General features: G+C 46.8%; 1 long non-coding RNA gene across 1 annotated transcript; it reads right to left on the reverse strand.

The window, feature by feature from the left end:
* Positions 1 to 1,705: 1,705 nt before the first annotated feature.
* LOC148511426 (uncharacterized) lies at positions 1,706 to 47,757 on the reverse strand. Its single transcript, XR_015868732.1, has 3 exons — positions 47,689 to 47,757; positions 40,460 to 40,503; positions 1,706 to 1,894 (listed from the first exon to the last, which is right to left on the reverse strand). It is a non-coding gene; the product is annotated as an uncharacterized LOC148511426 (long non-coding RNA).
* Between the last annotated feature and the right edge of the window lie 24,332 nt (positions 47,758 to 72,089).

Below are 72,089 nucleotides of genomic sequence, written 5' to 3' on the forward strand. Positions count from 1 at the left end.
TCTGGAGTAACACATTATCCCCACTCACCCCAGTAGTAACACACGTTCCCCTCCCTCACCCCATAGTAACACATTTGACAATTTCCTCCTTCACCTGCATACAGTAGTAACACATTTCCCTCTCTCACCTGTGTAGTAACACATTCCCCTCCCATACCCGTGTAGTAACAGATTCCCTTTCCTCACCTCTATAGTAACACATTCCCCTCACTCATCCATGTAGTAACACATTCCCACCATACCTGTGTAGTGACACATTCCCCTCCCTCACCTCTATAGTAAAGTAACACATTCCCCTCTCACTGCTGTTGTAACACATTTTCCTCTCTCGCCTCTGTAGTAACACATTCCCTTCCCTCACTATTCAAATAGGGGAGCCACACCAACTGCCAGTGATGTTTGGCAGCACTTGGGGTGACCGTTGGTGTTTGAATATGATCTGTGCTACAGCCACGATGAGACAGTCAGGCCGGACATTGCACAGGGGAGGAAATATTTTAGCCCTTTTCACCCCCTTAGGAGTCAAATTTAAAAAAAATCCCTTCTTAGTGGGCACCTACGTCATGGAAGGAATATACTCCCTGATTATCATGTTTCTAGGTCCAGGGGTTTTACGCTGGGTGTTGATAAGTGAGTAAGTCAGTCAATGTCTGGACCTCCACATGCTACTACGCAGGGGGGGGGGGGGTTAACAGTGGTCCCAGCAATAATTTTTTTGCAATGTATGTATTATGAGTTGCACATGATTGTCACTGCAAGTACTTTCAACCCCTCCGTGGAAGTGGGATTTGGAGTGACAACAAGTCCCAGCAAGCCATAGTAGCCATTAACTGCTTAGTGATGCTTGCAGAACTAAGAGCAGCTAAAGATACAAAATAGTCTGTGTCTGCAAATGTAGTGCGGCTTACGCCTCATTGTCTCACGTTGTTCTCTGCGTATGCGCAGTAAAGAGGAGTTTATGTTGCTCAGAGTAGGACTTACTGCCCAATCATAGCACCACCCAACCGGCCCACTTTAGGCAAGACAGCCCGTATTTGAGCATTCTGCCCCATCTGTGTCTGTCCTGCGGCTAGAAGTTGTAAGGTGTGTCCTGTGGACTGCTGCTCCTGCTGTCATAAAAGATAAACGCAGACTTTCCGAGAAATGGGCCTTTTTAATGGTCAGTAACTGCGCGGCGGACATGTGTAAAAACACGGAACTGCCGCGTCTCACGGGAGTGTCAAGGGAGTTTCGTGAGCGTGTAGGCCGACTTCCATGCTCGAATGTAGGCTGTGGACGGAGATGGCACGCTGTTTTATGGCGGATGTTTTGTACCTACAGTAGCATGGCGTGGAAGTCCAGATATTAAATGATGCCAGCTCCAGACGTAATAAGTTAACAGTGGGCGCTATAGGCTCCCACATGCCGTCGCATGGATTTTCTGCATACTCGCATACGTTCACGTATTAGAATAAGCAAAGGAAGTTACCGCGCCCAAATGGAAAATTCAGGCCCTGTGACTGTCCCAACTAAAACAAGACTCTCTGGGGGTATAAGTTTAGGGGGCTTTATGGTAAAACTTGAATTGTGAAATGTGAACAAACCTGATTCATTTCTTACCAAGATTCTCAGCCCAAGAATTTATAAGCAGCAACAGAATAAGTTATGGACCAGATCATTTTGGCCGCATTGACCAGAATCAGTTCCCCGGCCGTGCCTTGTAATGGTGGGGAGAAATGTGTAATCTGATTAAAAGAGAATAAAAATAAACAGTATCATCATAAATGGCCATTTTCCAGGTTCCTTTCTACTGTCCGTCAGGAGCCGGGAAGTACGTTACGTCTTCATCCCTGGAATAAGCAGACGTCAGCCGGACAGCTGAAATTGATGATTGATCCTGGTTCTCGTGTCCCTTCTGGAAGTAAATACATAGAGACTAATGAATGAGTTAGTGTATATCCTGTCCGTTACTGTCCCAGATAAGTATTTAACAGCCAGTATTGGATTTTTGTGGTATCTATCAGTAACCAGTGCATTATGACCATTAATGGATTTTTGAAGCTTGATTGATTTTTCATTAATTTGGTAAAAATCTTTCTCCTCTCCTATATAATTCTGTCTTAAAATGCTCCCTGTGACAGCTCGATAAGTCATGTGTCTCATAATGCTGAATACTCCATCAATCTTCCGCTGCTCCCCCTTTTATTTAGCGCTGTGCCCACCCATCATTTTTCACTCCGCACTCTGTTGAAAGTAAACACTGAATTATTAACACAGTTTGACTTGGGCATTGCAGATGGATTTATGACGGACATTACTCTGTAGTTCTGTGATGATCTTACCTGTCCTAACTTCCAGCTCTTTAGGATAATGCATAATGCCTATATTTCATGTCTTGCTAATATCAGTACTTGCTGTCAGAGCAGACATGGCATAACATCAGTTAGTGCAACTTTCTTTCCTGGGGACTTAACCCTCTCAGTGCCACATAAATAAACAATTTATTAAAGGTCATTTGCAAAGCGCCAACCCCCCCCCCAAAAAAAATAAAAAAAAATCCTGCCTTGTGTATTTGTATTTTTATCCCCAAATCGTTTTTTGTCGAGGAAAATTAGTAAATATATATATTCAGTAAATGTGGCCCTTTTTGCTGTAATCTATAGCTCTCACCCCACAGGATGAAATATACCTCTTTATACCTCCCAACATTTACCTGGGCAAACTCCGGATAAAAGAAGCAGGTGGTGTTCTAAATACATGCAGCAAAACAAGAGAGAAACAATTCTAGGCTTCCCCTGACACTGGGCGGGATATACTATTACCTTTCGTGGTGTTGATCCATTTTTTTTTTACCTATTGGGGAATGTACTAATAAAGTTTTTCGCAAAAAAAATAAAAATTCTGCATTTCTTTGTTAGCGCGAAAGTTTCGTGCCGTAACTTCTGTCCATTGGCGGCAAAGAAGAGACTGTAAATATCATATGTATCAATACATTTCACGGTGGTTTCCGTGACAGGCTGTGCTTATTTTTCTCGCCTCATTGAGCTGGCGAATTTATATAAATATATATCCATATCATCTTGTTTTTATTCATGAAACAGCTGCATTCAGTTTTCAGTCAAATCTGATAATTATCCAGAGGAAAATTTTGTTTGTTGGCCCGTAATAAACATGATTTGTAGTTTGTCATGAGTATTTTGTCCTGTTTTAATTGTCTGAAATGTGGGTGTGTTTACATATATATATATATATATATATATATATATATATATATATATATATATATATATATATATTTGTTAGTGGGTATATAAATATACATAAAAATTTACTTACATGTGTATATAAATCTACAATATATGTCTATATAGAATTGTGTCTATATACTGTGTATATATATATATATATATATATATATATATTTATTTAGTTATATCTCTATATATACATATATTTGGGAGTAGGTTATAGTTATAGTTGGGAGTGTGTGTCGGAGGCTGGGAAAGGGGAGACACCCAGTAATTATAGGAGGTAGGAGGGATCCGAGGGAGGCATTCGGGTATGGAGCGGCTTGTCTGGCGTCTGACAAACTCTTCTGTGCATGTCAGACTTACACACAAAACACAATGTCTGTAAGGAGAGAATGGAAACTCTGCATACCAGCCAGTAGTGACCACATATGCAGCTAAATAACTATAATACATTCAGAGATATTACTGCATCCCCCCCCAAAAAAACCACGAAATTCATACATAACTAACAGGAAATAATTGGGCTGAAATTGCCAACCTTTGTACATCCCGCCCACTGTAAAGTACTATCATTACTCAAGTGACTGGGGAATGCACTATCACTCAAGTGAATGGGGAATGTACTATCACTCAAGTGAATGGGGAATACACTATCACTCAAGTGAATGGGGAATGTACTATCACTCAAGTGAATGGGAAATGTACTATAACTCAAGTGAATATCACCGAAGTGAATGGGGAAAGTACTATCACCGAAGTGAATGGGGAATGTCATATGACCGAAGTGAATGGGGAATGTCATATGACCGAAGTGAATGGGGAATGTCATATGACCGAAGTGAATGGGGAATGTACTATGACCGAAGTGAATGGGGAATGTACTATGACCGAAGTGAATGGGGAATGTACTATCACCAAAGTGAATGGGGAATGTACTATCACTCAAGTGAATGGGGAATGCACTATCACTCAAGTGAATGGGGAATACACTATCACTCAAGTGAATGGGGAATGTACTATCACTCAAGTGAATGGGAAATGTACTATCACTCAAGTGAATATCACCGAAGTGAATGGGGAAAGTACTATCACCGAAGTGAATGGGGAATGTCATATGACCGAAGTGAATGGGGAATGTCATATGACCGAAGTGAATGGGGAATGTCATATGACCGAAGTGAATGGGGAATGTACTATGACCGAAGTGAATGGGGAATGTACTATGACCGAAGTGAATGGGGAATGTACTATCACCAAAGTGAATGGGGAATGTACTATCACCAAAGTGAATGGGGAATGTACTATCACCAAAGTGAATGGGGAATGTACTATCACCAAAGTGAATGGGGAATGTACTATCACCAAAGTGAATGGGGAATGTACTATCACCAAAGTGAATGGGGAATGTACTATCACCGAAGTGCTGTCACTGAAGTGAACGGGGAATGTACTGTCACTGAAGTGAATGGGGAATGTACTGTCACTGAAGTGAACGGGGAATGTACTGTCACTGTAGCCAATGGAGCAATAGGTTGAGCTCACAAAATACTGCAAAATGTAACTCTATGCAGCTCACAGGAGCAGAATGCAAATGCAGACAATGGTACAAAGACCTATGCACACTCCTGCAATACAGCAGGCCACCATGACCCTCACAGGTGCATTCACTGTAACACCAGGAGTATTGCTATCACATGTAATGTCCTTATTTATCCCATGTCCTGAATTGCTTTATATTTATTGTATCTACTTTTAGATTGAAATACACGCAGACAGGGCCGGACTGGGACTAAAAATAGGGCCTGGCATTTAAAGCACACAGGCCCACCTGGCGTCAGGATCTGGTTCCTGGCATAGGCTCCTCCCCTTACTATCCATGACTCCTCCCACTTTTTACTGTACGCTTTTACAAATATAATTAATATTGGAACAAATACAAGTGTAAATAATTCTGTGTATTAAAAATACACACAACACACATCCTGCAGGGGATTCATACATGTGCCATAGTCATACAATTGGTATTTGGTTGGTTCTGTTAGGTAAAGCAGCACTACAGTGGTGTACTGTAGGTCACACACAAAGAACATGGAAGACATTTTTCCAATTGACCAAGCTATAGCTTAGAAGTTGTAGAGTATTAGATTGTGATCACTGTAGGAACTTTTTAAAGCAGGGGTACTGAACACAGAGGTGGACACATCTGTGCACACCAAAGCACAGCCATTATAACTTATTACACATTTTGGTGCTGACATCCCTAAGAGAAGCAGGGAGAGCATGCGCCGAAAAAAACAGGTGTGGTCTCAGTGGAAAGGGGAGTCACCACACAGTAGCACCCCCAATTCAAATGATGCCACACAGTAGTGCCCCTCCATCATATTATACTGCATGGTAGTGTCCCTTAATTATGTTACGCCACACAGCAGTGTTCCCCCTTATTCACATTATGCCACACAGTACAGCCCATTCACGTTACACCACACAGTAGAGCCAATCATATTACACCACACAGTAGAGCCCATTCACGTTACACCACACAGTAGAGCCCAATCATATTACACCACACAGTAGAGCCCATTCACGTTACACCACACAGTAGAGCCCAATCATATTACACCACACAGTAGAGCCCATTCACATTACACCACACAGTAGAGCCCATTCACGTTACACCACACAATAGAGCCCAATCATGTTACACCACACAGTAGTGCCCATTCACATTACACCACACAGAGACCATTCACGTTATGCCACACAGTATTATTCCTTATCACACATTATGCAACACATAGTAATGCCCTTTCTAACACATTATGCCACACAGTAAAACCCCATGCACATTAAGCCACACATAGCAATGCCCCTTATAACATTATCCAACAAAATAACATTATGCCAGTACCCCTCCACCATATCCCACCTGCAGCCACTTACCTCTCTCATTGTGTGCCCAGCAGCCGCAGTTTGTCCTTAAACTGTGTGCCACATTAGCAGGTGCCAGACTGCCAGCTCACCAACATGTAGATGGAGCCATGGGAAACAGCACAGCTGTCATTGAAATCTGGTGCCAGTCGCGAACCAATCGGTGCTCGCAGACTGACAGGAACTGCTGAATGGCTGCCGGTCCGCAAGCTCTGATTGGCTTGTGACCCAAGGCAGATTATAATGAAGGCTGTGCTATGTTTCAAGGGCTGCGGCTGCATGCCCACTAAATGCATGCTGATCCATGCCTCCCATCTCGGGGGCACTGGCTGGAGCGGCCCATCTGGCCTTATATTGTTATATTATCTGTATATTGTTCTATTGGAGAGAGGATGCCACATGCGCACAGTAATGTCGGGGATGTGACGCCAGTTATCACCTCTTTCCACAAAGGCTCAGGAATGCAAAGTCTTCAATATTAACTACATGGACCAGGCTTGTGTAATACCCCACTTTGCAAGGTAATACACCTGACACTGGGCAACGCGCTACACAGCACGTTTGTCATTACACAGACAGACAATTCCCAGCAGTCTCTGCAGCTGATCAAGAGGTCAGGAACAGGTGACATGACCAGTGTTAGGCCAGCGACGGTTGGGAGAAAGCAGGAGCTGGTCAGGGAGAGTCTGAGGTAATGCTCGGAGAGCAGGGCGCTTGCGCTGGTAAAAGGCTCCTGACAGGAACCAACGGTTGTGTGACATGCAGCACTAAAAGTGAGCCGGCCCACGGAGGCGGAAGTGTTAGTGACACAGCAGATGGGTCCCTGAATCAGCCCCAGTCTACTGAGCACTGAGTGTCTAAAAGGGGAGCCGACAGCAATGTGATGGGGAGTCCTGAGGTGTCCTTTTAGGAAATAGACCTGCGCTGCTAAGGTGACGCCTCCCGGCTGGGGTGTCAGTGAGAAGAGTGGCTCGGCTGCCTGAATGTAGTGCTGGAACTGTCAGCCTGAATGTAGTGCTGGATCTGTCACCCTGAATGTAGTGCTGGAGCTGTCAGCCTGAATGTAGTGCTGGAGCTGTCAGCCTGAATGTAGTGCTGGAGCTGTCACCCTGAATGTAGTGCTGGAACTGTCACCCTGAATGTAGTGCTGGAGCTGTCAGCCTGAATGTAGTGCTGGAGCTGTCAGCCTGAATGTAGTGCTGGAGCTGTCACCCTGAATGTAGTGCTGGAACTGTCACCCTGAATGTAGTGCTGGAGCTGTCAGCCTGAATGTAGTGCTGGAGCTGTCAGCCTGAATGTAGTGCTGGACCTGTCACTTTGAATGTAGTGCTGGAGCTGTCAGCCTGAATGTAGTGCTGGAGCTGTGAGCCTGAATGTAGACCTGGAGCTGTCACACTGAATGTAGTGCTGGAGCTGTCACCCTGAATGTAATGCTGGAGCTGTCACCCTGAATGTAGTGCTGGAGCTGTCACCCTGAATGTAGTGCTGGAGCTGTCAGTCTGAATGTAGTGCTGGAGCTGTCACCCTGAATATAGTGCTGGAGCTGTCAGCCTGAATGCAGTGCTGGAGATGTCAGCCTGAATGTAGTGCTGGAGCTGTCAGCCTGAATGTAGTGCTGGAGCTGTCAGCCTGAATGTAGTGCTGGAGCTGTGAGCCTGAATGTAGTGCTGGAGCTGTCAGCCTGAATGTAGTGCTGGAGCTGTGAGTCTGAATGTAGTGCTGGAGCTGTCAGCCTGAAAGTAGTGCTGGAGCTGTCAGCCTGAATGTAGTGCTGGAGCTGTCAGCCTGAATGTAGTGCTGGAACTGTCAGCCTGAATGTAGTGCTGGAGAAGTCACCCTGAATGTAGCGCTGGACCTGTCACTTTGAATGTAGCGCTGGAGCTGTCAGCCTGAATGTAGCGCTGGAGCTGTCAGCCTGAATGTAGTGCTGGAGCTGTCAGTCTGAATGTAGTGCCGGTGCTGTCAGCCTGAATGTAGTGCTGGAGCTGTCACCGTGAATGTAGTGCTGGAGCTGTCACCCTGAATGTAGTGCTGGAGCTGTCACCCTGAATGTAGTGCTGGAGCTGTCACCCTGAATGTAGTGCTGGAGCTGTCACCCTGAATGTAGTGCTGGAGCTGTCACCCTGAATGTAGTGCTGGAGCTGTCACCCTGAATGTAGTGCTGGAGCTGTCACCCTGAATGTAGTGCTGGAGCTGTCTGCCTGAATGTAGTGCTGGAGCTGTCAGCCTGAATGTAGTGCTGGAGCTGTCACCCTGAATGTAGTGCTGGAGCTGTCACCCTGAATGTAGTGCTGGAGCTGTCAGCCTGAATGCAGTGATGGAGCTGTCAACATGAATGAAGCGCTAGAGCTGTCACCCTGAATGTAGCGCTGGAACTGTCACCCTGAATGTAGCGCTTGAACTGTCACCCTGAATGCAGCGCTGGACCTGTCACTTTGACTGAAGCGATGGACCTGTCAGCCTGAATGTAGCGCTGGAGCTGTCACCCTGAATGTAGCGCTGGAGCTGTCATCCTGAATGCAGCGCTGGACCAGTCACTTCGAATGTAGCGCTGGAACTGTCACCCTGAATGTAGCGCTTGAACTGTCACCCTGAATGCAGCGCTGGACCTGTCACTTTGACTGAAGCGATGGACCTGTCAGCCTGAATGTAGCGCTGGAGCTGTCACCCTGAATGTAGCGCTGGAGCTGTCATCCTGAATGCAGCGCTGGACCAGTCACTTCGAATGTAGCGCTGGACCTGTCAGCCTGAATGTAGTGCTGGAACTGTCACCCTGAATGTAGTGCTGGAACTGTCAGCCTGAATGTAGTGCTGGAGCTGTCAGCCTGAATGTAGTGCTGGAGCTGTCAGCCTGAATGTAGTGCTGGAGCTGTCAGCCTGAATGCAGTGCTGGACCTGTCACTTTGAATGCAGTGCTGAAGCTGTCAGCCTGAATGTAGTGCTGGAGCTGTCACCCTGAATGTAGTGCTGGAGCTGTCAGCTTGAATGTAGTGCTGGAGCTGTCACCCTGAATGTAGTACTGGAGCTGTCACCCTGAATGTAGTACTGGAGCTGTCACCCTGAATGTAGTGCTGGAGCTGTCAGTCTGAATGTAGTGCTGGAGCTGTCACCCTGAATGTAGTGCTGGAGCTGTCAACATGAATGAAGTGCTAGAGCTGTCACCCTGAATGTAGTGCTTGAACTGTCACCCTGAATGCAGTGCTGGAGCTGTCAGCCTGAATGCAGTGCTGGAGCTGTCACCTTGAATGTAGTGCTGAAGCTGTCACCCTGAATGTAGTGCTGGAGCTGTCAACATGAATGAATTGCTAGAGCTGTCACCCTGAATGTAGTGCTGGAGCTGTCAGCCTGAATGCAGTGCTGTAACTGTCACCCTGAATGTAGTGCTTGAACAGTCAGCCTGAATGTTGTGCTGGAGCGGTCAGCCTGAATGTAGCGCTGGAGATGTCACCCTGAATGTAGCGCTGGAGCTGTCAACCTGAATGTAGCGCTGGAGCTGTCAGCCTGAATGTAGCGCTGGAGCTGTCACCCTGAATGGAGCGCTGGAGCTGTCAGCCTGAATGTAGCGCTGGAGCTGTCACCCTGAATGTAGCGCTGGAGCTGTCACCATGAATGTAGCGCTGGAGCTGTCAGCCTGAACGTAGCGCTGGAACTGTCACCCTGAATGTAGCGCTGGAGCTGTCAGCCTGAATGTAGCGCTGGAGCTGTCACCCTGAATGTAGCGCTGGAGAGGTCAGCCTGAATGTAGCGCTGGAGCTGTCACCCTGAATGTAGCGCTGGAGCTGTCAGCCTGAATGTAGCGCTGGAGCTGTCACCCTGAATGTAGCGCTGGAGAGGTCAGCCTGAATGTAGCGCTGGAGCTGTCAGCCTGAATGTAGCGCTGGAGCTGTCACCCTGAATGTAGCGCTGGAGCTGTCACCCTGAATGTAGCGCTGGAGCTGTCAGCCTGAATGTATTGCTGGAGCTGTCTGCCTGAATGTAGCGCTGGAGCTGTCACCCTGAATGTAGCGCTGGAGCTGTCACCCTGAATGTAGCGCTGGAGCTGTCACCCTGAATGTAGCGCTGAAGCTGTCACCCTGAATGTAGTGCTGGAGCTGTCACCCTGAATGTAGTGCTGGAGCTGTCACCCTGAATGTAGTGCTGGAGCTGTCACCCTGAATGTAGTGCTGGAGCTGTCAGCCTGAATGTAGTGCTGGAGCTGTCACTTTGAATGTAGTGCTGGACCTGTCAGCCTGAATGTAGTGCTGGAGCTGTGAGCCTGAATGTAGTCCTGGAGCTGTCACCCTGAATGTAGTGCTGGAGCTGTCACCCTGAATGTAGTGCTGGAGCTGCCACCCTGAATGTAGTGCTGGAGCTGTCACCCTGAATGTAGTGCTGGAGCTGTCAGTCTGAATGTAGTGCTGGAGCTGTCACCCTGAATGTAGTGCTGGAGCTGTCACCCTGAATGTAGTGCTGGAGCTGTCACCCTGAATGTAGTGCTGGACCTGTCAGCCTGAATGCAGTGCTGGAGATGTCAGCCTGAATGCAGTGCTGGAGCTGTCAGCCTGAATGTAGCGCTGGAGCTGTCAGCCTGAATGTAGCGCTGGAGCTGTCAGCCTGAATGTAGCGCTGGAGCTGTCAGCCTGAATGTAGCGCTGGAGCTGTCAGCCTGAATGTAGCGCTGGAGCTGTCAGCCTGAATGTAGCGCTGGAGCTGTCAGCCTGAATGTAGCGCTGGAGCTGTCAACCTGAATGTAGCGCTGGAGCTGTCACCCTGAATGTAGCGCTGGAACTGTCACCCTGAATGTAGCGCTGGAACTGTCACCCTGAATGTAGCGCTGGAACTGTCACCCTGAATGTAGCGCTGGACCTGTCACCCTGAATGTAGCGCTGGAGCTGTCACCCTGAATGTAGCGCTGGAGCTGTCACCCTGAATGCAGCGCTGGACCTGTCACTTTGAAAGTAGCGCTGGACCTGTCAGCCTGAATGTAGTGCTGGAACTGTCACCCTGAATGTAGTGCTGGAACTGTCAGCCTGAATGTAGTGCTGGAACTGTCACCCTGAATGTAGTGCTGGAGCTGTCTGCCTGAATGTAGTGCTGGAGCTGTCAGCCTGAATGTAGTGCTGGAGCTGTCAGCCTGAATGTAGTGCTGGAGCTGTCACCCTGAATGTAGTGCTGGAGCTGTCAGCCTGAATGTAGTGCTACATGAATGAAGCGCTAGAGCTGTCACCCTGAATGTAGCGCTGGAACTGTCACCCTGAATGTAGCGCTGGAGCTGTCACCCTGAATGTAGTGCTGGAGCTGTCAGCCTGAATGTAGTGCTGGAGCTGTCTGCCTGAATGTAGTGCTGGAGCTGTCAGCCTGAATGTAGTGCTGGAGCTGTCTGCCTGAATGTAGTGCCGGTGCTGTCAGCCTGAATGTAGTGCTGGAGCTGTCAGCCTGAATGTAGTGCTGGAGCTGTCACCCTGAATGTAGTGCTGGAGCTGTCTGCCTGAATGTAGTGCTGGAGCTGTCAGCCTGAATGTAGTGCTGGAGCTGTCAGCCTGAATGTAGTGCTGGAGCTGTCAGCCTGAATGTAGTGCTGGAGCTGTCACCCTGAATGTAGTGCTGGAGCTGTCAGCCTGAATGTAGTGCTACATGAATGAAGCGCTAGAGCTGTCACCCTGAATGTAGCGCTGGAACTGTCACCCTGAATGTAGCGCTGGAGCTGTCAGCCTGAATGGAGCGCTGGAGCTGTCACCATGAATGTAGCGCTGGAGCTGTCAGCCAGAATGTAGCGCTGGAGCTGTCAACCTGAAAGTAGCGCTGGAGCTGTCACCCTGAATGTAGCGCTGGAGCTGTCACCCTGAATGTAGCGCTGGAGGTGTCACCCTGAATGCAGCGCTGGAGCTGTCAGCCTGAATGCAGCGCTGGACCTGTCTCTTTGAATGTAGCGCTGGACCTGTCAGCCTGAATGTAGCGCTGGAGCTGTCACCCTGAATGTAGCGCTGGAACTGTCACCCTGAATGTAGCGCTGCAGCTGTCACCCTGAATGTAGCGCTGGAACTGTCACCCTGAATGTAGCGCTGGAGCTGTCAGCCTTAATGTAGCGCTGGAGCTGTCACCCTGAATGTAGCGCTGGAGCTGTCACCCTGAAAGTAGCGCTGGACCTGTCACCCTGAATGTAGTGCTGGAGCTGTCTGCCTGAATGTAGTGCTGGAGCTGTCTGCCTGAATGTAGTGCCGGTGCTGTCAGCCTGAATGTAGTGCTGGAGCTGTATGCCTGAATGTAGTGCCGGTGCTGTCAGCCTGAATGTAGTGCTGGAGCTGTCAGCCTGAATGTAGTGCTGGAGCTGTCACCCTGAATGTAGTGCTGGAGCTGTCTGCCTGAATGTAGTGCTGGAGCTGTCAGCCTGAATGTAGTGCTGGAGCTGTCAGCCTGAATGTAGTGCTGGAGCTGTCAGCCTGAATGTAGTGCTGGAGCTGTCACCCTGAATGTAGTGCTGGAGCTGTCAGCCTGAATGTAGTGCTACATGAATGAAGCGCTAGAGCTGTCACCCTGAATGTAGCGCTGGAACTGTCACCCTGAATGTAGCGCTGGAGCTGTCACCCTGAATGTAGCGCTGGAGCTGTCAGCCTGAATGTAGTGCTGGAGCTGTCAGCCTGAATGTAGTGCAGGAGCTGTCAGCCTGAATGTAGTGCTGGAGCTGTCTGCCTGAATGTAGTGCCGGTGCTGTCAGCCTGAATGTAGTGCTGGAGCTGTCAGCCTGAATGTAGTGCTGGAGCTGTCACCCTGAATGTAGTGCTGGAGCTGTCTGCCTGAATGTAGTGCTGGAGCTGTCAGCCTGAATGTAGTGCTGGAGCTGTCAGCCTGAATGTAGTGCTGGAGCTGTCAGCCTGAATGTAGTGCTGGAGCTGTCACCCTGAATGTAGTGCTGGAGCGGTCAGCCTGAATGTAGTGCTATATGAATGAAGCGCTAGAGCTGTCACCCTGAATGTAGTGCTGGAACTGTCACCCTGAATGTAGCGCTGGAGCTGTCACCCTGAATGTAGCGCTGGAGCTGTCAGCCTGAATGGAGCGCTGGAGCTGTCAGCCTGAATGGAGCGCTGGAGCTGTCAGCCTGAATGTAGCGCTGGAACTGTCACCCTGAATGTAACGCTGGAGCTGTCAGTCTGAATGTAGTGCTGGAGCTGTCACCCTGAATGTAGTGCTGGAGCTGTCACCCTGAATGTAGTGCTGGGGCTGTCACCCTGAATGTAGTGCTGGAGCTGTCACCCTGAATGTAGTGCTGGAGCTGTCACCCTGAATGTAGTGCTGGAGCTGTCAACATGAATGAAGTGCTGGAGCTGTAACCCTGAATGTAGTGCTGGAGCTGTCACCCTGAATGTATTGCTGGAGCTGTCACCCTGAATGTAGCGCTGGAACTGTCAGCCTGAAAGTAGCGCTGGAACTGTCAGCCTGAATGTAGCGCTGGAGCTGTCACCCTGAATGTAGCGCTGGAGCTGTCACCCTGAATGTAGCGCTGGAACTGTCACCCTGAATGTAGCGCTGGAGCTGTCAGACTGAATTTAGCGCTGGAACTGTCACCCTGAATGTAGCGTGTAGCGCTGGAGATGTCACCCTGAATGTAGCGCTGGAGCTGTCACCCTGAATGTAGCGCTGGAGCTGTCACCCTGAATGTAGCGCTGGAGCTGTCAGCCTGAATGTAGCGCTGGAGCTGTCACCCTGAATGTAGCGCTGGAGCTGTCACCCTGAATGTAGCGCTGGAGCTGTCAGCCTGAATGTAGCGCTGGAGCTGTCACCCTGAATGTAGCGCTGGAGCTGTCAGCCTGAATGTAGCGCTGGAGCTGTCACCCTGAATGTAGCGCTGGTGATGTCACCATGAATGTAGCGCTGGAGCTGTCAGCCAGAATGTAGCGCTGGAGCTGTCAGCCTGAATGTAGCGCTGGAGCTGTCACCCTGAATTCAGCGCTGGAGGTGTCACCCTGAATGCAGCGCTGGAGCTGTCAGCCTGAATGCAGCGCTGGAGCTGTCAGCCTGAATGCAGCGCTGGAACTGTCAGCCTGAATGCAGCGCTGGATCTGTCACCCTGAATGCAGCGCTGGAGCTGTCAGCCTGAATGTAGCGCTGGACCTGTCAGCCTGAATGTAGCGCTGGACCTGTCAGTCTGAATGTAGCGCTGGAGCTGTCACCCTGAATGTAGCGCTGGAGCTGTCAGCCTGAATTTAGCGCTGCAGCTGTCACCCTGAATGTAGCGCTGGAGCTGTCACCCTGAATGTAGAGCTGGAGCTGTCAGCCTGAATGTATTGCTGGAGCTGTCAGCCTGAATGTATTGTTGGAGCTGTCTGCCTGAATGTAGCGCTGGAGCTGTCACCCTGAATGTAGCGCTGGAGCTGTCACCCTGAATGTAGTGCTGGAGCTGTCACCCTGAATGTAGTGCTGGAGCTGTCAGCCTGAATGTAGTGCTGGAGCTGTCACCCTGAATGTAGTGCTGGAGCTGTCAGCCTGAATGTAGAGCTGGAGCTGTCAGCCTGAATGTAGTGCTGGAGCTGTCAGCCTGAATGTAGTGCTGGAGCTGTCAGCCTGAATGTAGTGCTGGAGCTGTCACCCTGAATGTAGTGCTGGAGCTGTCAGCCTGAATGTAGTGCTACATGAATGAAGCGCTAGAGCTGTCACCCTGAATGTAGCGCTGGAACTGTCACCCTGAATGTAGCGCTGGAGCTGTCAGCCTGAATGGAGCGCTGGAGCTGTCAGCCTGAATGGAGCGCTGGAGCTGTCAGCCTGAATGGAGCGCTGGAGCTGTCAGCCTGAATGTAGCGCTGGAACTGTCACCCTGAATGTAACGCTGGAGCTGTCAGCCTGAATGTTGTGCTGGAGCTGTCACCCTGAATGTAGTGCTGGAGCTGTCACCCTGAATGTAGTGCTGGAGCTGTCACCCTGAATGTAGTGCTGGAGCTGTCACCCTGAATGTAGTGCTGGAGCTGTCACCCTGAATGTAGTGTTGGAGCTGTCAACATGAATGAAGTGCTGGAGCTGTCACCCTGAATGTAGTGCTGGAGCTGTCACCCTGAATGTATTGCTGGAGCTGTCACCCTGAATGTAGCGCTGGAACTGTCAGCCTGAATGTAGCGCTGGAACTGTCAGCCTGAATGTAGCGCTGGAGCTGTCACCCTGAATGTAGCGCTGGAGCTGTCACCCTGAATGTAGCGCTGGAACTGTCACCCTGAATGTAGCGCTGGAGCTGTCAGCCTGAATTTAGCGCTGGAACTGTCACCCTGAATGTAGCGTGTAGCGCTGGAGATGTCACCCTGAATGTAGCGCTGGAGCTGTCACCCTGAATGTAGCGCTGGAGCTGTCACCCTGAATGTAGCGCTGGAGCTGTCAGCCTGAATGTAGCGCTGGAGCTGTCAGCCTGAATGTAGCGCTGGAGCTGTCAGCCTGAATGTAGCGCTGGAGCTGTCAGCCTGAATGTAGCGCTGGAGCTGTCAGCCTGAATGTAGCGCTGGAGCTGTCACCCTGAATGTAGCGCTGGAACTGTCAGCCTGAATGTAGCGCTGGAGCTGTCTCCCTGAATGTAGCGCTGGTGATGTCACCATGAATGTAGCGCTGGAGCTGTCAGCCAGAATGTAGCGCTGGAACTGTCAGCCTGAAAGTAGCGCTGGAGCTGTCACCCTGAATGTAGCGCTGGAGCTGTCACCCTGAATGTAGCGCTGGAGGTGTCACCCTGAATGCAGCGCTGGAGCTGTCAGCCTGAATGCAGCGCTGGACCTGTCTCTTTGAATGTAGCGCTGGACCTGTCAGCCTGAATGTAGCGCTGGAGCTGTCACCCTGAATGTAGCGCTGGAACTGTCACCCTGAATGTAGCGCTGCAGCTGTCACCCTGAATGTAACGCTGGAACTGTCACCCTGAATGTAGCGCTGGAGCTGTCAGCCTTAATGTAGCGCTGGAGCTGTCACCCTGAATGTAGCGCTGGAGCTGTCACCCTGAAAGTAGCCCTGGACCTGTCACCCTGAATGTAGTGCTGGAGCTGTCTGCCTGAATGTAGTGCTGGAGCTGTCTGCCTGAATGTAGTGCCGGTGCTGTCAGCCTGAATGTAGTGCTGGAGCTGTCTGCCTGAATGTAGTGCCGGTGCTGTCAGCCTGAATGTAGTGCTGGAGCTGTCAGCCTGAATGTAGTGCTGGAGCTGTCAGCCTGAATGTAGTGCTGGAGCTGTCTGCCTGAATGTAGTGCTGGAGCTGTCAGCCTGAATGTAGTGCTGGAGCTGTCACCCTGAATGTAGTGCTGGAGCTGTCAGCCTGAATGTAGTGCTACATGAATGAAGCGCTAGAGCTGTCACCCTGAATGTAGCGCTGGAACTGTCACCCTGAATGTAGCGCTGGAGCTGTCACCCTGAATGTAGCGCTGGAGCTGTCAGCCTGAATGTAGTGCTGGAGCTGTCAGCCTGAATGTAGTGCAGGAGCTGTCAGCCTGAATGTAGTGCTGGAGCTGTCTGCCTGAATGTAGTGCCGGTGCTGTCAGCCTGAATGTAGTGCTGGAGCTGTCAGCCTGAATGTAGTGCTGGAGCTGTGAGTCTGAATGTAGTGCTGGAGCTGTCAGCCTGAAAGTAGTGCTGGAGCTGTCAGCCTGAATGTAGTGCTGGAGCTGTCAGCCTGAATGTAGTGCTGGAACTGTCAGCCTGAATGTAGTGCTGGAGAAGTCACCCTGAATGTAGCGCTGGAGCTGTCAGCCTGAATGGAGCGCTGGAACTGTCACCCTGAATGTAGCGCTGGAACTGTCACCCTGAATGTAGCGCTGGAGCTGTCACCCTGAATGTAGCGCTGGAGCTGTCAGCCTGAATGGAGCGCTGGAGCTGTCAGCCTGAATGGAGCGCTGGAGCTGTCAGCCTGAATGTAGCGCTGGAACTGTCACCCTGAATGTAACGCTGGAGCTGTCAGCCTGAATGTAGTGCTGGAGCTGTCACCCTGAATGTAGTGCTGGAGCTGTCACCCTGAATGTAGTGCTGGAGCTGTCACCCTGAATGTAGTGCTGGGGCTGTCACCCTGAATGTAGTGCTGGAGCTGTCACCCTGAATGTAGTGCTGGAGCTGTCACCCTGAATGTAGTGCTGGAGCTGTCAACATGAATGAAGTGCTGGAGCTGTAACCCTGAATGTAGTGCTGGAGCTGTCACCCTGAATGTATTGCTGGAGCTGTCACCCTGAATGTAGCGCTGGAACTGTCAGCCTGAAAGTAGCGCTGGAACTGTCAGCCTGAATGTAGCGCTGGAGCTGTCACCCTGAATGTAGCGCTGGAGCTGTCACCCTGAATGTAGCGCTGGAACTGTCACCCTGAATGTAGCGCTGGAGCTGTCAGCCTGAATTTAGCGCTGGAACTGTCACCCTGAATGTAGCGTGTAGCGCTGGAGATGTCACCCTGAATGTAGCGCAGGAGCTGTCACCCTGAATGTAGCGCTGGAGCTGTCACCCTGAATGTAGCGCTGGAGCTGTCACCCTGAATGTAGCGCTGGAGCTGTCAGCCTGAATGTAGCGCTGGAGCTGTCACCCTGAATGTAGCGCTGGAGCTGTCACCCTGAATGTAGCGCTGGAGCTGTCAGCCTGAATGTAGCGCTGGAGCTGTCACCCTGAATGTAGCGCTGGAGCTGTCAGCCTGAATGTAGCGCTGGAGCTGTCACCCTGAATGTAGCGCTGGTGATGTCACCATGAATGTAGCGCTGGAGCTGTCAGCCAGAATGTAGCGCTGGAGCTGTCAGCCTGAATGTAGCGCTGGAGCTGTCACCCTGAATGTAGCGCTGGAGCTGTCACCCTGAATTCAGCGCTGGAGGTGTCACCCTGAATGCAGCGCTGGAGCTGTCAGCCTGAATGCAGCGCTGGAGCTGTCAGCCTGAATGCAGCGCTGGAACTGTCAGCCTGAATGCAGCGCTGGAACTGTCAGCCTGAATGCAGCGCTGGATCTGTCACCCTGAATGCAGCGCTGGAGCTGTCAGCCTGAATGTAGCGCTGGACCTGTCAGCCTGAATGTAGCGCTGGAGCTGTCACCCTGAATGTAGCGCTGGAGCTGTCAGCCTGAATTTAGCGCTGCAGCTGTCACCCTGAATGTAGCGCTGGAGCTGTCACCCTGAATGTAGAGCTGGAGCTGTCAGCCTGAATGTATTGCTGGAGCTGTCAGCCTGAATGTATTGTTGGAGCTGTCTGCCTGAATGTAGCGCTGGAGCTGTCACCCTGAATGTAGCGCTGGAGCTGTCACCCTGAATGTAGTGCTGGAGCTGTCACCCTGAATGTAGTGCTGGAGCTGTCAGCCTGAATGTAGTGCTGGAGCTGTCACCCTGAATGTAGTGCTGGAGCTGTCTGCCTGAATGTAGTGCTGGAGCTGTCTGCCTGAATGTAGTGCTGGAGCTGTCAGCCTGAATGTAGTGCAGGAGCTGTCACCCTGAATGTAGTGCTGGAGCTGTCACCCTGAATGAAGTGCTAGAGCTGTCACCCTGAATGTAGCGCTGGAGCTGTCACCCTGAATGTAGCGCTGGAGCTGTCACCCTGAATGTAGCGCTGGAACTGTCACCCTGAATGTAGCGCTGGAACTGTCACCCTGAATGTAGCGCTGGAACTGTCACCCTGAATGGAGCGCTGGAGCTGTCACCCTGAATGGAGCGCTGGAGCTGTCACCCTGAATGTAGCGCTGGACCTGTCACCCTGAATGTAGCGCTGGAGCTGTCAGCCTGAATGTAGTGCTGGAGCTGTCACCCTGAATGTAGTGCTGGAGCTGTCACCCTGAATGTAGTGCTGGAGCTGTCACCCTGAATGTAGTGCTGGAGCTGTCACCCTGAATGTATTGCTGGAGCTGTCACCCTGAATGTAGTGCTGGAGCTGTGAGCCTGAATGTAGTGCTGGAGCTGTCAGCCTGAATGTAGTGCTGGAGCTGTCACCCTGAATGTAGTGCTGGAGCTGTCACCCTGAATGTAGTGCTGGAGCTGTCACCCTGAATGTAGTGCTGGAACTGTCACCCTGAATGTAGTGCTGGAGCTGTCACCCTGAAAGTAGTGCTGGAGCTGTCACCCTAAATGTAGTGCTGGAGCTGTCACCCTGAATGTAGTGCTGGAGCTGTCACCCTGAATGTAGTGCTGGAGCTGTCACCCTGAATGTAGTGCTGGAGCTGTCACCCTGAATGTAGCGCTGGAGCTGTCACCCTGAATGTAGCGCTGGAGCTGTCAGCCTGAATGTAGTGCTGGAGCTGTCACCCTGAATGTAGTGCTGGATCTGTCAGCCTGAATGTAGTGCTGGATCTGTCAGCCTGAATGTAGTGCTGGAGCTGTCACCATGAATGTAGTGCTGGAGCTGTCACCCTGAATGTAGTGCTGGAGCTGTCACCCTGAATGTAGTGCTGGAGCTGTCAGCCTGAATGTAGTGCTGGATCTTTCACCCTGAATGTAGTGGTGGAGCGGTCACCCTGAATGTAGTGCTGGAGCTGTTTGTCAGCATGAATGTAGTGCTGGAGCTGTCAGCCTGAATGTAGCGCTGGAGCTGTCAGCCTGAATGTAGTGCTGGAGCTATCACCCTGAATGTAGTGCTGGAGCTGTCACCATGAATGTAGTGCTGGAGCTGTCACCCTGAATGTAGTGCTGGAGCTGTCAGCCTGAATGTAGTGCTGGAACTGTCACCCTGAATGTAGTGCTGGAGCGGTCACCCTGAATGTAGTGCTGGAGCTGTTTGTCAGCCTGAATGTAGTGCTGGAGCTGTCAGCCTGAATGTAGCGCCGGAGCTGTCAGCCTGAATGTAGTGCTGGAGCTGTCACCCTGAATGTAGTGCTGGAGCTGTCACCCTGAATGTAGTGCTGGATCTGTCACCCTGAATGTAGTGCTGGAGCTGTCACCCTGAATGTAGTACTGGAACTGTCACCCTGAATGTAGTGCTGGAGCTGTCACCCTGAATGTAGTGCTGGAGCTGTCACCCTGAATGTAGTGCTGGAACTGTCACCCTGAATGTAGTGCTGGAGCTGTCACCCTGAAAGTAGTGCTGGAGCTGTCACCCTAAATGTAGTGCTGGAGCTGTCACCCTGAATGTAGTGCTGGAGCTGTCACCCTGAATGTAGTCCTGGAGCTGTCACCCTGAATGTAGTGCTGGAGCTGTCACCCTGAATGTAGTGCTGGAGCTGTCACCCTGAATGTAGCGCTGGAGCTGTCAGCCTGAATGTAGTGCTGGAGCTGTCACCCTGAATGTAGTGCTGGATCTGTCAGCCTGAATGTAGTGCTGGATCTGTCAGCCTGAATGTAGTGCTGGAGCTGTCACCATGAATGTAGTGCTGGAGCTGTCACCCTGAATGTAGTGCTGGAGCTGTCACCCTGAATGTAGTGCTGGAGCTGTCAGCCTGAATGTAGTGCTGGATCTTTCACCCTGAATGTAGTGGTGGAGCGGTCACCCTGAATGTAGTGCTGGAGCTGTTTGTCAGCCTGAATGTAGTGCTGGAGCTGTCAGCCTGAATGTAGCGCTGGAGCTGTCAGCCTGAATGTAGTGCTGGAGCTATCACCCTGAATGTAGTGCTGGAGCTGTCACCATGAATGTAGTGCTGGAGCTGTCACCCTGAATGTAGTGCTGGAGCTGTCAGCCTGAATGTAGTGCTGGAACTGTCACCCTGAATGTAGTGCTGGAGCGGTCACCCTGAATGTAGTGCTGGAGCTGTTTGTCAGCCTGAATGTAGTGCTGGAGCTGTCAGCCTGAATGTAGTGCTGGAGCTGTCACCCTGAATGTAGTACTGGAACTGTCACCCTGAATGTAGTGCTGGAGCTGTCACCCTGAATGTAGTGCTGGAGCTGTCACCCTGAATGTAGTACTGGAACTGTCACCCTGAATGTAGTGCTGGATCTGTCACCCTGAATGTAGTGCTGGATCTGTCACCCTGAATGTAGTGCTGGAGCTGTTTGTCAGCTGCATTCCCTCTCAGGGCTTCTTCCGGAGAGGGAATATAAAAAGTAGGCTAGTATGAATTATATAGCAAGGTACACTTCTTCCCCTATTCCGCACCCACATAGAACAGTATTAAAGAGACTTTGAAGGGTGATTAAATAATACTTTCCCTATAAACCATCAGGAAGAGACCCCTCAGGATGGTCCATGAGGTAAAGTGATTGAGAAATAACTTGTTTGCTCTTTAATATGCAGTGACGATAACCTGGCCAGGACTACCAGGATTAGCCTGAGGTTAGGGTATATTCAATTATTGACTTATAAATGTGTGTAAAGTTTTTTTTTTCTTTTGTGGTATTGACAATGCAGTAGTTTGAGTAACCTTAGATATATAATACAAAAAGTTGCATAAGCATATATTACATTAAACATGGAGGATAGTATTGCTGATAGCATGCATGGGCGTCTCTATGGAGGAGGGTGGGTGTGGGGCAGGCAAATGTAATAAAGTCAGTCCCGGAGCAGGTGTTTTAGGCAGAATGTAAAAAAAAGATGAGTTACAATTTGAGCAGGAAGTTTCCTTTGATAACATCAATGTTGCAAGCTGGAGACAGCCTAAAACACCTGCTTCAGGACTTACTTTATTACATTGGCTTGCCCCGCATCCGCCCTCCTCCATAGAGACTGTCTAGAGACCAGAGAGGAGAGGTGAACGCTGTCGGCCCTCGTTTGTACACGTGGGCCGGCTTCCAGCGGCACTTGTCCTGGCACGGGCAGCTGGTATGTACTGGCGTCAGTCGAGGACTACTTCTGACTGAGGGAGGCAACTCGGAGCCTATTCCCAGGTGGTACCATTCCATCAGGTGAGTGGACAAACATACACCGTTGGCATTAGGACCATTTATACAAGCTGGCTATTGTGACAATATACTAACCTATCACTTGCATATTAAAGATTCATCCATAGAAGATTACGGAGCGCTCCTCTAACAAAGTGAATTGCTTTTGGATTTTATGTCCAGGGAAGAACACAGTTACAGTTCTATTTACAGTTCTCGCGGTGCACCCCGATTGCCATGGCATCTCAGGTTGACACGCATTATCATTTTAATTTTTTCTCCCCTGATAAATTGCATTTTACCAACTTGCCTTGTATCTCTTTGGTCCGGGTTAGACGATTGGCGCTATCATTGTTATATTGTTGTAACTTGTGTTGGGGTTTAGGGGACCACCTGCCTCTCTGCTGTGATGTGGGCAGAAGAAGACACAAGAACGACTAGCACGGTGAGAAACCCCACATGCTACAGATCCCGAAAACCACACTTGGGTGTTACTATACACATGTACGTCCTCCACACCAGGGGCCCCGGGTCAGATATAGCGGGGCCAAGGAGCCTTTAGTACATCACTGAATAAAACCCCTTGACAGGAGTGGTTGTAAAACCTCTGTTACTGTAATATTGATCCCCACAGATCGGACTACACCAGCAATATTTTTTGTTTTGTTTTAAATAACAGTCACATTAATATTATATGAGGCTAAATGAATTATGTTTCGGCGACATCTTAGGACGCTTCCGTCATCATTGAGAGGGCAGTAGAGATAAGACAATGAGGCTCTCTGCGCTCATGAAAACTGAACAAAGTATTTATAGTTTGTACTAAGCAGAGTCATCTCCAAGAACTTCCACACAGTCCCATTGTGACCTTCCGGAGGCTCCATCGCATCAGGGAAACACACTACTGACCATGAGCTGAACCAATCTTCTCTTAGAATTCACCTTTTATTAATGACCCCCACCAAAAACATGGGGGGGCTGATTATGAGTTAGGAGCAAGAAAAAGTAACTTTGTATCTGGAAATAACCATGCTGCACTACAAGGGGGGCAAATACCAGACCCTGCATGCAAACATACTATATATATTTCTTACCCTCCAATGTGACCCCTTCCACCAGGTACAAAGTGCTCTACTCCTGGGCTTCCCATCAAATTTATGATTGCAGCCACCTGTGTTGAAACACCTGTCTCATCAATTACCTAGCTCAACATGGAATGGGATTGGTGGCTGTTTAGCCGGATCAAATCCCGACAGTGTCATTCTGACAGGAGGAAATCCCGACAGTGGCAGGTAAGTCACCTAACCCCCCCTTCTCCCCCTCCACTTAACCCTCCCTTAGGGGGTGCCTAACCCTAAAACCCCGGGTGGTGCCTAACCCTAAGTCCTCCCCGGGGGTGCCTAAACCTAACCCCCCCTTCCCCCGCACCCTAACCCTCCCGGGGGGGTGCCTACCCCTAACCTCCCCCCAGCGGCACCTAACCCTAACCCCCCCTTCTCCTAGCCTAACCCTACCCGGGGAGTGCCTAAGCCTAAATCCCCACTTGGTTGCCTCAACCTAAGCACGGATAAGTGCTAGGAACGGCCGCACTCACCTCGATCGGTCCGGCGTCCTTCGGCAATCTGGTGTCGGGATGAAAAGAGGCGTCGGTATTTCGATGCCTATCTTTTGTCCCTTGCCGGTCTTCTGGTGTTGGGATATAGACCGGCGACATATAGTCTATCAGTTTATTAACTACATCCCATTCAACACATTTGTCTGCAATCATACATTAAGTGGGAAGCCCAGGAGCAGAGTAATTTGTAGCTGGTGGAACGGGTCATGTTGGAGGGTAGGAAATACATTTATTATGTTTGCATGCAGGGTAAATACTGGCTGCTGTTTTGCATGTAGCCCACCAATGCTGGGCAGCTTTATACACTGTAATTTAGATCTGAGCTCGGACACCCCCTCCCAAATCTACATCTCTCTGCACGTTTTACATCTGCCCACCTGCAGTGCAACATGGTATTGCTCAGGTGAGAGTTATATAGAGGAAGGATCAGGATACCGAGCAGCACAGAGTATATGAGAAGATGGATTATGTGTAAGTTGGTACAGGGCGATACTTGCCTCCTCCCCTGTAACCTGCGGAGGCTGCTGATTTTCGGGTAGTCCTCTGCACCCCTGGAAGAGTAGCCACTTCTCCCGAATCCCGCCCACTTCCTTGTGAAATGGGCAAAATGGGGAGAATTTTCCTGGGAATCGGTAGTCCGCGAGTAGGGGTGGAGCCTAATGATATGATTATGTTAATCATGTCATTTGGCCTCACCCCTAATTCATTATGCATGATTTGTGACATTTTACTGCTAGGAGGTGGGGCCTAATGACGTAGATAGGCTGGTCCCTCCTCCATCGCCACCCACCTGCATCTCCTCTCTATGCTTTTCACAGGGAGGAAAATAATAATGTCGGCAAGAATGGACATGGCTGCATGTGACAGGGGCAATGACATGATGTGAGGGTCCCCAGTAGCACAGAGTATATCAGGAGATGAGTGATGTGTTAGTAATACTTGCCTACTTTTGAAAAAGCATTTCAGGGAGATTGTGAAAGCAGCACATATGAGTGCGGCGGTAAAGTGGGCGTGTACTGCTACATCTGAGAGGCGTGTTATACATGTGATGGGCGTGTACTGCTATATCTGAGAGGCGTGTATTAAAATTAATTTACATCCAAATGTAAATGAACCCCAAAGCAGTTAGTAAGATGTACTTGTTGATGAAAACACACTGATACATTACAGAAAATGCCTGTAGCCATAGGGATCATTGTGCCTTATACCCAATGCAGGGAAATTATACTAATGGTCCAATTTGAATGCATATATCTGTTTTTTTTCCATATATAATGGCTTCATAATGGGGGTAAGGTGGAAACAGGGAGATTGGTACACTCTTCAGGGAGACAGGGAGATTGCTGCTATTTCAGGGAGTCTCCCTGACAATCTGGGAAAGTTGGCAAGTATGGTGTTAGTGAGGACAGGGCTGCATGTGACAGAGGCAGTGACATGATGTGAGGAGGGGAATGGAGGCAGCAGGAAGCCACAGACTGAGAGTTATACAGTGGGCGGAGCAGGGCCCCCAGCAGCACAGAGTATATCAGGAGATGAGTGATGTGTTAGTGAGGACAAGGCTGCATGTGACGGGGGCAGTGACATGATGTGAGGAGGGGAATGGAAGCAGCAGGAAGCCACATACAAAGAGTTATATAGAGCAGAGTTCCTCAGCAGCACAGAGTATATCAGGAAGTCTCTGATTAGCTGCTATAGGCAGGGCTGGTGCTACCCCGCTGCCCCCGCACTTACCTGCTGCTGTCTGGATGTGACTGCAGTACACACATGTCACGGTCTGATATGTCTGTGCAGCGCAGCCAGCTGCAGCAGTGCCCACCTCCACCCCCTTGCCTCACTGCATGGTGGCTGGTCTCTCCCCCAGAACCAGCAGTGAGTCCCTTATTCCTCCCCTCCCGAGGCTCCGCCCATTTATGCTCCTATACCCAGCAAGCTCAGTAGATGAACCTGGGAATATGAAGAATAGGGATGGCCATCGGTATGATTACCATCAGTGGTTACCATTGATGGCAAAATGGAAAGTGGCCACCGATGATAATCAACAATGGAATGGATGACCATCGATGGCTTCACCAACTGATGGTCATCCCTGCTCCATGACTGACTGGCCCGTGGGCCACTCATAATCGGGGGAGTAGCTTAGCGGTTGTTAGGGGGGCGGAGTTATGCTCCAGGTCCCGAAACCTTGAAAAAAAAAAAATACCTTTTCGGTTATGTTCTCCCATTGATGGAGGGAGACCATCTGGTTCTCCCCCATCGATGAGAAAAACATTCGACATTGGCCATAAACCAATGAAGGTCGATGGCCATCCCTATTGAAGAGAGAAACCACAGAACCTGCTGCAAAGAAAGGTATCTGGGGGATGGGTACTTAGTATTATATGGGGATTCATTTTATCTTAAGGGGGCGCTGGTTGTATAAAAATATTGTGTGGGATGTATTACCATTATGGGCTTGTGTATGATCCACAATACCTGGCTCTTCCCCATGAGGCCATGGCCCTCTCTCAGGTGCACTATATTATGTCCCTATTTATCCCCAGCATCTCCTGGCCACCCCTATCTCTTCCCTGGCTCTTCCCCATGAGGCCTTGGCCCTCTCTCAGGTGCACTATATTATGTCCCTATTTATCCCCAGCATCTCCTGGCCTCCCCTATCTCTTCCCTGGCCCTTCCCCATGAGGCCATGGCCCTCTCTCAGGTGCACTATATTATGTCCCTATTTATCCCCAGCATCTCCTGGCCTCCCCTATCTCTTCACTGGCCCTTCCCCATGAGGCCATGGCCCTCTCTCAGGTGCACTCTCTTATGTCCCTATTTATCCCCAGCATCTCCTGGCCTCCCCTATCTCTTCCCTGGCCCTTCCCCATGAGGCCATGGCCCTCTCTCAGGTGCACTATATTATGTCCCTATTTATCCCCAGCATCTCCCGGCCTCCCCTATCTCTTCCTGGCCCTTCCCCATGAGGCCATGGCCCTCTCTCAGGTGCACTATATTATGTCCCTATTTATCCCCAGCATCTCCCGGCCTCCCCTATCTCTTCCCTGGCCCTTCCCCATGAGGCCATGGCCCTCTCTCAGGTGCACTATATTATGTCCCTATTTATCCCCAGCATCTCCTGGCCTCCCCTATCTCTTCCCTGGTCCTTCCCCATGAGGCCATGGCCCTCTCTCAGGTGCACTATATTATGTCCCTATTTATCCCCAGCATCTCCTGGCCTCCCCTATCTCTTCCCTGGCCCTTCCCCATGAGGCCATGGCCCTCTCTCAGGTGCACTATATTATGTCCCTATTTATCCCCAGCATCTCCTGGCCTCCCCTTTCTCTTCCCTGGCCCTTCCCCATGAGGCCATGGCCCTCTCTCAGGTGCACTATATTATGTCCCTATTTATCCCCAGCATCTCCTGGCCTCCCCTATCTCTTCCCTGGCCCTTCCCCATGAGGCCATGGTCCTCTCTCAGGTGCACTATATTATGTCAATATTTATCCCCAGCATCTCCTGGCCTCCCCTATCTCTTCCCTGGCCCTTCCCCATGAGGCCATGGCCCTCTCTTAGGTGCACTATGTTATGTCCCTATTTATCCCCAGCATCTCCTGGCCTCCCCTATCTCTTCCCTGGCCCTTCCCCATGAGGCCATGGCCCTTTTTCAGGGGCACTATCTTATGTCCCTATTTGAAAAATGGGGTGGGGCAATGCGCTCTCTGGCACAGGGTATCAAAAAGTCCAGCTACAGCTCTGCTACCAAGATGAGTGAGGTAGGGGAAAATGCTTTATTAGTATAAAGACTTTTTTCCTTAAAAAAAATTTTTTTTTAGTTTTCATTGAAGTGCCAGTGCAATATGTGTCCCAAAGATAGAGATGGCCATCGACCATCGATGATTCATAATTATCGAAGGTTTATGGCCGATGTTGAATGTTTTCCCATCGATGAGGGAGAACCAGATGATTTCCATCCATCAATGCAAGAGCATAACCGAATCGTTATTTTTTAACAAGGTGCCGGGACACAGAGCATAGCTCCGCCCCGGACACCCACGAAGCCACACCCCCACTTCTGATTAGCCCACGGTCCAGTCAATCATAGAAGAGGAATGAACATCGGTTGGTGAAACCATCGATGGTCATCCATTGCATCGATGGCCCATGCTATTTTTGCCATCAATGGTAACCATACCGATGACCATGCCTACCCAGGGATGTGGTAAGTCTCTTCTTACTGCTGTCTGCCACTTTGACCTAACAAATAACCCCCCTACCCCCATCTAGAAATCTTGCAGCAGCAATGGAGCATGGACAGCGTTTTGCATCACACATCTGTGTATCTGGACTTCATCCTCGCCAGCCAGGAGCAGGAAATAATGATTATTATTTCCCAAAAGTCACTTGGGAGGGTACCTGAGGGAAGAGGGGTGGTAGGGTAAAATTTTGCCTAGGGTAACATAAACCTTGCACCGGCCCTGGCTATAGGTCAATTTAACAGTTTGGTACACATGCCCTTGGGTGTAGCAGGATATAACCCCACGCAACATGGTTTGTTTTACAACGATCACTGAGCCATAATGGGTAGGAGGAGGGAGTATTATACTGAAATGGAGAAACACTAATACTATACTCACCGATTGGGAATTCATTTGGTTATTGAAGGTCCAATTAACTAGCAAGAGGTTAACAAGGCCTCCAGTATATGTAATTATTGCAAAATATCATTCGCTGGATATATTTTTGGAATCCCAGTTAGGCCACAGCCAGCTGAACCTCTTATAATACTACATTGTCATAGTGGAAATTAATGACATTTAAACTTTCTCCTCTCCCTTCTTGTTACAATTAATGGTGAGTGGACATTAATTCATGGTAAATGACAATGAATTGTATCTAACACTTATATTAATAGGGCTCAGGCTTATGATGGGTAATATGGCACCAGCCCAACCCGTGCAGGACGGATGAATAATCTCCCATCGTGTATTGCCCAGGACGACCTTTCCCATTATAGTATATTGAAGCGTCAGACGGGGAGAGCGGCAGGGATCCTGACAAGTAAGAAAAACGGGCGTTTTTTTTTCTTTTCTTTAAACATTCATTTCTTTGTCATATCTCAGCGTTATGTAACGATGATTTTTTTTTTTTTGCATAGTAAATAAATGTTCCTTTATTGGAGTAGGGGATATTGTGAAACGCTTAAGCTGCATACACACACACAACGATTTAGTAAATGAATGATTTTAGTAAACGATTTTCGTTCATTTTTTCAAGGGAAAAATGAACGAAAATCGTTTACTAAAATCGTTCATTTACTAAATGTAATGAACGATTTTTTTGAACTACAAACGATTTTAGCATATTCCCTTACTGAAAGTCGTTGAGTTGGTCAGTCTGACTGAACTACAAACGTGAACACGCATGAACGATAGTCGTTCATTGTTTTAACTCAGAAAGTGAACGATTTTTTCAACAACTGAATGACAAGCGATATCGTTATCGATAATCGTTCAAAAAAATCGTTGTGTGTGTATGCACCTTTACTGGTATTCTGGGCCTGATTCAGAGCCGCTCGTAAGCGGCCGCTCGTTCGCTCTGAGCGATGTTCGCACAACTGCGCATGCGTATGGGTCGTAATGCACATGCGCAAACCAGTCCTTGCGGTCTGAAATCGTGCGCTCGCAAAACAGCGAGGGGCTGCTAATTTGATTGACAGAATGTACCGTTTGTGGGTGGTAAAAGGGGTAGGTGCTTGAAAACGGGGGAGTGGACATCCGAACGCAGGCGTGCCTAACGTTAAAAATGGCGTTTAATGGGTGTGCATAATTAGTAAAGAAGCATCATCGACCACGTCACTTGGTTGTCTTTTAGCCTGAACTGCTCGCAGTGATAGCAGTAAGAAAATCCTACCACAAGCACTGCGAGCAGTTCAGATGCCTTTCGATGTACCCGATTAATCTAATAAATACCGGAGATGACGTGTGATGCGAACGGCAAAGGGGCGTCTTTACAAAATAGCGAGCGCATTTTTCGTTTGCTCGCTCAGATATAGAGGCGTCAACAAACCGCAAAGAGCGAGCGCTCAATTTAAATAGCCGGCCCCTTTTTTGGAACGACCGTCCGCAAATAGCGTCTGGCTCTGAATCAGGCCCTCTGTATAGTGTGAAATTGTGAATGTAATCTGCCCAAACACAGAGGTAGATGCGAATGCAGCCGTGGTTACATTTTTACAGCCGTGTAAGGACTGAGACGCCCACTTTCAGTGTCTGTAGACGATGTAATACCGCCTGGTGCGTTTTTAGACTCCAACATCGGTGGCACCAACGACACTTGCTCCAGCTCCACGGCAGGAGCAGATTTCCTATCTGAGTATGGCCTCCAGCGTGAATCATCTATGTACGCAAACACCCTAGTGACACGCCCGCGACACACCCAAAAGACGGACCATCTACGGGCGTCTTAGTGGCCACCACCCAGTCGCCGCGCAGGAACGTCCATCACTTTTCCAAGACGATTCAGATATTGCGCTACTGCACCTCTTTGCGTACTGACTGTCACGCATACACAGTGCGAGTTTTTAGGAATTTTCACGCACGCGCAGTAGCAAAAAGAACCGCTCAACTCTGTGGACATCGGCGTTGCCTGCGATTCACTGAATCAGGCGCAGAGGGTCATGTGTGCATCCGGAAACATCCTGAGCGTAAACGCCGCTTCCTCTGTAATAACTGTTGTACATTTGCACCATCATACATGCACTCAAGGTCGCACAACAAGATGGCACGGATTGTAATGGGAGGAACTTTTAGTGTTCCAGGGGGAATGCCGGCTGCAAAGGATTCTGGGTCATACTTGCCGACTCAGCAATGGCCGGGAGACTCTGAACTGGCTCCACCCCCTGCACCCTCCAATGATGCGATTCGCACTGCATTGCATCATCATAGCTCCGCCCCCTGCTTTACATTGTCGGAAATCTCTGCATTGTATAAAGGGGCTGCGATCACCCCCCTGTGTCCATGCACTGCACACCATTGCTGCCGTCACCCTCCCTGCAGTGCGGACCTGGCTGCCCCCTCCCGGAGCCGAGCCTGTTCTGGGTACAAATACAAAAGCTATTTTTATTCTTTTGGGAGGGAGGACCAGACATTGTGATGATGTCTGATGGGTGGGGGGTGTCCAGATGGGCGAGGGAGCTCTGATAAGGACACAGGGCCTGAGATTTGCGCTAATGCAATCGCAACTGCGATCTCTTACGAATTGCATTAGCCAAAATATGGTAATGTCTCCAAAGCTTAGATGAGCATAGGGACGCCCACTGCTGCCTTCTCCTATCGGTTTGATGACATAAGTGTGACCATCGGGGGGGGTTCATTGATGCGGATCTGGCAGCTTCTGAGTGAAGTCTGACCTGTCTCATACACTGGATCTCTCCTGACACGCAGAGGACTCTCATGCTGTGAATCAGAGTGCAATGGCTAAATTATACACGGCCATGAAATAGTTCTGACATGCCTGTGTTTACCTAGCCACCCCCTCCCGTTACCGCCACCAAATGTTTCCTTCCTATCACCCACTTTGCAAGTGAATCCTCTGTACAAGCGTAATCGCAAACCATTTGCCGCGAGTGCGGCTTTCACGCAATATCTAACAATTGCTCGATCTGTGTAAATATCGGCATTGTATAAATCTCTGAATCTCCCGCTGTGAAAGGCTTCCTCTCTGGCTCCACCCCCCTGCGTCCAGCAGCCTATCACAGCTCTGAGTCTCAGGGCACAGGGGGGTGAGCACCTGAGGAAGGGGACTCCAGACTAATACCGCTTTTACACCTAAATCCTGTGTCCAAGCCTGGATTTTGAACACGGGTCCATCTCAGTTCAGACCTGGCTTCAGACACCATTTACACCGCGCTTTGACCCGGGTTATTCCCAGGTCGGCGCCGTTTACGCTTATCTCAGGTCATCCCTGTTAAAAGCTATGGGAGAGTGGGCAGGTATATACACTAAGCGGGGGTGCCACTGGGGAAGAACCTTCTCCACGGTAACCCCCAGTATGAATTGACGAAAGCAGTGAAAATCTCTGTTTTCAGCTAAAGAGGACTCTTCACTGCTCTATGAATAGACCCCAGAGAGAGAAAGCAGAGAAGTTGCCTCAAGCAACCAACCAGCTTCTATCTGTCATTTGAAAGACTTTGCTAGATAAATGACAGACTCTGATGGTTGCTCGGGGTAACGTCTCCACTTTATCACTCTCCAAGGCTTGATACATCTCCTCCCTAGGATCTAGGAGCCTAGATTCTAGAGAGAACCCAAATCAGCAAGAGCCAGTAGAGTATCACCGGTCTCTTACAGACATTGGGCGACCTCTCAGACTGGGCAGAACATCGGATACTAGATGAGTAATGCCCTGTTAATGTTCTTCAACACAAAGAGATATCCTTCAAAGTTATTCCTAAAAAATACAACGTACAGTAAGAAGAGCCTCTACTTCCTGTTGTGATATACCCTAAGACGATCCCTTCCTACTCTGCGATAGCAAGAAGACTGGTGGAGTGGAGGCAGTCCTGTGCAGTCATTTGGATGACTCCCCCGGGAGGATGTAGCAAGTGAAGGTTATATACACCAGGGAGGACACGGAGAGTGAAGGCAAACTAATTCATAACCTGCAAATTGCCTAAAAGTCTTATTAAGCAAAACAACGAGGCCTTTTTTTTAAACACACATCAATCAGCCGCTGCTAAGAGTGATCTATTGCTGCTGGTACAGGAAAGTTAAGGGCTGATATTGATAGCAAGTAGAGTTGTACAGAGAAGTAATTAGTTACATCTGATGCGGCAAGATGACATGGCCCTTAGAACGATCCGGAATAACCGAACTGCTTACCTGGACGATAGTTTGATGGGAGGAAATGGAACCTTCACTTACTATGAGTCACCGGGGCTCAATGGAGAGTTAAAATATAAAAACACATTTCTGAGTATTTACACTTCTCACGGTTACAATAATGGATGTTACATAGAACCCACCATGTGATGCAGCAGCATTTCCTGCAGAATGTCATTATACAGTGACACGTTACCATCGCACGGATATATTTTTGTACGTAGATGTTTGGATTTGCAAAGCCGCAGGTGGGCGTCTCAGTACGTTCCTTGGCGCCTGTGTACGGGATCGCAGGGATTTCAATCCACCTTCTTTTAGCATTTTGGTTAAAAAAAATAACCAAGCCTTTAACATGTCTGTCTGCTCGCGCCATGCACAGCTTTTAGTACATCAGTAATACATTTAACATTAACTCATATAATGAAAGGAGATATATTCCTTTTTTCCCCAATTTCACGGCCGCCGCTGACATTCGCACAGGAACGATCCATGAGGTTAAAAAATGAAGTCAATCGATAGGCCAGTTCTCCTCGGCACGCTGTCAGATGTGTGAAATCTCAGCCCCTCGCCGCCTTGTGCTGAATTATCCACACCTGGCGTCTCTGATGAATAAATATATATCTCCCATTTATTTTATGGCTGTGAATGTTAATGCTTCCCCAGAACATGATAGTAATTTTCTGGAAAGTGCCATCGTTTTAGTGACTTACACCAATTAATTACATCTTCTAAGAATTTGCAGGAGCGATGATGGATTCTCAGGCAAACGCAGGAACAATCCTTCACGGAACATGTCTGGTGTCAGGAGGTCACGGGACGCTGTCCAAGATAAAAAGCCATAACGTGCGCGTTGTATCATTACAGTATTAATCATATTCCAGCAATGTAGTACAGCGACTTGTAAGTGTCTCATCCACAGGTTTCTGTAGACAGGCATCCCAGCGGGAACCGGCCCAGCTAGGGCTGACAGTATGGGCAGGAACCAGCCCAATTAAAGCTGACAGTATGCATGGCAACTGGCCCAGCTAGAACTGACAGTATGGCCGGGAACCGGCCCAGCTAGGGCTGACAGTATGGGTGGGAACCGGCCCAGCTAGATTGACATTATGTGTGGGAACTAGCCCAGCTAGAGCTGACAGTATGGGTGGGAACCGGCCCAGCTAGAGCTGACAGTATGGGTGGGAACCGGCCCAGCTAGAGCTGACAGTATGGGTGGGAACCGGCCAGCTAGAGCTGACGGTGTGGGTGGGAACCATCCCAGCTAGAGCTGACAGTATGGGTGGGAACCGGCCAGCTAGAGCTGACGGTGTGGGTGGGAACCATCCCAGCTAGAGCTGACAGTATGGGTGGGAACCGGCCCAGCTAGAGCTGACAGTGTGGGTGGGAACCAGCCCAGCTAGAGCTGACAGTATGAGTGGGAACCGGCCCAGCTAGAGCTGACAGTATGGGTGGGAGCCGGCCCAGCTAGAGCTGACAGTATGGGTGGGAACCGGCCCAGCTAGAGCTGACAGTACGGGTGGGAATCGGCCCAGCTACAGCCGACAGTATAGGTGGGAACCGGCCCAGCTAGAGCTGACAGTATGGGTGGGAACCAGCCCAACTAGAGCTGACAGTATAGGTGGGAACTGGCCCAGCTAGAACCGACAGTATGGGTGGGAACCGGCCAAGCTAGAGCCGACAGTATGGGTGGGAACCGGCCCAACTAGAGCTGACAGTATAGGTGGGGACCAGCCCAGCTAGAGCTGACAGTATAGGTGGGAACCGGCCCAGCTAGAGCTGACAGTATGGGTGGGGACCAGCCCAACTAGAGCTGACAGTATGGGTGGGGACCAGCCCAGCTAGAGCTGACAGTATAGGTGGGAACCGGCCCAGCTAGAGCAGACAGTATGGATGGGAACCAGCCCAGCTAGAGCTGACAGTATGGGTGGGAACCGGCCCAGCTAGAGCTGACAGTATGAGGGTTTTGCTGATGCCACCCAGGTTTCTTTCGGGGCATCATGAATCGCTTATACAGTACAGTGTTGCTGCTGCAGCACATTTAGTGTAAATCCTCCAGAGTGCTTAACTTAGATCCGGGCTGCTAGGCAATGGAAGGATGCTGGACTCATTGCAGGAAAGTTGAGAGACAGAGCAAAGTGTGGGGGCAAAACGCAAGCTTCACGAAAGTAGGAGAAATGTTATATTTTCACCTGCTCTAAGGATAATGAACAGGCCCCATTATGAGATTTACGGCAGAGCAGGGTCTGTTGCGGAGCACAGACTTGCGGAGCTACAGTGATGTCTGACATTGCTTTGCCGCTCTGCAGATTTCTATCCTGTGCTGTATTTGCATTTAGTTGAATTGTAATCTACGATTAGCGCTGGGACGATGGCAGTCAGATCATTGTGCTGTGTTGTGTGGCTGGGATAGGATTGGGAACATAGGCCCTCATTCAGAGCCGCTCGCAATTAGCTATTCAAATGAACCGTACGCTCCTTGCGGTCTGTTGCCGCCTCCATGTCTGAACGAGCGAACAAAACATGCGCTCGTTTATTTGATAAAAACGCCCCCTGGCCGCTCGCATCCTACGTCATGTCCGCTATTTATTAGATTAATCGAGTACATCGAACAGCGTATGAACTGCTCGCTATTCTTGTAGTTGTTTTTTCCTACCACTATATTGCGAGCAGTTCTGGCTATAAAACAACCAAGTGACGTGGTCAATGACGCTGCTGTATTAATTATGCACTCCCATAAAACGCCCGCTTTGACCTTTAAGCACGCCTGCGTTCTGATCTCCACTCCCTGTTTTCAAGCACCTTCCCCTGTTACCACCCACATACGCCTCATTCTGTCACTCAAAATAGCAGGCACTCGCTATATAGCGAACAAACGATTTTCGGCCGCACTGACTAGTTCGCGCATGCGTACTAAAAACCGTACACATGTGCAGATGTGCGAACATCGCTCGGAGCGAGCGTACTGCCGCTAACGAGCGGCTCTGAATGAGGGCCATAGTGGGGATAATTCAGAGGTGGGAATAAATACAAAAAAAATCCAAGTAACTTTGCACCAAACTATGTTGCACAGCAGGGAGGGCAGATGTAAGGATGGACATCGCGAAGATCACCAGCAATAGTACCATAGGTAGTTAACCTCAATGATATGAAACCATCGACAGGGGACCCATCGATGGTTTCACCCACAGGTGGTCAGTCCTGTTCTATTACTAAACAGGCAGTGAGCCAATCAGAAGTGGGGGCGTGGCTTCACTGGGTCAGAGCTGGGCTCCGTGTCCCAGCGACAAGTACAAAAGAAAATAGGAGAACTCTGTATTATCGATGGCAGGGAACCATTTGATCCTGTCCACCATCGATTGTAAAACCATCTACCATCGGTGGTTAACCATCAATGTTTTTTACCATTAATGGTCGATGGCCATCCCTAGACAGATGTACAATGTGCAGACAGATTTAGGGCCTGATACAGCAGCGATCGCAATTGCAACTATATACGCAGATCAAGCGATTGTTTGCCATTGCATATGCACTGCACGTGCACAGTGATCGCACTGCGATTACGCACTCAGACAGGATTCCATCTCACAGTGAGTGACAGGCCGTGAGCGTTTGGGGTTGGTGACGGGGGAGTGGTTGCAGAAACGCAGGCGTGCCCGTTCCATTTGAACGCCGTTGCATGGGCGTGCATAAATTAGCCACTGCGATTGCATAAGCAGCTTGAGAGCCCTCTGCATGTGACGAGGCTTGCAATTTCTGCGACGGGTCAGAGCTGCTGTAATTGTGCGTAGCGGCCCGATGTGTTTTGATGTTATCGATTTATACGCAGGGCTGCGAGGTATTGCTGGCTGAGCGTTGGCAGACATTAGCATTGCTTGTGATTACGCAGCTGCGATATCGATTACGGTCCATGCTGAATCAGGCCCTTAGATGTCAAAGGGACCTGTCCAAGCTCAAATCTAAATTGCAGTGTAAAATAAAAAGCTGTCCAGCATTTGTGGGCTACATGCAAACACAGCCGGTATTTACCCTGCAAGCAAAGTGATAAATGTATGTGTACCCCTTTTTTGCAACATGGTTTGTTCCAGGTGCAAAGTTACTTACTTTAGTTTTGCTGTGCTCCCAAATAAGATGCAGCCCCATAGTGCCTCAGGGCCTGATTCAGAGCCGGATGCTCTGACCAGAGCGCTCGCTCTGAATCAGTGCCCTCCTACCTGAAAATGGAGCGGCCTCCTGGCCGCTAGCATAACTGTGGGTCACCACCCACAGCATATGCGAGCGGCCAAAAAGATGGTCGCGATGGTCTTTGACCATCGCGACCATCGGGCTTGCGACGAGACCCTGCGGTAGGGTCTCGCTGCCGCAAGCCCAGGATTGATTTTGGCTCTATCAGAGCCAAAATCACTCCCACTGACATCACTGGTGATGTCAGTGGGGCCGGCTTCAGACGGTAGGCGTTCCCATGGGAACGCCTCCGTCTGGCAGCCACGCCCCCGGCATGCCCACCAAAGGGGGCGTGCTGTCAATCAACATCGACAGCACATCCCCTTTGGTGCGAGACCCGGAGCGACGGAGAGCCCGTCGCTATCCGGGTCTCGCGCATGCGCACGACGGAGCTCCCTCCGTCATGCCCATGCGCAGTGGGGCAACATCGACCCGCTTGCGAGCGTCCTTTGCTCGCGACCGGGTCTGAATGACCCCCTCATTCCAGCGGCCAGATGCAGAATGAGGCACCTCTCCGGCACAGACAGGGTGCATTGTGAAGCAGATGTTAGGTGGGGAAGGGAAACAAGTGCTTTGTATCATTTCTAACATGTGTTACTATGTAATCTGTGAGCGGTTACCGCTGGCGAGTGGCTGCTGCGCACTGATGCACACTAAGAGATTCCCTTGAATTCCTGTCCTTTGGGCTGCAGGCAGCTCAGTGCAGGACCAGCTGCAGTAACAGCACAGTCCCTGGAAAACAAATGACTGCCCCAGACTCCTCATTAATTTAGATAAAAATTGCAGAGTGTGTAAAGAGAATAGCTGTAACGTACTACCACCTTCATCAAACATCTGCCTAACAAACTCCGCTCCTCTTCCAAACTCCATTATCTACTTAAAGAGCAAATACTGCAAGGTCATTTTTAATACAGTGAAAATGAGAAGTTATTAGTCGGGGAGATGCTGCTCCGTGCGAGTCACAGCCAGGTGCCGGGGGAGACGTACACAGGTCTTCTGTTTGCTAATGCTGGACACACAGGATGGTTTCCCTTTTATACATAAACGCTGAAGATGCCCAGCCACAAATACCCACAATAGCTCTTTATAGGGGCATTTAACCCCCAGTGATTTATAATGTCTGTCTGTTATACAGCCATGATAAAGCTACAACCCGTTATGTGTGTACATTATCAGGTCCTCATTCTGCCTGTTCATGGCCGGTCTGTGCAGACATTTTGTGCCTTTGGCCTAAAGCTGGGTAAACACTATATAATGATCGGGCAAATCAGCCGAATATGGTGTGATGGGCCTGATAATTGCATAGGTGTGTATACCATACTTGTGCACTCTCCCTGATTGTCAGGGAGACTCCTTCAAATAGCAGCAATCTCCCTGACTCCCTGAAGAGTCTAGTAATTTCCATGATTGCATCTTAACCCAATATGAAGCTGTTATACAAAAAAAGAAAACATATATAGGCCCGTATTCAATTTGAGGCGAAAAGTCCGGATCCGCGATAGTTTTTCGCCGATGACGTCATTTTCGCCTGTTTTGCTATTACCCCATATTCAATTTGGAAGACTTTCAGTCTAGGTGGAAAGTCAATGTAATGCACTAGGCGAAAAAGTTTCGCCTATGAATAGCAGGCGGAAAAAAGTGCAGAATTGGGGTTTTGGGGTGCAACGTTGCGGGAACCCCCGTGCAGCCTTCAGATACTCCCCCAAAGGTAAACTGTGTCAAAAAAAACAAAAAAAACACTTATGGACACTCCAAAAAATTACTTTGAAAAAGGGGGCAAAAAAAAAGAGGTGGGGTACAAAGTTAAAAACTAGAGAACTTGACTCTGGGGGGGTCCCCAAGTATGCCCCAGGTGTTTTTATCATTGCAGGTGTTTGCGGCAGGTGGATTTTTCTCGAGTTTTTCAACTTCACTTTAGCAACTTTTAAATATGCTGACCCCCATTTTCAAGTACCCCAAATTTGCTGGGATAAGTTATTTTCTGGAAAAAATACTCCTGAATACTATTCTGCACCACGTATAGAAAAACGCAATTTTGCAGCTTTTAAGCCCATTTAAAAACACCAAATACATTCAGCAAGCCAAATCGGGGGGTACCATAGGGAATCCCCATGTCAGAGGATCTTTTGGGGGGTGTCAGGCTGATTTCCCCAAATCTGACAGAACTTTCCGCCTGTTCAAGTTCGCCGGGTCCCGTTTTCGCATACTTTTAAAATGAATATGGGGTAAAGCAGGCACGCGCGCGATACTTTTCCGCCTACAAAACAGGCGTAGTGGCAAAAAGATCAGGCCGCGAAAAAGTATCGTGGCTCGGCTCAAATTGAATACAGCTCTTATATATTTAAATGGGATCATAGTATCATTTCCCTGCATTGGGTATAAGGCACAATGATCCCTATGGCTACATACATGTTCTGAAAATCAGTATCAGTGTGTTTTCATCAACAAATAGGTCTTACTGAATGCTTTTGGGCTCATTTACATTTGGATGTAAGCCAGGTTTATGACACGCCTCTCAGATGTAGCAGTATACGCCCATCACATGTATGACACGCCCCTCAGATGTAGCAGTATACGCCCATCACATGTATGACACGCCCCTCAGATGTAGCGGTACACGCCCACTTTATCGCTGCGCTCATAGGTGCTGCTTTCACAATCTCCCTGACATGCTTTTTAAAACGTAGGCAAGTATGGAGTGTATGCAGGGACATCAGCCGATGAACGGCTTCAACTGGGAGGTCGGGATTTTATGTGCTGCTTAATAATTGTGATGCCCAACCTCCCGATGCCCTTGAAAGGAGCACACACAGGGCTAAAAATAGGTCGGCGTGTAGGGGGGCGCACTGATCGGATAATCGCTCAGGAGTGTTTACCTGATCTGCACAGTGTGTACCAGCCCACGACTGAAAGGTGCATATCTGTGACGCTAAATGCTTCGCCACCCCCTCTGCAATTGCAACGATTCCTAATGTACTGCTTGTCTGACCCGCAGTGGGTATTATAGGGGGTTGGGGGAGGGGCACAACTTTACATTCTGACATTGCTGTATATGGAGCAAAAGGCATCCCAACAACACTAATGTCTGAGGTGTAATTATTGCTGAATACATTTGGGACCCCTTGGTGACAGCCAGGAAAGTGATGGGATAGATCCACCTGACATATCAGCAGTGGGGATGACAACAACTTCCTGAGCTGCCATGTCCCTGACTCAGCTGCTTTGTACCCACCCAGTGCGTCAGGGCATAATGCCAGGCTTAGCATCAGGGGTAACAGAGGATCAGGGGTAACAGAGGATCAGGAGTAACAGAGGATAAGGGGTAACAGAGGATCAGGAGTAACAGAGGATCAGGGGTAACAGAGGATCAGGAGTAACAGAGGATCAGGGGTAACAGAGGATCAGGGGTAACAGAGGATCAGGAGTAACAGAGGATCAGGGGTAACAGAGGATAAGGGGTAACAGAGGATAAGGGGTAACAGAGGATCAGGAGTAACAGGATCAGGAGTAACAGAGGATAAGGGGTAACAGGGGATCAGGAGTAACAGAGGATCAGGGGTAACAGAGGATAAGGGGTAACAGAGGATCAGGAGTAACAGGATCAGGAGTAACAGAGGATAAGGGGTAACAGGGGATCAGGGGTAACAGAGGATCAGGGGTAACAGAGGATAAGGGGTAACAGAGGATAAGGGGTAACAGAGGATAAGGGGTAACAGAGGATAAGGGGTAACAGAGGATCAGGAGTAACAGGATCAGGAGTAACAGAGGATAAGGGGTAACGGGATCAGGGGTAACAGAGGATAAGGGGTAACAGGGGATCAGGGGTAACAGAGGATAAGGGGTAACAGGGGATCAGGGGTAACAGGGGAAAATGTTTACAAAGTGTTTTATATTGTTTTTGTCCTGTTATTTTTGTACTGTACCTTTGTGTGCACTTTGTACAGCCCTGCCGACCCCTAGTGGCTCCCTATAAATAAAGAATAATCATATTGATGATGATGATGATGATAATAAATAAGAATAATAATAATAAAACAATAATAATTACTAAATATGCAGTAAAGGAAATAAATAACTATAGTTCAGCAAGTGTTTTCCTGTTACCCTGTTACATGTGTATATTTTATTTATACCACTGGATCTAGGCGTAGGGGTGGGCAATAAGCACCCCTCCAGCTGTTGTTGAACTACACATCCCAGCATGCCTTGCAACAGTTTTAGCATGGTCAAATAGCAAAACGGGGGCAAAGCATGCTGGGAAGTGTAGTTCTACAACACCTTGGGGTGGGGGGGGTGCTTATTGCCCACCCGTAATCTATGGTGCGCTGGAAAAGCACACAGTGTCAGGACCAGATTAAGGTCTGTGGGGGCACCTATTAAATGTGTCGAACTGGGAGTATGTGCAATGGGAACCCCAGTAGTGTCAGTGCCCACAGTGGTAGTGCCCCGTTTGCAGAGCCCACAGTAGTGGCGCCCTTTATGCAGTGCCTCCAGGAGTAGTGCCCCTTATGCAGTGCCTCCTTAGCAATACTCCCATTAGTTGTGCCCCCAGTAGTCATGCCCCCTGTAGTTATGCCCCCAGTAGTAATGCCCCCAATAGTAATGCCCCCTGTATAAATGCCCCCAGTAGTAATACCCCTGTAGTTGTGCTCCCAATAGTAATGTCCCCCAGTAGTCATGCCCCCTGTGTGTGCCCAATAGTAATGCCCTAGTAGTAATGCCCCCTGTATAAATGCCCCCAGTAGCAATACCCCTGTAGTTGTGCCCTCAGTAGTCATGCCCCCTCTGATAGTGGTACCAGTAGTAATGCATGCCCCCTGCAGTAGTACCCTCTGTATAAATGCCCCCAGTAGTAATGCCCTGTAGTAGTGCCCCAATAGTAATGCCCCACTTTCAAGTAGTAGAGCCTCCAAGAGTAGAGCCCAAAATAGTAATGCCCTGAGTAATGCCCCCAGAAGTGGTGCCCCAATAGTAATGCCCCCAGTAGTAATGCCCCCCCAGTAATGCCCCCAGTAGTAATGCCACTTCCCCCTGAGTAATGCCCCCAGTAGTAATGCCACCTCCCCTGAGTAATGCCCCCAGTAGTAATGCCACCTCCCCATGAGTAATGCCCCCAGTAGTAATGCCACCTCCCCATGAGTAATGCCCCCAGTAGTAATGCCACCTCCCCCTGAGTAATGCCCCCAGTAGTATTGCCACCTCCCCCTAAGTAATGCCCCCAGTAGAAGAGCCGATTGCACAAATAAAACAATAAAAAAAAACCTAATACTTACCTTAAGCCCCGCTCCTGCGCCCGCTGCCGTCCACGTCAAGTTTGCTCGGCTGCTCCTCTGAGTCTGCACTATGGGAGAGACGTCCTGATGTCTCTCCCATAGTGCACTGTGAGCCGGAAGCCGGAGTTCACGAGTGAGCCCCAGTCTCCAGCTGCCACTGCGGGGAGGGAGCCAGGCGCCCGCTGGTTACAATCTCAGTGGGCACCTGGTAAATGGTGCCTCCCTGCGGTGCCAGGGTTAGGTTGGCCGGAGGAGGCGGAACTGGTTCCGTCTCCTCCGATTCACTTTAACCCCTATGGGTGTAGGGGCCCTTCAAATGTGGGGACCCAGGGAAGACTGCTCCTGTTGCTCCCCTCCCCCTGTTCATCCGGCCCTGCACAGTGTAATAAGCACCTCAGAGCTGAGCGCAAGTCTGTTTTGCGGATGGATCTTGCAAATTTCAGTATTACGCATGTTCAGTAGCTGAACGTCTGCAACTATGAGCAATTACAGGTGATTGAGAGTCACCTACCCGCTTATGGCTCACTGGGTGTAACCGGATGGTAATGGAGTGTTCGCACATTGGCTGAGTGTTCTGTCAAAGCTGAATAATTGGCTGAGACAAGTTCAGTTTAAAATTTAATCGCAGCGACGCCATCTTGCGAATGGCCGCAAGACTCCATTTTAGAAATGCGATCGCAAGACGCCATTTTGTGAATGGCCGCCTAAGCGCCATTTTAGGTGAACTCACAATATAGTACATGTGGCGATATTTATATTAGCACAATGCGATCGCTTCTTTCATCATTTCTCATACACACAATAATACTCACAAGAGCGCTATTAACTAGTCGCATATTAGCGAATGCATAAGACTTTATATGAAACCGCTGAAAAAGTAGCTTTATGCGCACGCATCTGTCCCAAGTTAAGTAGCGTCCTTATACCAAACCCTGAACACCCACACATTTCCTATTCACTCATAAGGTTCAATAAGCATCAAATGTATGATTCAAGTTGGTTTAGTTAGTTTAAATGCTGAGAAATAAAGGTTTTTGATAACTAAGGTATTATACATGATAAGCAAGGTGTGTTTGGTCTTGTTCTGATGCGTACGTTTTTTACAGCATCCCGGTGTTATCGGTGGAAAAATCGCATCATGCAAACTCAAGTTACGGATCGCAGAACGTACAAGCAACGAAATGTTTAGCTGTTGGAATGTTACAGGAGGCGTTATTAGAAAGATTCCCCTGCTGTTAGAGGCAGGGGGGTCTATTTGAACCAGCCTGTTAAATGTGCGGTAACATATGTTTTTCCTCTGGGAACCAATGACATCAGCAGGAAATTTCCCCTTTGTCCTGTTTTAGTCTGGGGGGGATAAATACATGTGTCCGAATACTGGTTAGTTAGTCCATGCTGAATGCTGTATGTACTGAGGGGCTCTAGTCTGAGGTCTATCTCTGGGTCCGGAGGCGCAGCGTATGTATACTGTACTTTTGGTCTGTATAATTTCCTTTCACGCCTAAATTGTGTATGTATCAATTGCGTGTAACTGACTGTACTTTTACCTGAATAATACTTGTGCGTTGGAACCACAGATTCCACTCCTGTCTTTATTTGCGGTCAGACTGCGTACGCAAATTAGCGTTATTCTTAGAGGTTTATAGGAAGGATTTTAGAAGGTATAGGCAGGGGTATATAAAGGTTCTGATCCAGTTTCGTTAGTTGGGGGCTCGTAAAGAAGTCACTTACCTGCTCACACGGTACATACGGTCATCGATATTTCAGCAAAGGGTGGAGTGGCCACATGCAGGGTTTGCCTGCAACCGCTTTGTGCTGAAAGATCGCTATCAGTCTCCGTGTGAACTAAGGAAGCTGACTAGAATCCATGGACAAGAGAGGAAAAAGTTTGTTTTCCTCTGTTGATAGAACCTTGCGTTTAGAGGGGTGCCGCAGTATTGCGTACGCGGCTAAAACGCATTTTTGCGTACGCAGTTAAAAAGTCATTATACGGTTGTGTGGTAGTCGCATAATTGTGTATGCGGCTGGTCGCACAATAGCGTATACGCACTTCCGGTTCTGCTGCCACGTGTTTGAACACAGCCATTGAGGTTTAAATTTTTTTTCTATTACCAATATCTGGGTTAAACGTGTATTTTTCTGCGCAGGAAAAAAGTGTGTTACAGTGAATACTTGTTGAACAAAGTTAAGGGTATCGCATGATCCTTAAGGGCTAGGTGCAAGGGTTAGCCTAGCCGCTCGGTAAGCAGCTTTACCGTTCTATACACAGTAGCAGGTGTACATGTTGTCTTTGTTGTATAGAGTTGCGTGAGAGTGGCCGACATATAAACTCTCATAGGTCTGGAAGTTACCTTACTAAAGCTTATCCGGGTGTGGAAGTTGCCTGTTTCAAATCTTATCCAGGTGTGGAAGTTGCCTTACTAAATCTTATCCAGGTGTGTGGGCGCCGCCAACTTAAATCGTCCACAGGTTAGTGAAAGTATCTTGATTGTCTTTCACCAGTTTACATTTTTATGGAAAAGCATAGGAGTTGTCTCAGAATGGGAGCCACGCAAACAGTAGAGATGTTAGGCAATGATGTGCTGCTAATGGAGGTGCCGATTGGATCGGCCCATCTTATTATGCATACTAAGTACGGTACTTATGCAATAAGGTATTGTGATTTATGGTTTAATATGATGAGGAAGAGTGTTAGACCGTTTCCCAGAATTGGCAGTTTTGACAAAAGTGTGTTAGACAATGTCCAGGATCACATCAGTATGGTGCGATCCCGAAAGAAAAAGATTAAGGGGCCTATTCATTAAACGTAAAAATTCAATGGAGATAATTAGCTTTAGAACTCTCATGGAGTTCTAGCTAATTATAGGTGGAATTCATCATTCCACCTCTCCATAAGTATCTATTCCGAAAAGCTGTCATTTTTGCGATGACAGCTTTTCGGGAAATAGATACTTTCCCTGCCTACACTACCTTATCGCATCTGGAAACAGTGCTGCGCATGCGCTGTTACATCTGTAAAACCAGTGCATGCGCAGCACTGCCTACAGATGCGTTAAGTTTCGTACCCCCCCACCCCCCTCCGCTCACCTTCCCCCCCCCGACTTACCTGTCCACGCAGCAGCCTCCGACTCCGTGCTGCTGGTCTGTCATGTGGTTTCTCAGCAGACCACATGACAGATTAGAAAAAAAATTATTTTTTTTTTCTTTTTCTAAACTTTCTTGTGCTCTGCTGGGGAGTACACATGACAGACCAGCCTCCGGGGCCTGAGGACGGAGCAGAGTGCCGGAGGGACTCGTCGGGGGACCTGCACACGCGGATACAGGTAAGTGGATTCTGCTATTCGCCACCTCACAGTGGCGAATAGTAACTGCATCAATTCCGAAAATTGATAATTTTCGGAATTTGATGAATACCATAATTTCCACATCCCCATACTAATGTACTAATGTATGGGGAGTGTGGAAATTAACGCAGGGGAACTTAGCAAGGAGATATCTGTGATATCTCCTGTGTTAAGTCTGTGCATGAATACCAAAATAACGTTATTTAAGGAAAATGTCCTTAAAAACGTTATTTTAGTGTTGATGAATAGGCCCCTAAGTATTTTCAATGTTTAAAACTATGGCAGCATGAAGGGGATGCTTGGCTTAAGAATGTGCAAACGACGCAAACTAGCATTGCGAGCGCATTGCCAGAAAATACATCCGCAACGCTGAGTTGCAATACGGGCGAGCCATAAATTGTCGCGCACGTGCGGCAAGGTAGCGTCGTGGAGAGTATTGCCAGCAGTTCACGCTCACCTCCCCCACCTTATGTGGATGGAGGTGCAAGTACAGTTACCAAAAATACCCATAAAAATGTAACAAGTAATTTGTACCCCCTCTTAAGTAACCATAAAGAAAATGTTTATGATGTAGATGATGAGCCTATTGTAATGTCTGCCATTAACCATGCTGTGCAAATGATAGATGCTGCATCACCACAATCACGGGTGGTGCCGCCATCTCCATCGGTAACAGCAAGGGAAGTGTTAATACACTCTGCACCCATTGAGGAAGTTGTTAATACCATACGTAGCAGCAGCAGATTAAACCCCCAGCCACGTAACCAGGTCAGAGGTAGCAACGCTGCCGGTCTGCATCCCATTCGGACCATAACTGTTCCGAATGGAAATGCGGATGCAAACGGTGTAGTGCCCACGAGGGAAGTAGTAATGCATTGTCCATGGACAAGGGCAGAACTAAATTCCATCATAAATGATTTCCCTGATCCAAAAAAGGAATTAGCCAAATGTCAAAGATTTTTTAAAAATTTGGGTAGTTCTCATGAGCCCACTAATAAAGATTGGCGTGTGGTGTTAAGGGCCTGTCTACCACGCAATACCGACATGACAAAATTTATCACGGATTGTGTATTGGATGGCGACGTTCCCTTAACAGACCAAGTAAACCAAGGTAACATTTCCCGCATTGCGACTCAATTGGGTGTATATTTTCCAGTAGTAGTTAACTGGAACAAAGGCCCTCATTCAGAGCCGTACGCTCTGAGCAGAGCGCACGCTCTGAATGAGGGCCGTCCTCCATAACTATGGAGCGTCCCCCTGGAAGCTCGTATAGCTGTGGGTCACCACCCACAGCCTATACGAGCGTGCAGTTTGATGGCCGCGATGGTCTTGACCATCGCGACCATCGAAACTGCGAGCCGGAGCCTGCGGTTGAGGTTTTCAACCGCAAGGCCCGGAGTGATTTTGGCTCTATCAGAGCCAAAATCACTCCCACTGACATCACTAGTGATGTCAGTGGGCCGGCTTCTGACGGTAGGCGTTCCCTTGGGAACGCCCCGTCTGGGAGGCACGCCCCCGGCACGCCCACCAAAGGGGGCGTGCTGTCAATCAACATCGACAGCACGCCCCCTTTGATCAGACACAACGAGCGAAGGAAAGTCCTTCGCTCGTCGCGTCTGGCGCATGCGCACGACAGAGCTCCCGCCGTCGTGCGCATGCTCAGTGCACAACATGGACCCACTTGCGAGCGGACAGCCGCTTGCGAGTGGGTCTGAATCAGGGCCAAAATCTTCACAATCAAACAAAAGGAGAGTGAAACTGCAGAAGACTATTGCGACAGGGCTCTGCAGGCTATCACCCAGTACACTGGGATAGAAGATATTAAAGATAGCATTCACCACAGGGGAATGATAGTCACGATATTGATGGACGGTTTAAAAGAGAATTTAAAAACTCGGGTTCAGACCTCACAGCCTGGCTGGAGGGGACTTACAATAGATAACCTCATAGAGTCTGCCATAGAACATGACAAAAACATCTCAAAAAAGAGGGAGACCCAGAGCGAAAAATTAATGGCTGTCAGTATACAAGCTCTGGAGGAAATGACGGTAACATCACAGCCAACAGACACGCTTGCACTTGCACACACACTCATGTCAGAACAAGTTGCTCTCACTAACCCCACTCAACAACAAACACAACTCTATCCCACTAACCCAATGCAACCACAGGTTCCAGGATATCCACCTACTTCTTTTCCCCCACAATACCCTTACCCTCCCTATCCTTACCCATATCCACCACCTTTACCGTCTGCTCAAACTTCACAACAACACATGCTTTCACCTGAATCACGGACATGTTTTAATTGCAAACAAACAGGACACTTAAGTAGAAACTGCACAGTAAAAAGAGTATGGACCCCACATCAGGGCAAACCTAGATATCCCCATAAGGGATATGCACAGAGGCCAGCAAATGTTCAGCAAGCACCAGCTCCAATTGTGGCCGTAAATGCTTTATTGGAGAATGGTAGCCAACGCTAGGGGTTGTCACGACCCTGACTAGTTGTCACCTTTTTGCCTTGGGACTTACCGCTGTCAGCTCCCCCATGGATCTGTGTGTGTAATTTGCCTGGAGGATTTGCTCTGATTATTGCACCTGGTCTCTCCTCTGTCTGTGAGCACTGCTAGCCCTGATTGGAATCACAGGTGTGGTTCTGATTCTCAGAGCTGCAGAGATGAATACTCCCTCTGCATGTTGTGCCTTCCACCACTCAGAATGCTACTACCAGACCACCTGTCCATATCCACCAATTGCTGCCAGACCCATGGTATATATATCCTCTCCTGATAGCATTCTGGGCCTGAACATCTCGTCTTCCCGTGGTGTATGGTTCATGCTGTTCCTGCATTCAAGTATATCCCTGAAACCTGCTACAGCAACCCCCGATGCTTCCAGAAAACCTGTTACAGCCAAACCTGGCAATCCAGTAAGCCTGCTGACAGCAACCCCTGGTGCATCCCGAAAACCTGCTACAGTAATACCTGGCATCCAGATGTCCTGTTACAGCAATACCTGGCCTGTGCTCTGCTGCTAGTCCTACTCCTGGTTGGTCCCTGGCACTCTGTAAACCTGCATCGTGTCACCCTGCCTTGCTTCCTGCTGTGGATCAACTCCTGCCCCTTTTACCTACCTACTCCCTCCCTGAACCTAAAATTCCCAAACCTACCCATTCCTTCCTGAAATCTGTTATTCCCAATTACCCTATCCAGCCTGCACCTGAGTTCCAACCTTGTCACAGCATTTCCAGATTACCCTGTTTAGCCCTCATCTCAGCATTACCTGACTTCCCTTCAGCCATTGTCACATTCCAGTCCAGAGTCAAGTTCCAAGCTCATCAGTTCAGTCCACGTTGCTTCAGTCCAGAGTCAAGTTCCAAGCTCATCAGTTCAGTCCACGTTGTTCCAGTCCAGAGTCAAGTTCTTGGTTCATCAGTTCAATTCAACAAGTCTTCCTGCCGGTCCCAGCCCGGTCCCTCCAGTTCCTGTAATTTATCATCAAAGGCAGTTTTCACTGCTACACAAGTCTTATAAATAGAGCTATCTACATTATCTGTGATTCCAGTCATGACTGCCTCCGTTGAAACCCGATCACCACCTGAGACAGGTAACTTGCAGACACCAATCATGACAGGGGTCAGGTCATACCTGTAGTCTACAGATAGTCAGGTTAACTGGAAGTACTAGGGAAGAACCGGTCTTGATGGTTGATGTAGCTGGTACTGAATATCCTTTTCTTGTAGACACAGGGGCGACCAAGTCAGTGATTAAATCTCCCGTTAATTTACAGGTGACCAACGAGACAATACCAACAATGGGTGTGAGAGGTAAAGTGGAACGTTATCCTTTAACAAAGTCCGCAGAGGTTAGTATTGGGCCGTTGCATACCAGACATTCTTTTCTCCTGGCTGCCGTGGCTCCTACTAACCTGCTGGGCAGAGACTTGTTGTGTAAAATGGGATGTGTCATATATTGCACCCCTGATGGTGTATATTTAGATATCCCAGAGAGAATGGTATATGAGGTGCGGGATATGTTAGACACTCCTCAAAGGATAATGTATCACTCTACCGTTTTAAAAGAAAATCCATCACAAATAAATGAAATGTTGTCCCAAATTCCAGATTCCCTTTGGACAAAAGATGGACAGGACACTGGATTAATGGCAAACGTAAGCCCAGTAATGGTAAACTTAAAAGGCGGTAGGCAAGCTCCAAAAATTCCTCAGTACCCACTAAAACAGGAAGTAGAACTTGGGGTGTTTCCAATAATTGAGCAATTATTGCAACAGGGAATTTTAGTTCGTACAGCTAGTGTAGCCAACAGTCCCATCTTTCCAGTAAAGAAGTGGTGGGAGGGGTTATAGGCTGGTGCAAGACCTTAGAGGTGTTAATAAGGTAGTAGAGAGCCAATTCTCTGTAGTGCCAAATCCAGCTGTCATCCTGATGCAGATCCCACCAAATGCAACCCATTTCACTGTCATTGACCTCTGTTCTGTTTTCTTCTCTGTGCCTCTCCACCCTGACTGTCAGTATCTATTTGCATTCACATACAGAGGTGTGCAATATACATGGATACGATTTCCCCAAGGTTTCATAGACAGCCCCAGTATTTTCTCCCAGGCATTGCATGACTGTTTACAAGCTTTTCAACCTGCCAATGGATCAGTTCTAATTCAATATGTGGACGATTTATTGCTATGTTCTGACTCTTATGTCATGTGTGAATGATACTAAACTTTTGTTACTTCATCTCTCGCATACAGGACACAAAGTGGCTAAGGACAAGTTACAGCCGTGCCAGCCCAGAGTAAAATATTTGTGACACTGCCTAACCCAGGGGTTACGACATCTCACAAATGATAGAATCCAGGCCATACAAAACATGAAACTGCCGCAGAATCAACAGCAAATTCGTACCTTCTTGGGAATGTGTGGATATTGCCGAATGTGGATCCCAGGTTTTTCTATTTTGGAATTGCCTTTACAGGAACTAGTCTCTTCCTCAAAGCCCGATCGCGTCATACACACTGAGGAATCAGAACAGGCTTTTCTTAATCTTAAGGATAGTCTGACAAAAGCTCCTGCATTGGGAATACCCGATTATGAAAAACCTTTTGATTTATATTGTACGGAAGCCGATGGTTGTGCTGCAGGTGTCCTTACACAAAAACATGGTGATGCCAGTAGGCCCGTAGCATACTACAGTGCCCAATTGGACACGGTAGCAAGATCACTCCCCACCTGTTTGAGAAGTGTAGCAGCCACCGCTTTATTGGTGAGTAAAAGTGAGGACGTAGTATTGGGCCATGATATGATTGTCTACACTCCCCATGCTGTATCTGCTCTGTTGAACTCAGCTCAAACCAGACACGTCTCCTCGGCTAGGTTCACCAAATGGGAACTATCTCTAATCGCTCCTGCAAATATTACTGTCAAACGTTGCATTACGCTGAATCCAGCAACATTCCTACCATATGTACAACATGATGTACAAAGGGTGGAAGGGGAAGAGTTGCTGGCGGGAGGTGAGTTCGGCAGAAATGATGATACTCACGATTGTATGACATATCTGAATCAGACCTTTACTGCTAGACCTGACATACATGACACACCTTTAGAGAATGTGGATGTAACTTTCTATACGGATGGGAGTTGTCATAGACAAACAGACACAGGTGAATTATGTACAGGTTATGCTGTTGTAAATGACACAGACATCATGGAAGCTAAACCTCTCGGTGCTCCTCACTCTGCCCAGGTGGCAGAGTTAGTAGCACTGACTAGAGCATGTGAACTGGCAGCAGGCAAATCTGCTAACATTTACACTGACTCGAGGTACGCGTTCGGGGTGGTGCACGATTTTGGGGCTCTGTGGCGTCTGAGAAATTTTATGACAGCAGCAGGCACACCAGTTGCACATTCCCGACACATAAAACATCTCTTAGAAGCAATCCAACTGCCCAAAGCAGTGGCAGTAATTAAATGCAAAGCCCACACATGTGAGGATGACCCGGTGTCACTGGGCAACAACAGAGCCGATGAAGCTGCAAAATGGGCAGCAGGGTTAAAAATGTCTTCCCCAATTGAAACAATTATGTAATTCCAAACCATTGATATGCTGAAATTAATTGAGATGTAAAATTTGTGTTCAATTCAGTAAAAATCCATTTGGAAGTCCAAGGGGTGTGGGCAAGAGTCCTCTGGGCTCTGGAGCGACGGACATGGTAAGCCAGTAGCCCCCAAGGCATATTACTCCAGCCTGGCTGTGGCAGCACACGGTCTAACTCACCTAGGTAAACAGGGTATGTGCAAGTTGGTGAGGGCATACTGGTGCGCACCAGGTTTTTCTTCACAAGCAGAGAAGATAGCAATGTCCTGTCTGACATGCTTGAGAAAGAACATAGGGAAAACGATCCCTACCGAACCGTCCCACATTCCACCGACTGATGGACCTTTCCAGGTGATACAAATTGATTTCATCCAATTACCACCCTGCAGGAACCTTAAGTATGTATTAGTGTGCACAGACGTATTTTCCAATTGGGTTGAGGCCTACCCAGCGGCCACTAATACTGCTGCGTTTACTGCCAAGAAAATAGTTCAGGAATTTGTATGCAGGTACGGTATCCCTAGAATCATCGAGAGTGATAGGGGTACCCATTTCACAGGTGATGTTTTTCAAAATATGTGTAAGCTGATGGGTATTAATAGCCGACTTCATACCCCCTACTGACCGCAAGCCAGTGCCTAGGTGGAGAGAATGAACTGGACTATTAAAAATAAATTAAGTAAAATTATGGCAGAAACTGGACTAGGATGGCCAGAAGCGTTACCTTTGGTCCTACATAGCAAAAGGACCACTCCTAGACCTCCTCTGAATCTGTCCCCATTTGAAATACTATTCGGCAGACAACCTCATTTGATTATAATTGCCCAGGAAGACTTGAAGGGTAACAACGAGGTAACTGTAAAGTATCTTATATCAATGAGTAGGCAGTTAAAGCAACAGCAGCAGAAACTGAAATTGTTGTCTAATGATATGCCTGAAACTAACTGTCATGATGTTGAACCAGGAGAATATGTAATGATCAGAAATTTATTGCGTTCAGGTTGTTTGACTGATCGGTGGGAAGGTCCATACCAGGTGCTGCTAACGAGTACTACATCTTTGAAGGTGGCCGAGAAAGATACCTGGGTCCATTCCACTCACTGCAAAAAGGTCAATCAACCAGTGGAGAAACAAGGCGGAGACAAGGCTGATCGTGTGGACCTGTCGCTCGCGAGCTTGTTCCGGGAGGATTGAAAAGGTCGTAGTGAGATACCTGAACCGAGAGAAATGTTTGCAGGACTTGTTGTTAAAATGGACGGGCCTGCTGTGTTCATTCTCATATTCTCTTTTAGAGTGTTCACCATCCTGGTCGGTTCGGGAATATCCAGTTTCTGTTATGGGGGACCGATTGAGGAAACGGGAGCTGATGGCAGTGCTGATGGAGTGGAGAAAGGAGGAGTGCAATGTCAATCAGGGGAGTGTCTTTCCAATCTTAGTACTGTTATTGTTAAAAGAGCTGTCATTCCAGATACTCGGGGAAGGTGTGGAGGTTTATCGTCTGAAGATTCCTGTATTTGTGAGCTTTGTGGGTCCCTAGTTGATGAGAACTGTATCCAACGGTGCCAACCTAAATATAATCCGTACTGGGGTGGGTATCCTCTAGAGGATTATCATAGCATGGTAGGCAAAGTGTTAAATCAAACTGATTGCTGGGTGTGTTCACATGTGCCACAGGGACAGCATAACATAGGGTTTTTGCCATTTCCACTGAATATCACGGAAATTTTAGAATTACAAAAAGGGAAAACATTGGATGGAAAATTCCTCTCATCCAAACCACCTCCTTTCAAACTCTATCAATTCCAAGTAGATAGATCACTTTTGTGTTTAAACATAACCAACCCCAATAAACCCGGAGGTTGGGAAGTGACGGGGAATAATCAGATGATGACCTTCTCACAAAGAGCTGATAATGAGTCCATAAACTATGATCTGTTATGCTCAATTAAATCAAGTGGGAAACATTTTAGGTACCGGTATACATTGAGTTCCACCAAAGAAATGATTGGTAAAGTACCAGATGGTTATTGTGCTAAAATAAAACAACCAGAAACTTGCATATACCAGATGGAAGAGCCTGAGATAGGATTGTTTGCAAGAGAAATGTGTTTAATGATAATGATGCATACCATTCCTTATGTTCTCCCTGATAATGTATATTTTATATGTGGAAGAAAAGCGTATAAATGGCTCTCCCCAAGTTCCGAAGGTTTGTGTTATCTGGGAAGAGTAGTCCCAGAAGTTATGACCCTCACACATGTTAAAATGTTGGGAATACATAAAAACACACCGTCACCATATCTTCACACACAATATGAACACAGAGGCAAGAGAAATATGATACCTGCTGATATGCATAAAGCTGCTCAGTTAATCAGTGAGACAACCGGCTTCCAAGTTTTAGTCACCCTGGATGCCACCAGAATTGCTAGGGGTACATAAAATTTTAGATATATCCAGGAACTTGCTAAATTAATAGATAATATCACCAAGATGTACGATGACACATTCAGGTACACAGGGAGAGAATTGCAAGCGTACAAGAAAGAACTAGTGCAACACAGGCTAGTGTTGAATTATTTAACTGCTGTTACTGGAGGGTATTGCATAATGTTAGCCACCCAATTTGGAGTAAAATGTTGCACTTATGTCACCAATGATACCAACGACCCTAAGGAGGTGATAGACCAGAAGATGGATGAGATTCTGCAGCTAAAGTGGGAATTTTGTAAGAACCATAATGCATCAGTGGCTGAAGCAGGGGAAAAGATAGAAGGATGGGTGTCATGGCTGAACCAAGTGAAATGGTTCTCAGGTCTAGGGGAATGGGTCCAGGAAGTAATTGCCAGCATAGGCAAATTCTTGATCCTTATACTGATTGTCATCATAGTAATTGGCATATGCTTCCGGTGTGTTCCTATTGTGTTGAAGTGTGGAAAAGGTAAAAACAGAGTGAAACGAAAGAATGAAACTATGATGGTGGTCAGAAATGACAATATGTATACTGAGGTAGATACAGAACTGCATTACAACCCTGAGCTAGGAAGTACCATCATTTCAATGTATAATATTTAGACTAGGGATGTGCAGGCTCGGATAGGTTCGAGTTTGCACGTGGAGTTCGGATTTTTCCCTCCAAAAAAACGGAACTCAGAACGAGGCAAAACGTCATCTTACATGGACGAACATCATCATTCCTGGTCTTTTGTCCAGGAATGATGATGTTCGTCCATGTAAGATGACGTTTTGCCTCGTTCTGAGTTCCGTTTTTTTGGAGGGAAAAATCCGAACTCCACGTGCAAACTCGAACCTATCCGAGTCTGCACATCCCTAATTTAGACATGCATAAAAGATATTATTGAAATGTTATTTATAGAACACCTCAGACAATGTAAAGTCTCAAATTCCCCTTCAAGACTGCTGCTATAAGACTGGTGCATCCCCACACCTGTCACATGATCTCCCAAGATCCGCGGTGTGCATATAATAGTAGTTTTATGTCCCCACCCAGAGACACATTATTGATGGATTAAGAACCACCTTGTGCCATCCCAGAATAACACTAAATAATATGTAAATGTAAGCCTAAAATAAATTTAAATAGCAAATTGTGATAGCATGTTGTTTGCTATCAAAGGGTGGACTGTTGAAGCTGAATAATTGGCTGAGACAAGTTCAGTTTGAAATTTAATCGCAGCGACGCCATCTTGCGAATGGCCGCAAGACTCCATTTTAGAAATTCGATCGCAAGACGCCATTTTGCGAATGGCCGCCTAAGCGCCATTTTAGGTGAACTCACAATATAGTACATGTGGCGATATTTATATTAGCACAATGCGATCGCTTCTTTCATCATTTCTCATACACACAATAATACTCACAAGAGCGCTATTAACTAGTCGCATGTTAGCGAATGCATAAGACTTTATATGAAACCGCTGAAAAAGTAGCTTTATGCACACGCATCTGTCCCAAGTTAACTAGCGTCCTTATACCAAACCCTGAACACCCACACATTTCCTATTCACTCATAAGGTTCAATAAGCATCAAATGTATGATTCAAGTTGGTTTAGTTAGTTTAAATGCTGAGAAATAAAGGTTTTTGATAACTAAGGTATTATACATGATAAGCAAGGTGTGTTTAGTCTTGTTCTGATGCGTACATTTTTTACAGCATCCCGGTGTTATCGGTGGAGAAATCGCATCATGCAAACTCAAGTTACGGATCGCAGAACTTACAAGCAACAAAATGTTTAGCTGTTGGAATGTTACAGGAGGCGTTATTAGAAAGATTCCCCTGCTGTTAGAGGCAGGGGGAGTCTATTTGAACCAGCCTGTTAAATGTGCGGTAACATATGTTTCTCCTCTGGGAACCAATGACATCAGCAGGAAATTTCCCCTTTGTCCTGTTTTAGTCTGGGGGGGATAAATACATGTGCCCGAATACTGGTTAGTTAGTCCATGCTGAATGCTGTATGTACTGAGGGGCTCTAGTCTGAGGTCTATCTCTGGGTCCGGAGGCGCAGCGTATGTATACTGTACTTGGGGTCTGTATAATTTCCTTTTACGTCTAAATTGTGTATGTATCAATTGTGTGTAACTGACTGTACTTTTACCTGAATAATACTTGTGCGTTGGAACCACAGATTCCACTCCTGTCTTTATTTGTGGTCAGACTGCATACGCAAATTAGCGTTATTCTTAGAGGTTTATAGGAAGGATTTTAGAAGGTATAGGCAGGGGTATATAAAGGTTCTGATCCAGTTTCGTTAGTTCTGATGGCGCGTCTTCTGCGTTTAGATGGAATTGAGGATTAAGTGCACACTAATCGTGAAGACGGCTGCGTTCACAAGTGGATGGATGGGAGGGGGCTGTGTGATCGCTTCGATGCAACCAGCTCTGCAACGACCAAGTCAGCACCCCCATCATTATTCATTTCAACTCTTCTGTGCACCTGGACTGCCTGTAATTAGCAAATCGTCCCCTATAGACGAGACAAGGCTGTTTTTTTTTTCTTCTTTTTTCTTTAAGCAAAAAAAAAATTTATGTCGCTGTTGAAGTAAAGAAATAAAAAAGTAAGAAAACAGATAAAAAATATAAGTGGAGAAAATGTAAAAACTATTATCACAATAAGAAAAGGTGTTGTTGCAATAATGAAGCATTTCTTCAACGGATTTCCATCAGTTATCGCCGCTCTGAGAGGTAATAAAAGAACAAGTGTCCACATGAAGAACGTTTTCTGTCTCCTGTTCTGCAGAGAAACATTCGGCAGGAAACATTCACCGCCCTGCCCTGGAAATTACTCTTTTCTCTGTCATTTCATTTCAGAAGTGCTCAAAATGCTACTTCTCGTCTTACTGGAATTAATAATGAAAATGTAATTTTTCTGTGTTTTTCTTTTTAATTTTGCTACTTTTCTTCCCATTAATTTCACTTTTAGGGCTCTATTTACTACAATCCGCATTTGAAATGTAGATTGTAGTGTGATATTTTTGCCTAAAATCGCATTGCGAATTTAGGCAATATCACGGATTTATCAAAAATCCCCAGCAGGGAAAGAGCTTGCGATAAAGCTCTGTCCGTGCGAAAAAATACAGTGAGAAGCTGCCACGCATGCGCTGGCTGGCTCGCCTAATACTCCACGCGATCCCCCCCACAGTGATCGCTCTCCCCCCGCGATCACCCCGCGACTGCCACCCCCCTGCGGCCCCCACTCTTACTGTCACTTACCTTCGGTGATCGCTGCTTCGGTGATGTCCCCCCAGTAATTAGTTAGACCATGTCTAGATAGACACCAGATGTTAGACAGTTAATAGTTAGACAAGGATAAAAGTTCGACACGTAAAAAAGTCAGACACACTAAAGTTAGACATGTAAAAAGTTCGACATGTACAAAAGGTCGACAGGGTCAAAAGTTCGACATGAAAATGATCGACACAAAAATGGTCGACACATTTTTTTTTATATATATATTTTTTTTAGGATTAGGGTTAGTCACTTACTGGAGGGTTAGGCACTTACCCCCACGGTTAGGGTTAGGCACTTACCCAGACGGTTAGGGTTAGGCACCACGGGGAGGGTTAGGGTGAAGATTAGGGCTAAAAAAACAAAAATTCTTGACTTTTTTTTTCATTCTTTTTTTAAGATTAGGTTTAGGGTTAGGCACTTACTGGATGGTTAGACTTAGGCACTTACCCAGACGGTTAAGGTTAGGCACCAGGAGGGAGGGTTAGGGTTAGGCACCATGGGGAGGGTTAGGGTTAGGCACCATGGGGAGGGTTAGGATGAAGATTAGGGCTAAAAAAAAAGTAAATAAAAATTTGTCGACCACTTTTGTGTCGATCATTTTCATGTCGAACCTTTGACCCTGTCGACCTTTTGTACCTGTCGAACTTTTTACATGACTAACTTTAGTGTGTCTGACTTTTGTCTGTGTCGAACTTTTATCTTTGTCTAACTATTAACTGTCTAACATCTGGTGTCTATCTAGACATGGTCTAACTAATTACTGTACTGTCTATCTCTTATATTACACCGGAAAGGCTGCACAGTATAAGAGCTATCTTAGCGGCTGTGCCGGCCTCCCTTTTGTCACTTTGGGCTTGCCTAACTGTCATTTCTCTGCTCCATCCCGTGCTTGCCAAACTCTCAAGGAGACACCCAAATTTTGGGGGACAGTTTCCCACGGTTCCCGGGAGAGTGGTAGCCCTTCCACATCCCACTGCTCGTCAGGTGAAGTGACTATGTAACACAAAATGTCGTAGGGGGTTGGGCCACCGTGAAACGATACGCAGTGCCAGGACCGACTCTTGGGGCGTTTGACCAGTGCTGGCGTACAGGGACGCCCACCCCATAGAGGTTGCAGTCCTCCAAACTATCCCAATTTCAGTGGGACAGTCCCGTTTTTTTGGGCGCTGTCTCGCTGTTCCACCCACGGGCCAAAGTGTCCTGTGGATGGTCGGAAGGGTGGGGACATGCAGTTAAGTGGTTAAATAAACTTGCTAAATCTCTATATATGGTACAAGACCATGTAATTTCCCGGTAACCTCCAGGGTTAATACTAACAAAGCAGCCGTAGAGTGAACATTGTATTCATTCAGACCAGGCGAAGTGGTAAAATTAAGTGAAATACCGAATTCTATTTATCCAAAAAAGCTAATTTCAGTAAAATCCATATTTATTAATGACATAAATACACCGGAACGTTCGGCTCCTAAGGTTACTGGATAATACTTGTAGTTGTATCGTATCAATCTGATTGGTCACAGGTACAAGAGATTGTCGCTTCTTCCTCCGAGTCATTACCCGGTGACTCTTTCCTCTACCAGTAAATATAGACTGAGCCTAATCTCAAATTTATTTCAATAAAACTTTGATTTAATCTAATGGAGCTTCTTGTTTCTAGGAAATAAAGGGACACATTTCATGCACCGCAATATACCGATAAAGACAGCTCGCACCTATCCTGGCCAGAATTATCGGCACCTTTTATTACCACCTACATCTTAGTCCCACCACAATCCATTTTAATGAGGTCAACTCTGAAGCAACCTGTATCTATTAAAAGCAGAGTGTTAAATGGCTGAAACAGAGGCAGTGGAGGTTAGCGAGAAATGTAATATATAATATACTACCCTCGTATTAAAGAAACATATAGAGTGTAAAAATGTACTAGCCATGCACTTTTCTAAGTATATATGCCATTAAAAATGTGTAATTGTAAAAGAAATATATCTGTGCAAATGTCACCTTTACTTTCTATGAAGATTAAAATATGCATAAATATTATCTAGATGGTTCCTCCGGCAGTTACAGGAAATCTATCATGCACACATGGAACAGATAATATATATGTATGTTTATACAGCGTTGGTATAGACTCAGGTAATCTCTGTGTTACAATATATCATTAGAAATTCAATTATACTAGCAGATGTACCTGGTTTCACCCGGGTAGACCTTATATATTTACTGTTTCCATCTCACCACTCCATGAACACATTAATCCTTCACCTCTATAGTAATGCATCACTGCTATAGTAAAACATTACCCTCCCTCACCTGTGTACTAACACATTCCACTCCCTCACCTCTGTAGTAACACATTCCCCTCCCTTGTCTGCGTTGTATCACATTCAACATCCCCCTCCCTCACCTGTGTAGAAATACAACCTCTCCCTCACACCTGTAGTAACTTATTCCCCTCCCATACATCATGAGTAACATATTCCCATTCCCTTCCTTCACCCTGTAGTAACACATTTGACATTACCCTCCCTCACCTAACACATTTTCTTCTCTCACCTGTGTAGTAACACAGTGTCCCTAATACTACACTCCATACTGTATACTTATCCCCTAACTCTGAACCCACTACTATATACTTACCCCCTAACCCTGCACCCAATACTGTGTGCTTACCCCCCTAATTATGCACCCAATACTGTGTCCTTATCCCTCAATACATAACCTGTACCCTTATCCCCTAACCCTGCTACCAATACTGTATCCTTACCCAATAACTCTGCACCCAATATTGTATCTTTACCCCCAACCCTTCCCACACTATACAAATAGGGGAGCCACACCAACTGCCAGTGATGTTTGGCAGCACTTGGGGTGACAGTTGGTGTTTGAATATGAACTGTGCTGCAGCCACGATTATATAATATATAGATTACATTCTTATTCTAAAGGGGGGTATCCACTAGACGATAAAGTTGTTCGATAATCGTTCAAACATCATTTGAACATCGTTTGAAAATCGTTTGAAAATTTGGTCTTTTAGACATCTTTTAGACATCTATCATCGTGCAAACATGCTGGTCAACCTGACGATATCGTCAGGCTCAGCATGTTTCCAGATTATGGATGACCCTGCACCGAACGTCTGCTCGTTCAGTGTAGGCTCATCACACGACTGACAAACAACTGCACGATTACAATGTCGTAATCGTGCAGTCGTTTTCAGATCTTGTAGTGGATGCCCCCCATTAGTGATAGATAGATAGATAGATTATACATTATTAATGATAGATGATAAATTATAGATAAATAGATGATAAATGATATAGAAGATAGATCGATACATTATAAATGATAGATGATAGATGATAGATATATGAGAGATAGATAGATAGATGATGATGATAGACAGACAGAAAGACAGACAGACAGATACATAGATGATAGATAGATAGATAGATAGATAGATAGATAGATAGATAGTTAGATAGAAGATAAATATTAGATGGATATTTGATGGATAGATAGATGATGAATTATAGATGATAAATGATAGAAGATATATGATAGATAGATAGATATGAGATAGATAGATAGATAGATAGATAGATATGAGATAGATAGATAGATATGAGATAGATAGATATGGGATAGATAGATAGATAGATAGATAGATAGATAGATAGATAGATAGATAGATAGATAGATAGATAGATATGGGATAGATAGATAGATAGATAGATAGAAGATAAACATTAGATGGATATTTGATGGATAGATAGATGATGAATTATAGATGATAAATGATAGAAGATATATGATAGATAGATATGAGATAGATAGATAGATATGAGATAGATAGATAGATAGATATGAGATAGATAGATATGGGATAGATAGATAGATAGATAGATAGATAGATAGATAGATATGGGATAGATAGATAGATAGATAGATAGATAGATAGATATGAGATAGATAGATATGGGATAGATAGATATGAGATAGATAGGTAGGTAGATAGATAGATAGCTAGATAGATATGAGATAGATAGATAGATAGATAGATATGAGATAGATAGATAGATAGATATGAGATAGATAGATAGATAGATAATGAGATAGATAGATAGATATGAGATAGATAGATAGATGATAAATAGGGATGTAGTTATGAGACCGCCAGCTGCGATTCCTTAGGTCTCAATACCGACAGGGGAATCCTGACAAGGGAATAAGATAGGGGTCGAAATACCGACGCCTATCTTAATCCCGACGCCAGAACGCTGAAGGATGCCTGGCCGAACAAGATAAGTCAGGGGCGCCCTTAGCTTTAGCCGCAGGGGGAGAGGGTTAGGTTCAGGGAGCGTAGTGGCATTAGGTTTTGGTGGGGGAGGTTAGGGTTAGGCACCCCTAGGGGGGAGGTTTAGGCACTAAGGGGGGAGGGATAGGTTTAGGCATGAAGGGGGGAGACTTAGGTTTAGGCACTAACAGGGAGGGTTAGGGGGAGAAGGGGGGAGGGTAAGTATACTTAACCGACCCCTGTCGGGATACCAACCACGGGATGCCGTTGTCGGTATTCTGACAGGAGGCTTTCCGACAGCTGGCATTACATACCGATTTTTATAAATTGATATATATATAATTTATTTGAATTGGTATGTAATTTATATATGTATTTATTCTGCAGATAGGTAGATAGATATATGATAGTCAGGTGTTAAATTTTAGACAGATATGAAATATATATGATAAATATGACATAGATTGATGAGATGATATATAGATGGATAACGGAATATGTGCGGGTGAGAAGGAGCTTTAGCAGGCAAGGGAGGAAGTCAAGAGAGGTCAAGTCGGTGGCATATCCATCATAGGTGCATCGTGGGCAATGCACACTGGGCCTGATTCAGACCCGGACGCAAGTGGGCGTTCGCTCGTCCGCCGTACGAGCGGAAAAATGTAAACTCAAGTGCTCGCTCGTATGTTCGCTCGCAGCTAATCTTCCGCCCCATAGTCTCCCAACCCCTCCTCTAGCTAGCGAACGTTCAAAATAGCGACCGTCCGTCTCCTCTTTGGTTGCAGGGAACGCTCGCACAAGTCAAATCCGGAAGTGGCCCTGTCAGTTTTCGATTGCCTGCTATTTCATTCAGGAAACATACTTGAATTGATTAATAGCAATCACTATATTAATTAGCTTAATTGTTATTCACATGTTTGCAATCCTTTTTTTTTTTTTCAATGTCAATAAACTTTATTATTGTTAGTGTGTGTCATTGCTTCCACAGAATACGTACGGTTGGACCAAGGGGATGGTTTTTCAAAATTAAAAGTTTGTTTGAATGCTACTATTGTTTTGCGTTTTTTTATATGCAGATTTTTCATATTTTTTATTAATATTTAAATTAGCTTACGCATGTCACTGCATCAAGCCTATCATAACTCACATTATATTTGTGAGGGTGTAGGTCACATGACTCATACAATAACCAATAGAATGCTTTCTGTTAATTTACAAAGTACATTAGCCAATCAAAATTTTTCTAGCACCTTTATTAAAACTGTTTTGTGTAAAAAAAATCATTGCCATCATGAGAGCCACAGCTTTTTGTAGACGTGAGCTCCTGGTCCTCACTGATGTGATGGACTGGAGAATCACACACAAGCCGCACCCCATCACTAACCTCCGCAAGCGGCTGGCCTACACGGAGGTGCGGCGCTGCCTGCGTACAATCGGCTACCGCAGGAATATCGGCCAACTGGAAAGGAGGTGGTCCGATCTGGGGCGCAGATCCCCACGCCTGTTGGCCAATTTGCATCAGCAAATAGAGGAAAGTAAGTGTTTTTTTTAATTATATTTAAAATGTAAGCATACCTGCGCATGCATGTTTACTGTATAGCCCTGTTTCTTTATTTTGGCCATACCTGCATGTGCATGTTTACTGTATAGCCCTGTTTCTTTATTTTAGCCATACCTGCGTGTGCATGTTTACTGTATAGCCCTGTTTCTTGATTTTGCACATACCTGCATGCGCATGTTTACTGTATAGCCCTGTTTCTTTATTTTGGACATACCTGCGTGTGCATGTTTACTGTATAGCCCTGTTTTTTTTTTGGTGTGTAAATTGTTGAAACAAAAAATTAAATATGTAATAATCGAAATTTTTCAACATCATTTAGGGGCTGAGCACAGACTACAACGTCGCCAACGTCAGCGACGTCGGGCACGTCCCCTATCCCCCACTCCCACCCAAACCTCCTCTGCCCATTCTTCCCCAAATTCCCCCTCCAACCCAGACCTGGCCGACCGTGAGGCCCCTCCCTCTCCTCACATTCCCATCCCTCCCAATTCACACTCCCCTCAACCCCCCCCTCTCTTTTCCTCACCCTCAACTTCATCCCAAATCACCCCTCCTCCATCCCTGCTGCACTGGCCCACCTCTGATGAGGAAGATTTTGGGGCTCCAGGACCAGGCACCATTAGGACAGGTATGTTTCACTTTAAAACTATGGCTGTTTTTTCATTATTTTGATTTTGGTTGATGTTGTCCTTTTGCCTGTGCAGTTCAAAATTGTAAAGTATTTCTAATGTTTTTGATATATATCTTTGTGAAACAATGTCTAGGATGTTTTCCCCTTACACATATGACACATGTCCAAACACTCATACTTGTGTCTTTCTTGTTTACGGTACCAACAAATGTTGTATTTTTGCGTAGTTGTAACTCTCTTTTATGTTATTTTTGCCAGAGATTTTTTGGCTTTGTTTTTCGACAATCTTTTCGTTTGGCATTCCTTTTGTTTTGTAGTTTTTTATTGTCACCTTTTTTTGTATAGTATGATTTTTTAGTTGTTTTTTCACATATAAATTAAGGTGCCATTTTAGTAATCCGGCCATTTTGTTTACCCACAGAGGACCAGAGGCGTAACGCTGAAATGTATGCAGGCTTGCTGAATTTGAGGGGCCATGCAGTTGCCATGCTTGTGGCCTTGGATCACATTTTGGCGCGCCTGCGCCACTAATTATTTTGTTTCACTCCAAAAATGTCTAAAAAAAATAAAATTAATTTTGATTTATTTTAGTCTCATTCCTTGTGTGTAAATCTTAGATTGTTGAACCTTACATAAGTCTACTATTTGTCCATGATTTTTTAAGAAATGTAAATGTGTTTGTCGAAAGCTCAAGTAAGTATGTAAGCTTGCACATTAAACACATAACAATACCAATAGGTTTGGAGAAGTAACCTCAAAATGTGAATTTTTTTTGGTGTGGGTAATGTTAAATTTAAAGGTACCTGCTTAGGCCTACAATTGCACACATACTGATTCACCATAATACCTTTGGTGTTTGTTTTTAGCAACAAAGCAGGGCACTAAACTTTTACAGATAAGAACTTACAGTATTAGGCATTAAGCAACTTTGCATTTTTAGAAACAGGTTACACTTGGTTGTAATTTACGATGGAAATCGTTGGTGAACATAAAATACAATTTTAATACACACAAATAATAAACACCAAGTGAATACACACAATAAATACAAAAATTCAAAACACACACACACGTCAAAAACACACCAAAACCCCCCAAAAAACAAAATCACGAACTGTTTGAAGAAGGAGCATGCCAACATGAATCCACAAATGAGAAGAAGAAATCATTGTTCCCGAAGTTATATAATGTGTCCACATAAAGTCATTTGTGTTGATCAGGTAGTAGGCATGGTTTTTTATGGTCATTTTAGGGATTAAAAACAAAACAAAAAAAAATCAGTTGAAAGTGTACTTTAAAATATTACATGTCTACATTGTGGCATTTTTAAACATTATGAAGAAATAATTACCTAAAAAATCTGGCCACAACTTCATCGCGTATGGCCCCCCCACATACTGACCTCCGACCAACCTCGGGGGGGCCGTCCTCAGGCAAGGCATCCTCTGGCTGCATTGGGACACCACTCCTTATGGCGATGTTGTGAAATATCCCACACAGGACCACAATTTTCGAAACCATAGCCGGAAAATACATGAGGTCACCACCAGAGCGGTGGAGGCATCTGAATCGGCCTTTTAAAAGGCCGATACAGCGCTCCACCACCTGCCTGGTGGCTGTAAGTGTGGAATTATACTCACTTTGTGGTCCTGGTGTGGGAGCCAAATAAGGAGTGAGCAGCCAGGGCGTGCAAGCGTAACCACTGTCTCCTGTGAAAACAGATAAAAAAACATCAGGACCATTGTGTACCAAGCTTTGCATTGGTTTCAACAGAAGGTGTCAACTTACCCAGATGCCACGCATCACCAGCTTGTAGGTTGTTTAATTTGTGCCAAATCCCTGATTGCCGGATGATGAAGGAATCATGTGCACTGTCCCTGAATTTGGCATTCAGGGACAGGATCTGGAGGGAGGCATCACATACCACCATTACATTCATTGAGTGCAAGTGTTTGCGGTCCTAAATATAGCCTCCAGCCTTGCTGGAGGCTGAAGTGGTATGTGAGTGCCATCCACAACCCCTATGATGTGTGGGAAGCCAGCTATTTGATAAAAATTAGCCTTCGCCACATTAAGGGAACCCATATCCAATGGCATTTTAATAAAATTATGGAGGTGTTTGAAAAGGGCCTCCATCACTGCCCTCAGGATCCTTGAAAAGGAGGATTGGGAAATTCCAGCGACTATTCCCACAGTTGTTTTAAAACGATCCTGAGGCACAAAAATGTAACACTGACATTAATTGCGTAAGTGGTGGTATTGCTGTAGGACTGTCTATTTGCCGTTCAAGATCACTCTCTATTAGAGAGTGTCTATGATGAGTTGTGGCGGAAGACGGTATCGCCTTAACACCTCATCATCTGGCATTCCAAAAAGGGTGACACATGTTCTATATATCTGGGGCCTTGCACGCCTACGAGGCCTACGCCTGGGACGCAGTTGAGGTTGGTCGGGTTCTGGAACCATGGCCAATATAATACGACCAACATCAACCTGAAATGTTAAGCAGGGTAGTTATAGGTTTAGACAAATGTGTTAAGAAAAATATACTTATCTTTTCCAAGAAAACCAAAGATGCTTACAGGCCTGGGATGTGTCATGGGAAAATCAACCTACATTGCAAAATTTGAAATTTTTACAGATATTAATTTAAAAAACTATGATTTTTAAAAAAAATCATATTCTAAAAAATAGAGAAGGGAGCACACATTAGTTCTCAAAATAGTACGCTACATTTAGTGGGAAGACATGATTTTACACAGAAAAATTGAAAACACATTAGTTCGCTAAATAGTACGCTAATTTTACAGATAAATAAGGATACATTAGTTCGCTAAATAGTACGCTACTTTTACAGTTAAATAAGGATACATTAGTTCGCTAAATAGTACGCTAATTTTATAGATAAATAAGGATACATTAGTTCGCTAAATAGTACGCTACTTTTACAGTTAAATAAGGATACATTAGTTTGCTAAATAGTACGCTACTTTTATAGTTAAATAAGGATACATTAGTTCGCTAAATAGTATGCTACTTTTACAGTTAAATAAGGATACCTTAGTTCGCTAAATAGTACGCTACTTTTACAGTTACATAAGGATACATTAGTTCGCTAAATAGAACGCTAATTTTACAGTTAAATAAGGATACATTAGTTCGCTAAATAGTACGCTAATTTTACAGATGAATAAGGATACATTAGTTCGCTAAATAGTACGCTACATTTAGTGGTAAGACATGATTGTTCACAGAAAAAAAAAACATTACTTAGCGAAACATATCCTATGACCAACACATCGAATTTGTAAAATCATGAAACCAAAAACACTTACCAAAAACAGACAAATATCCTAAAGTTCAAATACTTCACTCGGTCACTGCCAAAATAACTGTAAAAAAAAAAAACATTAGAAACCAATGTAAACTATTTACTATTTTTTTTTCCGGTGGTTTTTGTTAAATACTTACTCAAAAATGCAAATCAAAAAAGCCGAAAAATATAAAAAAATGCTAACGGAAAATAACGAAGAAAAAAAGCCAAAAGATCAAAATAAACCAGTCCTCCTTCTTCAAACCAATCGCAAACAATCGACTCCACCGCTAAACCTCCAACACTCAAAACATGCCACCTCAACTCGAGTCTCACCAAGCCATAAATAGGCTTTATTTTCCCGCTCAAATTAAGGATGGACAATAGGAGCGCACAAGGAATGATGCGGCCGAATAATGCTGACGCATGTATAAAAACATCACTGAAGGCCAAAATCGGTCTGCTACATTGACAAAAAAAAATGAGTACAGAGCAGCAAAGTACTAGCCAACAGGCACCATGTAAGTGTTTTTTATTTTTCTGGGAGAATGAGTATGTTTAACATTAAATTTTAAAACATTTTACTAAAAATCTTTTTTAACATTTAAAAAAAAAAGTGTGGAGGATGCCATGGAAGAGGCTGCTGGCCCTAGTAGGCAAACTAGGGCCAAAAAAAAATGCAGCCACAATTCACATGGAAGGAGATGGAGGTTTTGGTGCAAATGTGCAATGACAACCTGGCACAGGCACCAAGGAATATGGGTGCAACCCAGAGATGGAAACTGTGGGACGACATAGCCAGTGGTGTCAATGGTGTGGGTGAGTTTGAACGTTCAACCCGGGAGGTCAAACGCCGGTACGAAAAAACTACATTTTATTAAAAAGTGTTTACAGGTCAAAATACTGCAGGAATAATGCCAAAATTTAAACCAACAGATGGAGCGACTTCAAATATTGGCTTAAACAAAAACTGGCTGATAGGGCTAGGCATGCATGGGGAACAGGTGGGGGTCCCACCCCTGTGTCACTTGAGCTCACAGATTTGGAGGAGCTGGCCCAGGGGTGTGTGCAGGATGAGGAGGTGTTTGGCGTGTCGAACATGGATACCGACATGCCAGACTTTGCGGCTCCTCATGTTACCCCAGGTAAATGTTATAAGGTTACCAACTCCGAAATGTTTTTTTGACAATATCTAGATTATAATTTTACTCTTTTCTCTTTTTTCTCACAGAGGCACAGGCAGATGAGTCTGCTCCAGAGGTGAGCTTTGGCCGCAGAATTTCTTCTGGCTCTGCAGGGGAGGAAGCAGTAGATCCGGCTGGGGACCCTGTGGCAGACAGTCCAGGGCATTCCCCCTCGCAGGCAGTGGCCCTCCTCACTGATCTCAATGGTAAAACGGATCAGCAGACCGAGATTCTGCTGAGGATGGACGCCAATCTGCTATGGGTGGCGGACGCCCTGGAGCAAAGTGCTGCGGCCAATGTGACCATTGCTACGGCCCTTGCGGAAAATACTGGGGCCAACGTGCGAATAGCAAATGCCCTGGAGCAGCTCATTCGCCAGCACATGTTGGAGCCGGCCTCCCTTCCTGCCGGAACATCAGGACCCTCCACCTCTGGCACAACAACAGCCATCCCTCCAAATGTGCCTAGCCCTATGCCTAGTCCAGAGGCCACAACATCTGCCTCTGGCCAGGCCAGCCGAAGGACTTCCCGGACCCGTTCAGGCTCCCTCCAACCCCCGGCCAAACGGCCTAAAAGGCGATGACAGCACTGGCTAATTTGCCCACAATCCATCTCTGTGTTTGCCCCATATTCCTGCATGGCAAAAACCTCCCTCTCCTCTCTTGTGAATTTTTTTTATTTGTTTTAATTCTGTACAAATGCCACTTATTTTGTGGGTGTGGGTGCAAAATGATTTTTAGATTTTGTCCCATGAAAAAAATTATGTTTACTTTTAAAAAAACTTGACACAAAAATAAACAAAAAATTATTACACTTTGGAAACAAAATTGCAAAAATCTATTGTTGATTTATTCATAAACTGGTTAAAAGGTAATCCCTCTAACAAACTTACAAACAATACAATGGAAATAGAAACATTTCATATTTTGCCTAAAAAATAAGGGTTAAAATCAATTTATGAGTTTTAATTAACAATTATCCCCAAAAAAAGGACGATTGGTTTCTTGGTCCAAAAAAACCCCAAAAACATGCGTACAATATTGTTTGTCTACAAAATAAACACTTACAAATATGTAAAAAGCACTCAAAAAACCCAAACATTTGTTAACTAATTGATTGTATGCCCCAGAAATTAGCAGCTGAGTAGTTCACCTGCGTTCGGTTTTTAACTACTAAAAAAGGTCTATTTGCGAAACCCCTTAGAAGCTGTTTAGCAATTAAAAGTTAATTGTTTTTGTTGCCTCACTTGATTAATCGCAACACCATCGATGAGGCCGGGGAAGGACGAGGAGACCATCGTCATTGCGGTAGACTATACCAGACCCAAAGCTGAGCGAGCAGTCTTAATGGAAATTGGAACACACAGTGACGTGTACAAAATAGCGTCCACATTGGACGTTCGCACAAGATAGAACATGTACGCCCAAAAAACGCCTTGCCACGCCTGCGTTTTCTCATCTCCACCCCCGTTACCACCCATAAACGGAACATTCTGTCAATCAAATGACATAGGTCACTTCCTGTTCGCTGTGTATACGAGCGAATGAAAAATGACCGCAATGATCCGGCTGCACATGCGCAATGAGAACCGGACGCATGCGTGGTTTAAAACAATCGAATGCGTACGAGCGAATGGCTGATAGCCTCTGAATGAGGTCCACAGGCACATGGGGCATCCCTTCCTATGCCCATCTTTCTGGTAACATACTGGCATAGATGGCTTGGTGTTGGAGCAGCAAAGACTCTGGCATTGTGGCAGAGTCTTTGCTCTCTTCTGTGCAGGCTCCATCTTTCCAAATATATCACTGGGAAGACGGCACAGCCGAAACAGGCATGGGTCAAGAGTCACAGCCAAAAACAGCATCCCTGGGTGAAGAGTCACAGCCAAACTGGTACAAAATTGGTACACCTAGAATCAAAACTGGAACATGGGCCCTCATTCAGAGTCTATCGCAAGAAGCGAGCGCTCACTCTGAATGAGGGCGGGCACTTCTTGTTTGGAAGTGCTGCATCCAGGTCGCAAGCTAAGCTGTGGGTTACCACTCACAGCTCAGCTTGCGATCAGGGTGATGGTCGCGATGGTCATCACCATCGCGATCATCGGGGCTTACGACCAGACCCCAAGGTTGGGTCTGGGCTCTCGTAAGCCCCAGGGAACTTCCTGCTCTTTTTTGAGCAGGAAGTTCCCCACTGACATCATCAATGATGTCAGTGGGGCCGCCCCCAAACGGCAAGCGTTCCAACTGGAACGCCTCCGTTTGGCCGGGCACGCCCCCGGCCCGCCCAGCAAATGGGGCGAGCTGTCACTCAACATCGACAACTCGCCCCGTCTGCTACGAGACCCCTAGCGACAGAGCGCCCGTCGCTAACCGGGTCTCGCGCATGCGCACGATGGAGCCGGCTCCGTCTTGCGCATGCTCTGTGGAGACCATCGACCTGGTTGTGAGTGCATCGGCGCTTGCGACCGGGTCTGAATGAGACCCATGGTGTGCAGTAGAGATACAAGGTAACACTGGCAATCACCTAGCACTGAATTATAGGCTGTTAGAAGGCAGACATCCAAGACTATGAAAGACCGCATTAATCTGTGCATGTGCGGTTTAATTGTAACAATACAGGGCACTCACATGAACCACATGAACCAGAGCATGAATCTGGACATACTTTGTTACGTTTTGTTTCCATTTCTGTGTAAATTATACACATCAGCCTAGAACTGGAATAAAACTCTATTGGGCCCAAGGCAATAAATTGGTACAGGCTCCTGTTTCCATCCTGCACATTTTCATAGTATCATTTTTTTTTACATACATCATACCACTACAGTATATGATATAATATCAAACATTAAATGATGCATGAAGATATATATTGCTGTCCACAGTGAGCTGTACTTTATGAAAATCGGTCTCCTGTGCACTAGTGCCAAAAATTATATTTTATAATAATCTTTAAAGGCAAAGTATTGGTCTGTTTGTTTGTCTGTCTGTCCAGTTATGCATTCTGACAACCCTGCACCAATTGGGATGAAACCACATGAACTGTGGTCGGGCTGGATCCTGGCCAGTTTTTCGAGGGGTTAGGAACCCGTCGGACCTCTCGTTGGTGTACATTGGGCAGAACTTTGATATAGGGAGCCTGTATTGGGCCTTCCACTGAAAGGCTTTGGATGAAAACTTCCCAGAGTGATAACATTGGATTCCAGAAGACATACTAGGGGCTTGAGGTTCCAGTCGAACCTCCTGTTGGTGTATGTGAGGTCCCAGTCGGACCTCCTGTTGGTGGACGTTGGGCAGAACTTTGACCCGGGTACGCTGGGCAGAACTTTGACTCGGGGAGCCTGTTCTGGGCCTGCTACTGGATGGATTTAGATGAAAACTTCACAGAGGGGTGGCAATTGGTCTGGGATACCTAATGGAGTGGTTGGGGTCCCAGTCGGACCTCATGGCAGAGTGTGCTGGGCAGAACTTTGAACCAGGTAGCCTGTTCTGGGCCTTCCACTGGATGGATTTGGACGAGATCACATAATTTGGACAAAACCTTCACAGAATGGTAACATTGGATTCCAGAAAACACACTAGGGGGTTGATGTTCCGGTCGGACCTCCTGTTGGTGTACGCTGGGCAGAACTTTGACCTGGGGAGCCTGTTCTGAGCCTTCCACTAGATGGATTTGGATGAAACCTTCACAGAGTGGTAACATTGGATCCCAGAAAACATACTAGGAGGTTGAGGTCCTGGCCGTACCTCACGTTGGTGTATGCTAGGCAGAACTTTGACCAGAGGGACATCACCTAATAAAACTTAATAACTTGAATATTTAAACCCGGGCATCCTTATTTGGTTAAACCATACCTCTCAACACCAGAGGTCTCAGCACTGGTGCAGGGGCGTGGCTGTGCATTGCTGTGGGCGTGGCTGTGCATCGCTGTGGGCGTGGCCATGACCCTGGGGTGCATTTTTAAAGATACTGTAAATCCCATTTTTTCATGGGACACCTGCCTCCAATGCATGCAGCAGCTCAACACCTCCAAACACTCTAATGAATCAGGGTAAACAGGTCTGCCAGCAGAAATTGTGGGTCCCCCG

Source organism: Taudactylus pleione, unplaced genomic scaffold (genome assembly GCF_031769625.1).
Source record: "Taudactylus pleione unplaced genomic scaffold, aTauple2 ptg000307l, whole genome shotgun sequence".
NCBI lineage: Eukaryota > Metazoa > Chordata > Amphibia > Anura > Myobatrachidae > Taudactylus > Taudactylus pleione.